The sequence below is a fragment of the Rhinoderma darwinii genome, chromosome 3 (assembly GCF_050947455.1).
Source record: "Rhinoderma darwinii isolate aRhiDar2 chromosome 3, aRhiDar2.hap1, whole genome shotgun sequence".
Classification (NCBI taxonomy): Eukaryota; Metazoa; Chordata; class Amphibia; order Anura; family Rhinodermatidae; genus Rhinoderma; species Rhinoderma darwinii.
The window spans coordinates 404,780,340-404,852,428 of NC_134689.1; the positions used below are offsets into that span (position 1 = coordinate 404,780,340).

The 72,089-nt window shown below is 42.3% G+C and overlaps 1 protein-coding gene across 1 annotated transcript; it reads left to right on the forward strand.

Annotated features, from left to right (window-relative positions):
* Nucleotides 1–9,651: 9,651 nt before the first annotated feature.
* Nucleotides 9,652–47,287, forward strand: LOC142750559 (mucin-17-like). The gene is made up of 12 exons (XM_075859557.1): nt 9,652–9,703; nt 11,820–12,194; nt 15,001–15,102; nt 21,586–21,707; nt 23,403–23,461; nt 24,812–24,960; nt 26,774–26,836; nt 27,620–27,785; nt 31,830–31,988; nt 33,554–33,657; nt 40,936–41,006; nt 46,940–47,287. The coding sequence occupies exons 1-12, from the start codon at nt 9,652–9,654 to the stop codon at nt 46,973–46,975; spliced, it is 1,458 nt and encodes a 485-aa protein (XP_075715672.1). The 3' UTR covers nt 46,976–47,287.
* Nucleotides 47,288–72,089: the final 24,802 nt, after the last annotated feature.

The window sequence follows — 72,089 nt, forward strand, 5'->3', positions numbered from 1 at the left end:
GACCACCAGGGATGTTACCATTAATCCTATCCCTACCCTAGACCACCAGAGATTTTACCATCAACCCCTTCACTACCCTTGACCACCAGGATTGTTACCATTAAACCCTTCACTACCCTAGACCACCAGGGATGTTATCATTAATCCTATCACTACCCTAGACCACCAGAGATTTTACCATTAATCCCTTCACTACGCTAGACCACCAGGATTGTTACCATTAAACCCTTCACTACCCTAGACCACCAGGGATGTTACCATTAACCCTTTCACTACCCTAGATCACTAGGGATGTTACCATTAATCTCTTTTTACTACCCTAGACCACCAGGAATGTTACCAATAATTCATTCACTTTTTCTAGACTACCAGGGATTTTACCATTAATCCCTTCACTAAAAAGAGGGGTCAGAGGGAACAAAGTAACACATGACTGCAGGATCAGACTACACACAGGGTTTATTTGTAGTCTGTAACCATGGAGACACATAGGTCTATATATTGTGCAAGCGATAAAACGATCGCTTATTAAATTCTCGCAGGAGGGCTAATAAAAAGATGAAAAAACTGGTAAAGTTTTTTTATACACAAAGAAATATGAAGAGTTCAGAAAAAAATCCCTTTTTCCCCTAAAGCTATGTAAGAAAAACCCACATGGTATCACCAGGTCCGTTAAAATTCAAACTATTACAATATAACATTATTTAACCTGCACGGTCAACGCCGTAAAAACAAAACACCAGAAGTGCTGGTTTTTTTATCACCTCGCCTCCTACAAAAAAAATCGAATAAAAAGGAAGAATCAGTGTTTTTTCTCATTCAATCCCACAAGTATTTTTTTCCATTTCTCAGTACATTATAAATGGTGCCATGAAAACTACAACTTGTCCCACGAAAAAAAAAACAAGCCTTTACATGGCTATATCAATGAAAAAAATAAAAAAGTTATGAGTTTTAGAAAGCGAAGAGGAAAAAAACAAAAATTAAAAATGGCTGTGGCTGGCAAGGGGTTAAGGGGCTCTCTTCATTCCACAGGAGAAAGAAGATGCCAGTCTATGTTTCGGGTTCTTGTAGTTCCTTATTGAATGTTAATATCTCAAGCAGGATTATTGCTCAATAAATCATTATAGAAGATATAAATAGCTGTAAAATACATAAGGATTATTAACTGTAATAAACTTTGTACTATAATCTGCGAGTTATAAATGTATATAAAGCAAGAGCCATGCAATGACACAATAAATCTAGTCACATGACATCACATATTAAAGGGAAACTACAACATTTCCCAACATTACACATTATATGTACATCAGTTTTCTCTGTTAATATCCAAAACTAAATATAGAATATTGCTTGCTTCCTGTTACCAGAATGTAGAGCAATATACAAACTCGAATGACAAGGTTATAATAAGCTGTTAGATCACAGTTCACAAAACTCAAAGATGCTACTACGCTTCACAGGAAAATCTTAACGTGAACGTCTATCTTTAATGTCAGGAAAATTTTAGCTCCAACGTTCTGCGCTACTTAATTCGATAGCATGTATTTATAGCAATTGGGGCTACGTTTTTTTAAAATGATACAATTCTGAATTCTTAAAGCCACCACAAGGGGGATTTAGGAGCATGCTGCTTTATTATAACGTCCAATGTATTAACAGTAGGCAGTTATCTCACAAGCTCCACCTAGTGGTGGCTACATTGAGCAAGAATTTAATCTTTTGACTCTTAGTATAGCATTGTGGCTCTGTATTCTGAATACCTTACATAGTTAGATTGGCATGAGCACTGTTACGTTCCTAATAAGATAAGTAGATGCTTAGAGCCACAATTAGTTTACGGCTGGCTAAACTGGGGTGCGGGGCCCTAATATTCTCTTAGTTCTTCATCCTTAAACCTCGCAAGGAGGTATGGACTTTCCCAGTTGTATTCCCAGGTTGCGGTCCCCAGAGTAGTCATTGATTAGCGGCAGGTGTGTTGAGGAAGTAGCGAGAGCTTAGTCAGGAATGTAGATGGCACCAGGAGAGCGGTCAGAATTCTGATGTGATCAGCAGATGCCGGTCTGCACAGACCAGAAAACATTGCAGGAACGAGGAGTGGTGAAGCTTTTTGCCTCGCTGCCAGATGCGGTTAGAGAAATAAGTGCCACGTCCGGTGGCTAGAGGAAACATTACAGCGGCTGCCAGCAGGGATACACCACCGGAACGAAGAGAGGTGATTAATAAGCACCAAGTTTTTATTTTTTTATTTCAATATATTTTTATTGAGAAATACATTATAACATGTAAACCCGACATGCAATATAACATAATATATAACATAATATTTTGCGGCACACAGGCCTACTAAAAGAAGCAGTTATACACAGTCAAGTACAATCTTAAATCAGAGCTAGATAAGTTGAGAACTTGGCCATGTACGGCTTTATTAAAAGTCTTCCTGTTGTACCCAGTATATGCATATTCAGTTGTTTCCGCTTTTTCTATCAGGGGCATTTCTCTTTAGACACGGATAAACATAAACACAAATAAACCAACAATACAAACCAGATGACTACCATGAGACCCTAGTAAAATAATTGTATGTACTAGAAAGCTCGACTTCTGTATATGAGATATTAATAAATGTAAAGATTAGGTCAGAGGGGAGGGTGTCAGGGTATGACTGTATAACGGGCTTTTAGTGAATTCCAGCCAATTCTTCCACGTTTGTAGGAATTTTACGTGTGTTCCACTCTCCCATCCTGCAAGTTCTTCCATTCTGAAAATTTGTCTAACCTTTTCCAGCCATTGAGGGATTGTAGGTGGGGACTCAGATTTCCATTGTATGGGGATGAGAAGTTTGGCTGCTGTCAGCAAGTGGGTTACTAGCGAATGCTTAGTTGGTCTAAATGAAATGTTAGGTAACCATATCACCATATTGGACATAGCCATGATTAAGGGCACAGCCTAGTGCCTGAAACGCGTAGGCTAATTTATTGCCGCATATCACCACCCTGTCCTTTCCTCCTGGTGTTCTATTTCAAGCTTGGATAGCTTGCACTTAATAAAGTGGAAACTTAGTTTTTCCTATTTTGGATATAACAATCGCTGGATCGTCTCTATTTTTTTCAACCATATCACCACCAGTTCAGGGGTGAGGCATATGTTCACCCCACATATTACATTAATAAGTCTCCCAACCTCAGACCAAAATTTCTTTAGGGCTGAACAGTGATACCATAAATGTGAGATATTCCCCACCTCCATTCCACACCTCCAGCACATTTCATCAGTGGTAAGCCTCCATTTATGGAGGAGCTGGGGAGTTCTATACCATCTTGTCAATGTCTTAAATGAGTTCTCTTGGATCTTAACACAGCGGGAAAATCCATGCGAGTTGGACAGAACCGCAGAGACTTCAGAAGGGGTAAAGGTGGTGGAGAACTCCTTTTCCCATGCTAACAGATACCTAGGTTTAGTCGGGGCAGCTAACTGCAGGAGTTTAGTATATATATAAGCACCAAGTTTGAACCTGAGATAAAGCTCTACTCAGAGAGACTGAACTAAAGTAAATTTGGATGGGTGGGCTCTTGAGTATGTTGAACCTTATTATAGTCCAATCAAACATGTTTACTTGAGTATAGGAATGAGTGAGAGAGACTGAGAACTTTTGTTTTAGTTTTATTGATTTTATTAGTCGTTTTTGCTTTATTTACTGTTTTGGGATTTTCATATTGGGTACCAGAGGAGTGTTATAAATGGAAGACTATAATCACATTCTCCTCCTTTATCAATCATAAGCTCAATATGCTCTACTTGAATGAAAGGGGGTGAGCAGATAACACTAAGAGGCGTATCATCTTCCATATCCTCCAACAGCGGCAGCATGCCAACTTGGCATACATATTATGGACAAGATGGGGCATCAAAGCAAAGATGGCCCTTTCCATGACCCCTGGATACATTCCCCACCCAATTGTTTGCAAACAATGCTGTTGTTTTGAAGAGGGGAATATTGCACAGGTTCCGGTCACAAAATAGCAAAGGTGATGGATGGGAGCAACCAGAGATAGGCCCTCTTTCTTCAAGGGCACCACGCGAGCCCCTTGGGATGCCTTTATGGTAAGTATGCCTTTGCTTATGACTTATATGTGCTCATTGCTACACACATACTTCCTCAATATCTAGGGAGAATATGACAAAAAGTTCAAACAGTTGCTGCTAAGGTACCTATGACTCCACTGCTTATTCTAGAGGTTTTCAAAAACTGTCCTGATTCTTAATTTGTTTTGTGGGGCAAAACAACATTTGGTCCAGAGAAATGAGGGAGACTAATTTCCAACAAGCGTCAACATTCATAGAAGTACAGTCTAGAGGATTAGGGATGGCCAAGGGTGTATACACCATAAAGGCAGACCATGGGGCCCTTGAAGAGAGGCGGTCAACCAAGGTTGGATTTATCTTTTATTTTAATGGGTGGTGAGAACTTGGTTATGACTCTCCTCTTCACAGGTCCTATAACATTGCCAAACAAGGGTGTGTGAAATAATCCCATCGTTCATAGAAAGGAAATGGGGCAAACAAGGACCAAGTTTTCTGTCACAGGGGGTTACAGATGTGGTATTGTCAATCAGAACCTGAGGAGGACCCATTTTGCTATAGGTTCCTTCTCCTCTATGTACGTTGGGGTTGGTCAAACTGTTACAGATACTCCGGATATCCTCACCTTACTATAAACCTCTTACACTGAGCTGTGTGCTTCCAGAAACAATCCATCAGTGTAATGATCTCGTTCCTGGGATTTCAAGGAAAGAATTAACCGGATGCCACAGTTCAACTATTTAATCCCTTTTCCTACAACTGTGGCTTGTGTCGAGGCACTCAGTTGCCCCCAGCACTTTGGTGCCCTAAGCTTTTATGGTGTTTGATTACCTGTGATGTAATGGAGGTCGGACATTTTCCAATGTTCATCTTTTTATTAGAATGCATTGGAATACCTATGTATTTCAGAAAAATACTGCCTGCACATAGGCAACTGTTAGGGACATGTCAGAAGTTTTGATCGTTGGGGGTCTGACCACTGAGGCCCTCACCGATCGCTAAAATTAAGCAGCAGAAGCACTCGACTAAGTGCTGTGCCGATTCTTTTCTGATTGATTTTTCTCGGAAAGCCGAGCCAATGGTGTACAGACTCAACACACAGTCTACATGCCTGTACACCGCTAGCTCGGCTTTCTATGGAAAGCCGATCAGAAACGAAGCGACACAACGCTCACCCGATCAGTAGGGATCTCAGAGATCGGACGCCCACCGATCAAAACTTCCGACGTGTGACTATGACATGTCCAAAGTATTTTGAAAATTGAGTTAACCTTTCAAATAGGACACCCCTGGGCCTGACAAATGCCCCCAGGGCTGTTCAATTTTAATCCATGTTAGGGCATACCTGAAGTACAAAAAACGAAAATTCAGGCAGCACATCCAAAAGAATAGGAACTTTTTATTTACTCCTGCAACGTTTCAGCTACTCAGAGCCTTTCTCAAGCATAGTGCAATGCATCAAGTGACCACAATTTAAAGTGCAGAAATTCAATAAGCAATTGACATACAATTAATAAATATGTGTAAATACAGTAATAATACAGTCAATGTAAGATCCAATATAAATCAGAATATCCATAAACATAAACAAGTGTACAAAACGCATGTAGAAATATCAATAACATCGTGCATAACAATGTGACAATTTTAACCCCTTAACAACGGGCGTATAGTGTTTCTAGGTCGGACGTTAGGGGTAGTTCTTCTGAAGCGCCGCCTTTTCACGTCGGCACTTCAGAAGAACTTTTCCCGCATCGTGCAGGGCAACGATTGGAGACAACTAGCTGTGGTCTCCGATCATATTTAAACCCTCAGATGCGGCGCTCAATAGCAAGCGCCGCATCTGAGTGATTTTAGAGGGAGGTCGCTCCCTCTCTCACCCCACTGGCATCCCACTTGCATCGCGGGGTGCCGATGGGTTCTATGGCAGCCTGGGGGCCTAACAAAGGCCCCCAGGTCTACCTTTAGTGATTGCCTGTTAGGCCATGCCAGATGCATGACCTAACAAGTGCCTGTCAGTTTTACACAGACAGGCAATAATACAATGCAATACAAAAGTATTGCAGTGTATTATAATAGTGATCATAATATCACACAGTAAAGTCCCCTAGTGGGACTAAAAAAAAAGTTAAATAAAGTATCAAATAAATAAATAAAAGTCTCAAGTAAAAAAATAATTAAAAACACACTTTTTCCCCTTACAAAATACTTTATTATGAAAAAAAGTAAAAAGTTACTCATATTTGGTATCACCGCGTCCGTAACGAACCCAACTATAAAGCAATTACATTATTTAACCTGCACAGTGAACGCGGAAAAAAAATCTAATAGAAAACAACGCCAGAATTGCGGTTTTCGGTTCATTCTACCTTCAAAATAATGTGATACAATGATACAACTGCATCGGCGGAACAATAAAAAAGTTGTAGCTCTTAAAATATGGTGACACAGAAACAAATAATTTTGAAAAAAAAATGTTTTTACTGTGTAAAAGTAGGAAAACATAAAAAACCCATATAAATTTGGTATCGTCGCAATCGTAACGACCCGCTGAATAAATTATGTTATTTATACCACACGGTAAATGAGGTAAAATTAAGACGAAAAAAATGGCGACATTTTCCAGTATCCCACTAAAAAAAGTTAATAAAAAGTTAATGAATACATTATTTGTACCCCAAAATGGTGCTATTATAATATACAACTTGTCCCGCAAAACAAAAGTCCTTATACAGCTATGTCGATGGAAAAAAACAAAACGATATAGATCTTTGAATGCGACGATGGAAAAACCTAAAGAAATTGTTCGGTCATTAAGGTATAAAATACCTTCGGTATTAAGGGGTTAAAGATAGTCTAAACTATCAATTAAAAACACTTGTGTGTAAATATAAACATTACCCTAAATGATTAAAATCAGCTGCTGGTTCGACTTGCCACTCGTGGTGTCCGGCGTCTATAGATTTCGACTGCGCATGTCTGCAAGATATTCCAATAAGAGATGTTTGCACACTGAATACACACAGACAAAATCTTAAATTGTGGCAATTGTAATAATCTTTGTAAAGGATGATCGTTGATACACCCACATAGTAAGATTGCCTTCAAAATTAAACATTTTCTGACATGCTCATCTCACCATGTAATTTATGTGTTGGAATGTCCATGTGGGCTTCTCTATGTGGGTGAGTCTACCCTTGAATGCCGCATTAGGATCAACAAGCATAAATCGACCATCCGTACTAACGACTGGATCTTCCGGTCTCTCAACACTTTGTTAGCGCTGGTCATACTGTGAATGATCTAAAATTTTGGATTGTTGACTTTATCCTGCCACATAGACGTGGGGGTGACAGGTCAGCAAAACGTAAACGTAGAGAGTTAGAGTGAATTTTCCAGCTAAATACATTGGCACCAATTGGCCTTAACCTGGAGTTTAAAATTGGTCCTACGTTCGGTTAATACACTTGGGGACTCTCGGTATTGACTGGGCTCCATGATTGCTGTCTTGTGTTCTCTTTTTTTGGTGGGTTAACATTCAATTAATTTTATATGTGAACAACTAAAGAACTATGTTCTATATATATTTGTTTTTTAATTGTTTTGGATAATATTTTCTTTATTTTATTCCATATGTTTTTTGACTGCCTGTCCTGGACCTATACGTCTGATTGCGTCCTTTCGTCTATGCACATTCTGAGACTGTGAAGTGACCTTTATATAAACAAATATATATATTGATGTTGGGAGTATTTGTGTAGGGTCTTAGTACATATCATTGGGAGTACAGTTACTGGCTTCCATGTTTTGGGATCCTGTACATTAATACATCCCTCTTATACATTTTTTATATTATTGATCTGATTATGGGGATTTGTTACAATGATACTTGTTGGGGTTAAGGCTTCTCCCATCCATTCTATTCCTACAATAAATGTGATCTTAGACCATTCAGTCGAATAATATTCTGTCTCATCTTTTTTTCCGATTTCTGACTCTGTGTCAGGTCCCCTCCAGTAGGGGATAGGGGAGCGTTTCGTGGTTTAAGTAGATGGCAATGAAGCTATCGCTTCACTAGAATTGTCATATCTTCCCTTTTCGTTCTAGGTTATATCTTTATATTTTTATATAACGATTGTCATCCCATGCAGTAGCCATTCATATAGACATCTCACTCCTATATTGGGGACACGGTATTTATAGATGGGTTACATCTCTTCTTATAGTTTTGTGGGTTGGATATTTCATACATATTGCGGAGTGATCATTTAGGGACTATGCCCTTCTTGTATTTAGCGGATCTTTAGTCCGCTCTTCCAATTGCGAATGCGCCAATTACGTCACGAGCGCATTCACGGTTTTGTCTGTGTGTATTCAGTGTGCAGACATCTCTGATTGGAGCTCTGAGTAGCTGAAACGTTGCAGGGGTAAATAAAAAGTTCTGTATCTTTTGGATGTGCTGCCTGAATCTCCGTTTTTTGTCATTGCATGGGACAGTTGGATCCAGTCCTGTTGGGCTTGCACCCATATCTCTTTCATTCATCCTGGTGCTGTAATCTTCATGGTTCTATTGGCATAGCTGAAGTACAGTCTGCCCTACAATATGTCCCTTACATTAAGTTTATGCTGATCCTGGCCCTTGCCAGTGTAAATCACAGCGCCCCCCCCCTTTGGTGATAGCATTGGCACAACTGCTGTGCACCCAAGATAACAGTGAACTAATTACTATATCCCAGTGCCGTACATTTACAGCGCATGTCGCCAAGAGTTTAAAAAAAAAGTCATAAAGCATATATATATTTGATGTCCCAATAGTTGCAACAACCTCTACAATAAAGATAGCATGTAATATATAGTGTTTGGTAATGTTGAAATACAAAAAATGTTGTGATGCGATAAAAATAATATAAATTGAACGCTATGTTAAATGTTCCTCAAAATTATATATATATATATATATATATATATATATATATATATATATATATATATATACACACATATATAAAACGTAAAAAGTTATGGCTCTCGAAGTGTGGAGAGGCTTGAATTTAAAATGTGCCGCATGCTTAAGGTCAAAATCTGCCTCATTCTTAAGGGGCTAAAGAGAGTTCAAGAAAAAACGACATGAGATATGATAAGAAAAATATCAGTTGAGTCATTATGTAAATTATTTAGCAGAATCACGTATATGCTAAAAAAAAAAGACAATAAACAATATAGCCTAAGGAGATGACACGAGATAAGAGTCTATGACTCGGGGGACTTCCTGGTAGGTTATTATCCTGTTCTAGGTTCTTTACTAATTTAGGGCTGATGTCCCATTGATAGATACAGATTGAGCAACTGTGTTTTATTTTACTAAGACCTTGAAATGTAATTGTAGCATGACATCATTTAGGTATGTGTTATAAACCACGGTAAATAATAGACATCTTACGGTATAGAGTATATAACTTAGGAAATATGCAAATCATGTGGGCTAGAAACCCTATAAAATTACATGATTTTTATCTTGTCTCATCATTTGGGTTATTTATCCTGTTGGGAACGCAAGGTTTCGAAATGAAAGTCTTGGTCTTCACAGTCTTGGTTGGGTTGGCCGTGCCGGCTGCAGGTAATTCTCGGTGCTCTTTTTATTTGGTCGTAGTTTATACAGGAACTTTATTTTTGATTTATTTTTTTTTACTTTGGAGACATTGGACCATTTTAGAAAATGTCAAATTTAGCTTCAGTTCATTGGGAATTTAAAGTGATAAATTATAGGAAGGGAAGTGACAAGCACCATATGGCAGGACGGGACATGGAGTGTCTATGGCTCCATAGTATGGATCCATAAGGCCTTTGTGTTCCGGGGTATAGGTTCATGGCCCTGCCATGTGTATGAGCCCTTTAAGATTATTATTGGAATATTATTACTTATGAAGACCTTTTTAGTGTCTTTATTTTGTAGTTTTGGAAATAAAAATAGCAATGGCCGACTCCCACGAGGTTCTGTTACAAAATGGTTTACATACTCACAATAATGAGGATTTAGGTCAGTGGTTGAGGCATAGGGATATTTCCCAAGTCCCTTTTTGGGCAAGGCTACTGGTTCATCTCTGGTCTATTTTCTAGAGGGAATCAGTTATCTATATTTTTTTTCCTAAAACCAGATCGTTACATAATATTTTCTTTTTTCTAATCTGTTTTTAATTTTTGATTGTAGATTTTTTACTTTGTTTTCTGTACATGATTTTGGGGGCAGCCATCTTGCCTGAGCTGCTGTTAACAGCAATTAGAGATATGCTTTACAGCAGCCACATTGACCTGTGAACAGAAGGGGAACCATTTACTACTATGGGAGAGTTTTCTAGAAAAGCTCTGTGACCTGCTGAGAAGTGATCTCTACAGAACAGGAATGGTCAGTCTATTTTGAGGCTCAGTGGCCAGAGTGAAAACTGCTAAATTTTAGGATTATTTTTCAATATAGATAATGACATAGAAAATGTAAAAAAGAAAATCACCAAAAATTCTTAAAAAGTAGGTTTAACATAGAAAATGTAATATGTCATTTTATAATTATGTATTCCCTGTAAGATGCTCTAAACAGCTATGCGAGCCTTTGTAACTAATGCATATAAAGTGGACTAGCAGATTGGGTGAATTTAAAGGGGTCATTCACAATAAAAATCGGATTAATTCTTATATAAATATGAACTAAAGACAATCCTGCTATGTACTTTCAAGACTTTGTGGCCTCTCTTTGCCCAGATCTGTGCTTATTACGTATTGAGCTATGGCCCTGAGACGGACCAGTTGCTAAGGATGTCCTTTTTGACAACCACATTCATAAGGCTGTAGGACTTAAAATGAGTATCCATAGCAACCAGTCTGTCTTGAATGGTTTAAGGGTTTATCTCAAAGCTGAATTGGCTCTGTGCTGACATCAGATAAGAGTTTGACAGCAGTCAAATGATTCCCTATAAACAGAAATCTTCATAATTTTTTGGTGGAGACCTCTTTAAATCTTTCTTCTATTCACTTTTGGTTACAGGGTAGAGCCATCAAACTATATAGGGAGGAGACTTTAATAAGAACTAAATAAACATCTCTACAGAAACCAATTCAAAATTATTGAAGGTCCTTAGAGAGTAGGTCAATTCTGTTTAGCCACTAAGGGTAGCACCTTTCTATTAAGGACCATTAGCAAAGTGGGAATCTGCCCATGGGGATGTCCTACCTAAAAAGAGAAATATCGGGACTTACAAAGAGGCAGGGTGGCCCAGGATAGTGCTGTCTGCAGCACCTTCTACTTATACCCCCTTTTACCATAAAGTGCCCAAATAGTACAAATACATATACCATATCATGCCGAAATTATACGTTTAATTTCCTTAATAATATTCCCCAGTCAATAAATTACGCCTACAGTGTAATTGGTAGTACAGAAAGCATAGCCCATGACAACCCCTTCAGTAGTAACAAGGGATATCGTGACCACACTGGTTGCACACCTCAAAGGTTGGCCCTGTGTCAAAGTTATTATGAAATGGAGGATAGATCTAAGCAGTAAAAAAGGCATGGATGATTCTGGTAACTACAAAAATTACCATATCAACCATAGAGACCATATTTCAAAGGACATTCAATGGACAACATAAAAAATATATATATATATATATATATATATATATATATATATATATATAAACTCCAAATTACTTTATCAATAACCTCATTTTTTTCCACAGTATTAGGAAGTTCAAAACACAACCCACAGTCTGAAGGGTTGTCCATACAAAGATCCAATGCTGAAAACTTAATGTTATCTCGGAAGGACCTAATGCAAAAACCAAAACATTCTGAAAGGCACACCATTATGATTTTAGAGGAGAGAAAGGTAACCTACAATGGAGAAGAGCAGAACAAATCTAGAATTAAGAGGAACATAGAACTGTATGAAGATAGTGGATCTGGGGACAGGTTTACTACACCAGTGAAGTCTTCAGTAACTCCCAGTACTCCAGAAGGATCTGGTGATGGGTTTACAACACCAGAAGGATCTGGAGACATCCCAACTTCTACTGTCAAGTCAAAGCCCACCACAACCATACCCAACTTACCATGTAAGTGTCTTATCAATATCAATCATATGCTCTTTAGTTGTGGCTATTTTATTAGGTACATTTCGAGTACTCGGTAGGATCTAGCTTGGCCCGAGAACAGCCTGTATCGTTACTAGTATGGATTTAACCAGGTATTAGAAACATTACTGTCTATGATGGCCTCATAGCCCGACACATTTGCATTATAGTTTTTGGTTGTACCACCATATCCTAAAGCTGTTCTATTAGATGGAGACCTACAGAGTACACTAAATTCATTATTTCCAGATAAAATATGGCATGGTACCAGTCTGGACACAACCATTAGAAGATAAGTAGACTGTGTTCGTAAAGGGGCGCATTAGGTCAACCACAATATTAAGGTAGGCTTTATAAGCCAATTATGAAGAAAACATTCTGCACAGCATTAAACCACTATAAGTATCTGAGGAATAGGTAGTACATCCATTCAATTATTTGATTTATGCTCAATTCTGAACATACCATCTCCATTGTGCAGGAGAAATTAAAGATGCTCTGTCACCACATTATAAGTGGCCTATCTTGTACATGATGTGATCAGCGCTGTAATGTAGATCACAGCAGTGTTTTTTATTTAGAAAAACTATAATTTTTGACGGAGTTATGACCTATATTAGCTTTATGCTAATGAGTTTCTTAATGGACAACTGGGCGTGTTTTACTCTGTAGCGTCTCTGTAATTCTGTGATATTTACAGCAAGGCAAGCGTAATCTCGCGAGATTACGATGTAACCTGTCATTTAACACGAGATTACACTTGCCTTGCTGTAAATCTCACAGAGACGCTACAGAAGTGTCAGGATTCTGAATACACATCCCGTCCTGGCTGGAGGTAATGTATATTCACTGTCAGGACACTGCAGTAACGTTATAGTGTGTTTATGTGGCTGCACATAGCGATATAGCTATATCGCTATGTGCTGTATAAATGAATGAGGAGAAGTGTATGACGCTGACTGGTCACTGATTGGTCAGCGTCATACACTCCTCTGTACAACACCCACTTGGTCAAAAAGTAAAACACGCCCAGTTGTCCATTAAGAAACTCATTAGCATAAAGCTAATATAGGTCATAACTCCGTCAAAAATTATCGTTTTTCTAAATAAAAAACACTGGTGTAATCTACATTACAGCGCCGATCACATCATGTACAAGATAGGGAATTTATAATGTGGTGACAGAGCCTCTTTAAGACTAAGTAACAATTTAGACCAAACGTCAGTTTATTTTCTGAGCTTACAGGGCAGGAGTTAAGGGGGTTATCTCAGAGACATCCCTTTCAAATCAAAGCCGCCGTGGCGATCAGCTGATAATCGCAGATCTGGTTCCTGGCACTCCCTGTGAATACCTGACTTTGCCAGGGGAGGACTTACAGTGGCCACTGCCCGAAAATGTAGTTTTCAATGAATGGCCGTCATGTAATACTTGGACAGCTGGAGTTCATGCAAGCTGGGAACCCCCATCTATGATATTCATATGCCTTACTGGTTTAGGTGTCTTATGAGGACATATCAGCTCTGAGGGAATAAATGGGCTGTCCACGGTTTGTGGCCCCCTATATTTTCCCACAGCGGAGAACACCTACAAAGAGTAGCTGTTGCTCTGGAGGACCTAACACATCCCTGGTTTACACAGACAACCCATTGATTTCAATGGGAGATGTGTAAAGCTTTATTTCACCTGTGGTGGTGCTGCAGGGAAATAGAACATTTACAGTTTACAGTTGATCGCTGGAGATCCCTTTTATAGGACACTGTCTGATCAGCTCATTCTCAGGGCATTTATCGAACACATAAATAGTTTTTATGAACTACACAAAGTGATTAAATGATAAAGTGTCATTTCATGTACTGTGTGTTATACCTGTAGATACATAGCATGCACTGGTGATGTTTAATGGGGGCGTAACAGCAACATCACTCATCTTAGCATTGGTTCTAAATGTTGGGTGCTGATCAAACCTGGTAAATGAATAGTACTGATGCAGCAGAGCTACATTTTTGATAACAACACAATATAAAAGGTTTACTGTAGTACGATTGAAAACCACAGATTACGCATTGTGATATCACAATCAGTTGAGTTAAATGACGGTTTTGTTACATTTGTACAATCTGGGTGATACTTATTTCATAGGTCATCAATCTTTATTTTTTTTCTACTTTAATCCACTATTGAGGCATCATTATCATATGTGCATATATACATTCATTATATGGTCTCCCATCTATACACATGATCAAAATAAAAAAGTTGTCCACGTACAACCATCCTAAAGTGAATTGTCAACTCTGTCTCTATTGGACAGTCCAGAAAACCTTCCGCCTAAGGTCACCTTATGTCTGGGTTATAAAGACCAGAATAAAGGGGTTGTGTAGTCCCAAGAAATAGATAGTCAATCCTCAGGATAGGCTAGATCGGTCGGAGTCCGACTCCCGGCAAACTCTGCCGATCAACTGTTGAGCACAGTGTGAGCAGTAAGGGAAATGAAGGAGAAGCAGCGCTCGTACGAGAGATGCGGCCCCTTAAGACAGCTGATTGGCGTGGGTGTCGGGAGTCAGATCCTGACCCATCAGATATTGATGGCCTATCCTGAGAATAGGTCATTATTTGTTTGGGACTGGACAACCCCTTTAAGGTTACATGGAGATGATCTGGTCAACCTTACTGCCTTGGGCCATGGGGTACAACACAGCATGCCCATTATATAATTCACCATTAATATAAGAACAGTCTGCTATATGGGCATTGTATTGAGCCAATGTAATGTTATCTCCTCCACAGTACTATGTCAGAATGGTGGCTTCTTCAATGGTAAAATATGTGTCTGTGCCATACATTTCTTTGGTGACCGCTGTGAGTTTATCTCGGGTAGAATAGAAGTTGGTAAGTATTTCTCATTCTTTACTAATACCCAAACTAATTATATCTATTCCATTACCCCTAGTGTCAGCTGTTTTTTTTTTAGTTCTGCTCTATTAGGACACCGTTGATAAGTGTCTATTGGCATCTGACGTAGTCGGCATCACACCTCCTGGTTCATCAGATGCTAACACTGCTGATTTTTTACCCTCTTTACAGTCTTTTAAGCTTCTACACTGCAGCTCTGCTTTTTCAGATTGGCTCCTGTGTATAAGCACAAGCTCACCATGAAGCCAGTACATAAGGAGCTTTTTTCCATTACAGCAAGGATATGAATAATTATAAACTAAAGTAACTAAACCACCAGAAAAGAATATTAGGTAATTGACACACTTATATTAAGGTAAATGAAGTAAAAACAGACAACACTCACGTCCTGATGCAAAAAATAAATGTAGCCGCTTTAAGGCTATGTTCACACGGGGTATTTTGCCGAGTTTTTTGACGCGGAAACCGCGTCGCAAAACTCGGCAGAAACGGCCCGAGAACGCCTCCCATTGATTTCAATGGGAGGCGTCGGCGTCTTTTTCCCGCGAGCAGTAAAACTGCCTCGCGGGAAAAAGAAGCGACATGCCCTATCTTCGGGCGCTTCCGCCTCTGACCTCCCATTGACTTCAATGGGAGGCAGGAGAAAGCGTATATCTCGCTGTTTTATGCCCGCGGCGCTCAATGGCCGCGGGTGAAAAACGGCGCGATAATTGCCGCGAAAATCTGTGTGCAGGGAGAGGAATATCTGCTTCAAAGTTCCAAACGGAATTTTGAGGCAGATATTCCTCCCCCAAAATACTCCGTGTGAACATAGCCTAATCCGGTCTTGCAAAGTTTCGGCTCAACAGCCTGAGGTTCTGTTTTAAGATATGAGAAGAGTCTTCTGTGCTCAGATGACATTTTTAATAACTTTTTTACATGAATTCAGAATTCATTATTATAGGTGTAGCAGAGCTAGGTTTGTCATTTAGCTCTCTTAAAATGTTTTTAGTCACTTTCCATAAGTTTGCAGATAAACCCACTGAATTCAGGTGTCCATACATATTAAATTGTTACAATCGAATTTTTAAAGGCCTTGGGAAACCTTTCCCTAGGTGGTGTTGTGGGTAGAAACTTATATTAGGCAGGTTGGATTTTACCAGTTTTATCATATTCTTATGCATATTATTGGGTGCATCTGGACCAGAGTTTCCCAACCTTTTCAGGCTCGAGGAACCCCTGGAAAAAAAAACAACAATTTCCTCAGGCCACCCCTGCCAAAAATTGTTTACAAAAAGACAAAAAAAAAACAGCTAAAAACAAGCACTACACTCTAAGGGTATGTGCACACGATGAGAGGCTTTTACGTCTGAAAAGACAGACTGTTTTCAGGAGAAAACAGCTGCCTCGTTTCAGACGTAAAAACTCCTCCTCGCATTATGCGAGGCATCTTTGACGCTCGTAAATCTTGAGCTGCTCTTTATTGACTTCAATGAAGAACGGCTCAAATTACGTTGCAAAGAAGTGTCCTGCACTTCTTTGCCGAGGCAGTTAATTTACGCGTCGTCGTTTGACAGCTGTCAAACGACGACACGTAAATGACAGGTCGTCGGCACAGTACGTCGGCAAACCCATTCAAATGAATGGGCAGATGTTTGCCGACGTATTGGAGCCGTATTTTCAGGCGTAAAACGAGGCATAATACGCCTTGTTTACGTCTGAAAATAGGTCGTGTGAACCCAGCCTTAGGGTATGTTCACACTGCGTTTTTTTGTAAGGCAGGATAAAAATCTGCCTCAAAATTCCAGATTTTGAATTGACCGCGTTGTTTGTCGCTTTTTCTTTACGTTTTTTGCGGTGTTTTTTGTCCACGTTTTTTTAAGCCGTTTAAGCTAATCCAAAAACCGGAGGCAAAAGAGCTCCAACCGAGTGCCGCAGCCTCCTATTAATATCAATGGGAGGTCAGAGGCGGAAACCACTCAAAGACCATCAGCCCCCCCCACACAGTAAAATGACCATCAGCCCCCCAATAACTGTAAAATGATCATCAGCCCCCCACTCACAGTAAAATGACCATCAGCCCCCCAATAACTGTAAAATGATCATCAGCCCCCCACTCACAGTAACATGAGCATCAGCCCCCCCCCACTCACAGTAAAATGACCATCTGCCCCCCACTCACAGTAACATGAGCATCAGCCCCCCCCCCACTCACAGTAAAATGACCATCAGCCCCCCACTCAAAGTAAAATTACCATCATCCCCCCATTCACAGTAAAATGACCATCTGCCTCCCACTCACAGTAAAATGATCATCAGCCCCCACTCACAGTAATGACCATCAGTCCCCCAATAACAGTAACATGATCATCAGCCCCCCACTCACAGTAAAATGACCATCAGCCCCCCACTCACAGTAAAATGACCATCAGCCCCCCAATAACTGTAAAATGATCATCAGCCCCCCACTCACAGTAAAATGACCATCAGCCCCCCAATAACTGTAAAATGATCATCAGCCCCCAACTCACAGTAATGACCATCTGCCCCCCACTCACAGTAACATGAGCATCAGCCCCCCCCACACTCACAGTAAAATGAGCATCAGCCCCCCACTCACAGTAAAATGACCATCAGCCCCCTACTCACAATAAAATGACCATCAGCACGCCACACACAATAAAATGACCATCAGCCCCCCACTCACAGTGAAATGACTATCAGCCCCTACTAACAGTAAAATAACCATCAGCTCCCACTCACAGTAAAATGACCATCAGCCCCTCACTCACAGTACAATGTCAATCAGCCCCCCACCCACAATAAAATGACCATCAGCCCACCACTCAAAGTAAAATGACTATCAGCCACCCCCCCCCCCCCCCACAGTAAAGTAAGGGCCTGTTCACATCACCGTTCATTTCCATTCCGGGGGTTCCGTCTGAGGGTTACTAGACGGAAACTAGCCGGAATGGTGACGAACGAAAAGCATTAGCGATGTTTCCGTCACCATTGAGATCAATGGTGACTGAAACGGAAGCTGTGCTGTCAGTTTCACTTTCCGTTGCGGGGTTCACCAGACAGAAACCTCAGACGGAACCCCGGAGCGGAAATGAACGGTGATGTGAACAGGCCCTTCCCATCAGCCACCCACTCACACTAAAATAACCATCAGCCCTCCACTCACAGAAAAATAACCATCAGCCACCCACTCACACTAAAATAACCATCAGCCCTCCACTCACTGTAAAGTGACCATCACAGAGAGAAATTGTGCTTACTCCTGGGGAAGGCATAAATAAGGAGGTATACATGTGCAGGTTGTTATTATGGGATGTCAGAGGACATTACAAGGAGGAGCTATAAGAGGAGAGAACTACAACTCTCAGCATGTTCAGGCTGTTATTATGGGATATCAGAGAATATTACAGGGAGGAGGTATAAGAGGAGCGAACTATAACTCCCAGCATATCCAGACTGTTATTATGGGATATCAGAGGACATTACAAGGAGGAGCTATAAGAGGAGAGAACTATAACTCCCAGCATATCCAGACTGTTATTATGGGATATCAGAGGACATTACAAGGAGGAGCTATAAGAGGAGAGAACTATAACTCCCAGCATATCCAGACTGTTATTATGGGATATCAGAGGACATTACAAGGAGGAGCTATAAGAGGAGAGAACTATAACTCCCAGCATATCCAGACTGTTATTATGGGATATCAGAGGACATTACAAGGAGGAGCTATAAGAGGAGAGAACTATAACTCTCAGCATGTTCAGGCTGTTATTATGGGATATCAGAGAACATTCCAGGGAGGCGGTATACGATGGAAGAGCTACAACTCCCAGCATAACCAGACTTTTATTATGGGATATCAGAGAACATTACAGGGAGGAGATATAAGAGGAGCGAACTACAACTCCCAGCATATCCAGACTGTTATTATGGGATATCAGAGGACATTTCAATGAGGAGGTATAAGCGGAGAGAACTATAACTCCCAGCATGTCCAGGCTGGTATTATGTGATATTAGAGGACATTAGAGGGAGGAGGTATAAGAGGAGGGAACTATAACTCCCAGCATAGCCAGACTGTTATTATGTAATATCAGAGGACATTACAGGAGGAGGTATAAGAGGAGAGAACTAAAACTCACACAATTGCTGAAAAACGTAAAGACATACTTACCCTACCCAGGTCCGCAGCGTTGGCTCCTTTCCCTCCGTCAGGCTCTTCTAGTGGGAAGTGATGGGTGGTTCTTGTAGCAAACGTGCGTGCGTGCGTCACGCCTGGCTACAAGAATAGTTTTTAATAATCGTCAGGGGTCCGTGCGTCATGTCTGCTACCAGAATAGACTGAGTAAGCGTTGGGGGCAGAGCTTGTAGCAGACGTTGCGTGTGTCACGTCTGCGACCAGCAAAAGTTTTTTGTTTTTTTTGTTTGTTTTTTTGCGGTGGCTGAGCGGAGTGTCGCGGCACCCCTGGGCGGTTCTCACGGCACCCCGGTTGGGAACCACTGATCTAGACTGTTGTTTTGTAGACATCTAATTTGCATGGTCTACTTAAACATTAAATCCACCAAATCTAATGTTTTGTGTATACAGCTCCTATGCAGACCTTTGTGTCAAACTAGAAACCCTGTGCAGACTAATACTGCAGTCATGTGCTACTCAACTTCCTCTTAGACTTTTCTTGCTAACCAAAAGACAGAAGCAGAGGGGGCACAGGAAACAATGCAGGGGTTTTCCAAGATTTTGGAATTTTCAAGGTGGCAGTGGGCCCACTTACTTATAGGCACATATGGCATTTTAACCTATGAGATACTCTCAAAATATGCAATTATCCAATGGGTTTGCCTGGAACCCTATAGTCGGAAACATTTAAACATCACAAGTAGTTAAATCAAAGAGTATTTTGGCCAAACTTGTTGTAATGGCGGGGTAGGGAGACAGACAGGTGAGCCCTAATCTACCCGCCACTCAGTCCCTGCCTACTTGCAACGACCCGTCCTAGGCAACGGGGTACAACTGGGTGACGGTCCCTACGCTCAGTAAGTGCAAGACAGACAAACAGACAAGGGTACACAGAAGCTAGGGAAACGGGGCAGCTGCCCATGGGAACACCGTGAGCAACAAGAGTAGTGAACGAGCCGAGTCAAACCTGGAGTGAACGAGGTACAAAAACGCTGAGCAGGAGAGTGGTCAGAAAGCCAAGGTCTATAACAAGCAGAGGATGAGTAGTACAAGCAGTAGCAGCAAGGCCAGGAAACAAGCAGAGCAGAATCACAGGCAAAGGAGGAACAGGAAAGGCAGGTATAAATAGACAGTGGGAGGGAGCTAGCTCCGTCTGGCCAGGCTGTGATAGGCCCTCCCACTCCTAAGCCTGCCATCCTGAGTGGTGGAAGATGGAGTCAGTCTCACCGACATAGGAGCAGGTGCAGACTGATTGCCCACGGGCGTCGACACCGAAGCTGTGTCTGGCAAATCCTTTACACCTGTAGACCCCTCTCACATTGGGTTTCCTTGAAAAGATACTATACTGTCTTACTCTGGTCTTATTGAGCTCCCCCATGTTCCTTAGCGTACCTATACACATTAGATCAGTGTTCGCTGAACCTCCTGATTTGGTTAGGCTCGGCCAACCATCTAATGTGTATGGGGGCCTCCTGACTCTCCCCTGTTGGAAGATGTGGGAAAAGAGAAGGATCGGGCAGTTGGATTTCCAGATGCCCGATCCTTTTGTTCGCAGGAGAGAAAATCCTCCGCCAGAGAGGTCTGGCAGCGGCTTTGAATGTTTTTTTACTTACTCCCCTCTCCTCATTCAGAATACATCCATGCGCAACTGATGTGTATGAGGAGATAGTGAGGAATTGCGGTTGGCCGAATCCTGACCTCAGTACTTCTAAACAGTAATAACTATAATAATACTTAACTAACTGAGTCTACCACTCTTTAAGACTCCCACTAGCTGAGGTTTCAGGCCAAATTCTAGTATTGGCTTAGAGAATTTAGTCAAAAAGAACTTCTCTAAGTCAAATATGAAAATTCTAAAAACCCATTTAGGTCCATGTTTTTGTCTTAAATTTGTTGTCCACTTTGCACAATGACTTTTTGCTAGAAGGTTTCCCTGATGATAAACTGATCACAAAGTGTGTCACTGCTGGGACCCCCAGCAATCAGCTGAAATCTGTGGGGAAACCCTGCAGCAAGTATTTAATTTCTTTGCAGCGCCACTGCTGGTGAAATGAAGAATTACACATTTCAAATTAAAATCAGTGTGTAGTGTGATGCCATGGGTGTGCTGTGTCTTCCAGAGAGAGAGAGAGAGAGAGAGAGAGAGAGAGAGAGAGAGAGAGAGAGAGAGACACTCTTTGTAACCACTTTCCACTCGTTAATTTTTAAGGGTCAATTGTTTTTTCAATAAAAACTCACGAAAATATCGAAAACTTTTTTTCCATGTTTAATTTATTCAGAACCAAAGATTAATGTCACTGTAAACGTGGAGCTGCGATTTGTAAATAGAAACTTCATTCAATGTTTTTATACCACCTCATGTCAGGAATATGTAGAGTTTGAAAAAAATGTCAAAGAAGAGGTGAGTTACACTTTTTTTTATAGGAAACATATAAATAATAGTCTTTAATATGTACAACATGATATTTTATTATTCTAAATATATATTATTATTATTATCACTCTATCTATGATTATATTTTATTATTATTATATATATTATTATTATTATTATTATCATCACTCTATCTATGATTATATTTATTATTATTATACATATTATTATTATTATTATTATTATTATTATTATTATCATCATCACTCTATCTATGATTATATGTATTATTATATATTATGCTATTATTTTTTTATTATTATTATTATGATTATATTTATTATTATATTATGTTATTATTTTTTTAAAATTATTATTACTACTATATTTATCATTCTATTTTTTATTAATAAGCTGGTTGGAGAAGTGAATCGAGGACCGCACATTCACAATATTACTCAATGAACATGAACAGGAGGTTCTTAGTTAACATTTTGATCAAATTGTATAAGCCCACTTGCCACTTCATGGGTCCCTACTCTATTGGTTGCAGCACCGCATGGCAGCGCCCGCCACCACAATACCGCACCTGCAGAGGGAGTGTCATGTCCATGGCCGCGGGCCGTCAGGGTCACTCACCTCCTGACCGCCGCAGCCATGGTTCTGCGTGCGCTGGCCCCAGTCTCCTCCTCAGGAGACGCCAGCGCTCACTTCCGATTACCCTGGCTGGGTCCCATAGTTTGCATGCTCGTGCCCGCTCTTAAAGGGCTAGCGCGCGCACTGGAGTTTAATGTCAAAATTAGCCCATGAGTACCCTGGATTATAAGAAGGGCCCAGCCCCTTCCTCCCATGCCTGAGCGTTGTTGTCGTACCCTAAGTTTGTCTAGCAAATGGTCTCCTAGTGTTTTCCAGTTTCCAGTGTTCCCCGTTCCTGTACCTGTATCCTGTATCCCGTGCTATCCTGGTCAAGTGCCGTGCTGAGCTGTAGTCGTGCTGTACTGTATTCCATGCCTGTCCTGCTACACCACGCCTGACGTCTACCTACTGCCTAGTCCCAGCCGAGCCTGTCATTGCTACTGTGTGAGCTGCCACAGGTAAACTATGCGAACTATAGACTGTGACCTGCGTCCTGTTGGCCAGGTGTCATACCGTCAAGGCAGTATGGCCCAGTGGGTCCATGCACCCAACGTGACAGGGAGCAACCCAGAAGCCCAGCAACACCCCTGCTACCAGGCCAAGCCATCTTGGTTCTGGGCTACTTCCCCCCACAAGTGCAGCACCACAGCAACAGACACCACCATACGGCACTTTACATGTTCCCCAGTGGCCAACTGAGAGCACAAGAGCAGAAACACTTATGAGGTCATTCCTTAATTAAAATCAGCTGGGTTAACAGCGTGGAGTAGGGACCTACTTATCAGAGGTCGCCGCGAAGTGGCAAGTGGGCTAATACAATTTGATCAAAATGTTAACTAAGAAGCTCCTGTTCATGTTCATTGATTAATATTGTGGATGTGCGGTCCTTGATTCTCCTCTCCAACCAGCTTATATTTTATTAATATTAGATATTATGTTATTATTATTTTTTCATTATTATTATTACTATATTTATCATTATATTATTTATTATAATATTATTAGTGTTCTAATTTTTATTAACAATACTATAACTACGGTTAGATTTTTTATTATTATCACGATTATTTATATTTTTTATTGTAGATAAATTTGCTCTACAACAGAGTCCCCGGGTACAAAGATGTGAAGATACAACACATAAGGTACAAGGCTGTTTTATATTGTTTGTGTTCAGACTTCTAATTCACACAGAGATTTTCATCAAGCAAAAATTTTTTGCCTCAAACTTGTTTTCTGGAGGTGTTTTCGCGCTTTTTTCGAGGATTAGATGTTTTGATTGGTGGGGGTCCGGCAACTGAGACTCCCACCAATTACTAAAATGAATTGGCAGAAGCGCTGAGCCGCTTAGTTTCTGTTTGGCTTTTTCCAGAAATCGATTTAGCGGTGTACGGGCTCAATAGAAAGTCCACGAGTCAGTACACCGCTACATCGGCTTTCCAGAAAAAGCCGAACAGAAACTAAGTGGCTCACACGAGCGCTTCTGCTGCTTTGTTTTAGCAAATGGTGGGGGTCCGAGCACTGAGGCATGTCAGACGTTTGTTGAATGTTTAGTTACCCTTTAAAAACTGTGACCAGTTTTTGGTCAAAAACCACTCCAGAAGAACAGCACATTTTTTTTTCTGCCACCTGCTGATTTCAATAGAGGTTCAGAATGGGAAACCGCTCCAAGATAGGGCATTATGCTTCTTTTTTCCAAGAGTGGACAAAAAGCATCTGGAAAAAAAGCCTCTACCTCCCATTAAAATCAATGGAGGAAGATGAAAAACTGCCACCCAATCTGCATCAAAACTGTGTGTGTGACCCTGGCCTTACAGAGACTTTATATCGGCATTTTTCTAATACAGAGCTCCAAATCCTGAGTTAAATGATAAAATTCTGACCCACAAAAAAATATATAAAAGTTAGCTAATAAATTATATACACTCCAGAATGGTTTAGAAAACAACAACAAACTATAACTCATTGCGCAACAAACAATCCCTCATACAGTTATATTGACAAAAAAACTATGTATGGCTATTAAAATGTGGCGACGTCAGTTTTTGGTTCTTAAAACACGCTTCTGTTGTGCAAATGTACTGAAACAGAAAAAAGCTATATATATATATTTAGTATTACCGCAATTGTAACGGCCCATAGAAAAAAAGTTAACATCTTATTTATACTATACAGTAAATATCCTAAAAAAAAAATCACAAAGAGCAATGCTGGAATTGCTATTTTTTTTCTATTCCAACCCAAATAATGAATAAAAGTTAATCAATAAATGATATGTACCCTAAAATGTGGCCAATAAAAACTACAGCTCATACAGCAATAAAAAAAAACAAAAAAACGCTAACATACAGCTACGTCGATGGGAAAATAAACAAAAATCCTATGTCTCATGGAATGACACAACTAAAAAAAAGAAAAAAAATTGTTCGGTTTTGAAGACCCAAAATAGATTGCATCCTTAAGGGGGTTAATGTATTGTGTTATATTTCTGGCAGGAACGGTAGCGTCATTGTGAATCATACCGTAATCGTGGAAGTGGAGTATATACTTTCTGTTGACCTCAAAAAGTCGTATGAGACTGTACGTCTTAATGTGGGGGCTCGGTTGAAAGAACTGGAAAATAACAACTGTACAAGTGGAACATGTAAGTACCTACAAAGTAGGATGGAACTGGCCCAACACAGTGTCAATCAATCCTCTAGTTGGCCCTACCCCTGACACCATAATGGGCTCGTAATTGAACAAGGCCACAAAGCTCCTGCAGAAGACAACCCCATCTTAAGTTGACTTTGGAGACAATCACTTAGCTTTTGGGTCTATTTTTTGGGGGTTATTGTTAAATTACTAAGGTCTTATTGATGATCCCTCCTCTACGTGATATGATAACAATGCTATTAAGGGCCCATGTGCACATGTTTTGTATAGATTTAGGATGGGCCCTCAGACCCGATTCCTCCGGGGGGCCCAAAGTACCCTAGTCCGACACAGTTACAAAGCCCTGGCAGAAAAAACGTATTTAATAAGACAATAATGGCCAATGCTCCTCCAACCCATCTGGACCAACAAGTGTAACCATTGTACCCACATATTGCCAAACTATATTACTATAACATAGGGTATATAGTACAGGCTAAACAGAGTTCTAGGCAGCTATATACATAGTGATAATTGCTTGGCGACATATAACATATACCAGTTCTATTACAGCTGGTGGAAGAGCAGGGTATTAGACAGTCATAAAAACCCCCATTGGTCTAATACACAATGGAAATGGTAAGATATTACGTTGCACATTCATATTTGGGTGGTTCCTGACTTTGACCCATCCTTTATGTTACCTATTCCCAGATAGCAGATAAGTATGTAAAATCCATCCCAAGGTGGCAAGTAACAAACACAAAGTCCAATTTGTAGTGGAAAATTATATGCATTGATCCGACTCCTTGGTAGCAGGTATCATATACACCTTTTTTATTTTTTTACTTTTTCTGATAGTATTTCTATATCTTGTACAGATAGAAGCTGTATCATTCTCTCTTAGCCGATTCCGTCAGTTTAGTTGAGAGCGGGTACTGTGTGTCTCTGACACACGGAATCCATCGAATAGCGGTCACATTTAAGATGATCTACTTTGAGGTGATCGATATTAGGTGGATCCTGTTGACCAACTCTCAGCCGAGCTGTCAGTTCAGCTGAACTGACGGAATGGCTGAGAGAGAACGATACAGCTTTTATGTAAGCAGGATACATTGAAGCTGTATCGTAAATAGTAAACACAAAATAGTAATAAAAGTCAACCCAAAAAGTGCAAAAACTTTGATTTAATAATAATGAAAAAAAAAACATTCAAAGGTTTTCATAGCCTTTAAATTGCCAGTGGTATAAACAGGGACCATTCATCCTCTGTACATACTCAGGGTCAAATGCACTTGTTTTAAAGGGGAGGGGGCTACAAGTGAATTGGTATCTGGTAGAAACCCCCCTCAATATACAGAATCTCCAGGAATTTACAGACATTTGGTAACCCTGGTTCAAAAATATTCATAGTGATTTGGGATGATGGAAGGGTTAATGGAGATGATTTAGAGCAGGAAACTGTGCCTATAATTGAATCCAGTTTAATCTACATATGTAAAACATTCTTTCTTGGGGTCAGAGCTTTATTTTTGACAGTCACATGATAAAATTCTGTCTGCCTGCATCCACCACTAGAGGGAGCTCACTGCAGAGGGACGTACAGCCCCTATGAAATTTCATTAATAAATAGATCCCCACTAGTGCCCTCTAGTGACGGCAGAATTAATTTTATTATGGCCATCACACCCAGTGGAACCATATTCCCCAACTGTAACCTAGCTGAGATAAATTTTAGAGATATTTTTGGAAAAAAAGTTGTACAGAAGAGGAAAAGCCCTCATCGAAAGATGTTTTTCTCACTTTTCCTTTTTTATTTCCAGTTCCCCTCTGTATTAATGGGACACTCCCCAACATAGAACCAGTTCCAGAACCAAGCATGGAGGGTCAGTGATAGCCAATTACTTCTCTGACAATATGATGTTGTTGATGTTGTTGATGATGATGTTGATGGAAATGAGATAATGATGATGTTGATTATCATTATAGTGATGATAATGATGGTGATGATGTTGTTAGTGGTGATGATGATTATTATGATGATAAAGTGGTTGTCCCATACTGCACAACTGATGACCTATCCACCGGATGATTTGTGGGGGTCCAACACCCAGACCCCGCACCGATCAGCTGCTCTATTGGCCTATGCAATGTATGGAGCCGGAAGCAGTTGGCTCCGGTCACGGAATAGCGGCCGTGCTGCAGAACTGCAGCTCTGTTCCTATTAAATTGAATAGGAGCAGAGCTGCATTACTGTTGCTCGGCTGCTATTCCGTGACCGGAGCCAATTGCTTCCGGCATGGATGTCCGGTGCCCGGATGCCACCGTAGAAGCTGATCGGTGCGGGTTCCGGGTGTCGGACCCCCACAGATCATATAATGTTGACCTATCTGGTGGATAGGTCATCAGTTGTCCGGGAGTGGAAAACCCCTTTAATGCTGATGATAATGATGATGATGTTGTTGATGATAATGATGGTGTTGTTGATGTTGATGATAATGATCATGTTGTTGATGTTGTTTATGGTAAAGATGATGGTGATGTTGTTTTTGGTAATGCTAGTGATGATGATGATGATGTTGCTGATTGTGAGGGTGATCCTGAGGGTGATGTTGATGATGATGATGATGATGATGATGATACCACAATTTTTCTCCTATGTTACACAGAACTCTGCAGGAAAACAATTCCGGACAATTATGAGAATTTTTTTACTCCAATTCTAACACATTCTGGTGTCATCTGCTTATCTGACTGCGAGGAACAGTCCTCAAATTGTAAAGACTGTAACAATGGCATCTGCCAGATCCTCCCATATACTGGAGCCCGCTGCAGGTGGGTTCATGCAGTAATATCATTAAATAAAATTAAATGGGTAGTACAGAATTAGAAAAACATATCTGGTTTCTTCCATAAAGAACGCCACACCTCATCATGGTTTGTGTCTGGTATTGCAGCTGAGCTCCATTGAGGTGAAAATGGCTGAGCCGCTATACAATACACAACCTGTAGACATGGGTGGCAGTGTTTTGGAATAAAGCAGCCATGTTTTTCTAATTCTGTACAACCCCTTTAAATTGATTAATTAATTTGGTAAGGCCGGACTTCCACCAGGACACATTGTGCGAGATGAACTCTGGTAGTCAGCATCTGTTCCAAGGTGGCCTTTGATGGATTGGTATGTAGTGCCGGATGATATTTATATGCTGGGGTATTTATGGCATATGATCGATAGTTGGTCAGTGGTATATTAGGTATTCAGCTCTAGATAGACAGTTATTGATTTTACCATATGGTCCTTAGAGGCCAGTGGTATATTTCTAATTCATTGTGTGGTCAGTGGTTTGTGTGGTCATTTCTTATAGATGCATTATTCCATATAATAAGTCCAGTCATGGTTGGACATTGGAATATTCAGCATCAATCCATGTAGCTCAATTGTTAAATAGAGCAGATCCTACAATATTCACTACATTGTAGCAGTTCATTCAATGAATATTCAATAAAGTTAGAATCAAAGTGTTATTTCACCCCTTCCCGCCATTTTGAGTTTTTCATTTTCGCTTTTTACTTCCCACCTTCCAAAAGCCATAACATTTTTATCTTTATGAACTTAGATGTGATCGGTAACAGCTCGATCCTGCATGTCAGAGATTTTCAGGACCCGCTGATCAGGACCGGCATTTGGGGTGCGAGACCTGTGCGAACGCACAGGGCGCATCACAACAGCAAGAAGAAGGCTGCGCTGGAACCCCTCCCCTTGTGTTCGGGGCCCTCGGTATGTGTGGCCTAGTGGGTACACATACCCACAGATCATGACAGTTCTTGTGTGGCGTTATTATTCAGTAAAAGCATGAGGGTATTATTCAGTCACTATGTGGTTATGGAGTGGCAGTATATTGTCCTTCTATGTCCTATTGAACCATACATCTGGCCCTCCTCTTTCTAACGGCTATTGACCACGGCATCTAAGGGGTTAAACAAACGCGATCGTAGTAATCTACGATCTCGCTTGTTGCAGTGAAGTGTCGGCTGTGACATACAGCCGTCACCCACAACTTATTAAATGCGGGATCAGCCCTTGAGCCCGCTCCATACTTTCCCTCCCGGCTTCTGCCATATGTATATCAGATGTCAGGAAAGGGTTAAAATAAAAATAACTATGGGTTCCTTCAATATAGCATTCAAATTTGATTTGAGTATTTATAACTTGTTTAGCATAAATCAGGAATATATGTAAATATACAAAACTTTGTAATATATATTATTGGTGAAAAGTGGCATCTCCCTTACTTTCCAGCAGCCCGTGCTTTTCCTTTCCCTGCCTTCTGTAAATATTCTAATAAATCCTCTCAGTCACCCAAAAAATTCTATCTAGAGTAAAACAGTAAATAGAAGATAGGATGGAGGAGGGAGAGGAGGGGGATGCAGCTACAGTTTTGTCTCCCGCTATCTCTTTGATTTCCTGAAAGAGACTGTTAACTACTGGAGTCAATCTTAACTCGTAGAGGTTTTATATGACAAGGATCTTGCTCTTGGCAAATGAACTTCTGAAGACCAATCTTCCTTCTAAGCCTTTGCAGCTAGCAGTGCAGTTAGAAACCTGGGCACTGTTCACTGTAGGATGGGCGATCCAGATGAGTATCCGATATATTGTCATACAGCAACCAGAGTCACAGTGCCACATGGCATAGAGGCAAATAGTTTTCATGTCTATACCAACATCCCTGGTGGTCTAGGGTAGTGGAGAGTGGGTGGGCGCAGATTTTCCCTGGGAATATTTAGGAAATCTGGCTCTACTGCCATGCAGCTTAAGGGGACTAATGCTAAGGACAAAAATTATTAGGGTTGGACATAGACAGCAGAGCGCCCCACTGCAGAAGAAAGTGAGGGGCTCACCATGGAGCAAACCCTTTGCCAGTGTGCCATGTTCTTTGATGGATTGTATTCCACTGTAATTGTGAGACATGGGAACCATTACCACAGTCCCTATATGCTATCTAGTGGATGGCAGGTACTGTTGTTATTTAAAAAAAAACAGCAGTGGGCCCCTTTGCCTTCTGGGCCCCTATTCAACTACACAGACTGCACATATAATCTCTCCTACCCTCGGCTTTGCCCCTGGGTATGACAAGTTCATGGCTTAAAGTATGGAAAGTTATGGAATTTTCTATTATGCTTTATGTTTCAAATTTCGGGATGTATGCTTGCTGTCAATAAATGAGAACCTTCATTGATCACTTCGATTGGATAAAAATCTGTCAATGATTACAAGCAGAGATCTTGAAAATCATGTATAATTGTTGCATAAAATCTAGTCCAAACTTGCCCGTGTTTCATCATGCAATGATCCAAAGAACGAGCACATTATTTTTTTTTGTATTGTTTTTTAATCACTTTATAAATGCTGAGATGTAGAACAGCAAATATTTGCAGTCTTATGTAGGTTTTTATTGAAGCATTTAATTAATTAGGGTAATAAACCACAGATAGATAAAGGTTAGAAAAAAATCTAAAAAATCCATTGGCTTGATATATGATAAAGTCGTAATTTCTGGACTTCAAACAGCTGTATCCAGCTTACCAGATAATATGCGTAAGAAGATAATGAACCAACCGATGTTCAGTGGATCCTAGACTACCTGTCCACGAAATCAACAACCAGTTGAGGAGCTGGGTCTTCAGAGAGGCCATCTTTGTCCATGTATGAGTGCAAGGGTGTGCCATACCATAGAGGGAGAATATATAACCACTCTAGGGTATTTGGAGAGAGGGGCCCCAGCCCTGGTTAGTCCTATCTCTTTTGCTACCTGGTGGCATGAAACCCCTATTCAGGGTGGAATTAACAAGGGTTGGAGAATTAGTCCAGCGCTACTTGATTGTCATGGCCATCACAGACTTCCGCTGTGGCCAAGTAGAGGACCGTAGTAGGTACAGGTAGTATAGGCCTTCAAATGATTTACACTTCTGACCTCTTGATGAACATATTATGTATAAAAAATATAAAGGTACAAAAATACTGTAAGTTACAAAAGAATATTAAAACAAACAAACAAATAAAGTAGAAAAAAAATGGAAACATTGCCCATGCCAACCCAAACCATTCACCCAAGACTATACGTATTATACTGTATATTAAAATGACCAAGCAGAATAGAGAACCCATTCTAATACTTTACTTTAGTGTGGATGTGCAATTAAAAATAAAATACTATAAATTCAAATAAAAAATAGTTTTTGTTTTTTGTGCAATTTACCCCTAAACAAAGGAAAAATAATATTCTAATAAATATTATATGAATTTTTTTTTTTATGTTTCATCGGAAAAAAAACAACAACGCAAAAATTATTTTGATAGCCCGTGAAAAACAGTAAGGGTCACCACCTGCGCAAAATTACTAAAAGGTTTCTGGTCATTTAGGACCAAAACACCCTGGTTGTTACAGGGTTAAATCTAATGGCACATATTTATTTGTTTAGAATGCGGTAAAACCAGCCGTGTGGGTGCAACATGGACCATTGTAAACCAGTGTTTCATCTACATCAGTATTATTATACAGTACATAAGCAGAGAAGTGTCTCCCCCTAATGACTGGTGGTAGATAGTCCTTGGAGATATTTAGCTCATACCGTTGCTTTCATGGCTGATTACTCTATGGTGGAAGGTCCAACTTCACATCTATAATGGACCATTGGTTTACAATGATAAATCATTGGTTCTGAAGATACTCTTACATCCTCCTCAGCTGCTGCTTGGGCTTCTTGGTACATGGCCTTCAAAAATGAACAAAAAGTTTGCTGTTCTTTCCTTGCCAAATCCCATGGTTACCATGCTTTATTTTTTTGCACCTCATGTAATGTTGCTGTGTTTTTACACAGCTGTTCGCAAACAGATCAATACGTCTACACTTCTGGGAACTGTAAGGACAAGATGTCAAAGTCAGCTATCTATGGGGGACTTGGAGCAGCCATCGGTGTTTTATTAATAATTCTTCTCATAATGGGATTCTTCCAGTTCAAACAATGGAGAAAGAAAAGGTGAGATCTTCATATATTTTTTAATGTGCAGTATATATGGGATCTAGACTGGCATTGTTGGTTGATATTACGTACCCATGTAGACCCTACAGTATGCCTATTGTGAGGTAAACATTATGAAGCTAAGCTATCATCCACCATCATATTTGTGCTGTATTTGGGAAGAACAGGACCAGTTTTGAACCAATACTGGGTCATCACTATACTTCTTGTGAAACATGGTCCATCTTCCTGGTGCTCCAATGCCCATGGTTTGTTGTGGCCCATCACTATCTGGTCATTCACATGCTGTATCTCCTATACTCCATCTTGCACACCATTATATACATTTTTTGGCTATTTGAGGGTGTTGGGGGCGGTAACATGTTCATAATGCAGTGTAAAGATCATGTTATTCCTCTTTCCATGCAAAACACCTTTTGCTAGAAACAAAAGAGGGAATAGTGTGACCTGTATGCACCCTTGCAGACCCATTCTGTCCCTGTAAAATTAGCGGGCCTCATGTTTTAACTTTATTGCCTATTAAATTGAGCCCATATAGGTAACTGTCAGGACCTTGTGCAGTGACCCTCGAAAGGTGGATGGCAGCCAACGTGCTATAGTATAGTCTACAATATTATCTGTACTCCCGCAGCTCTGTATGGGACTAAAAGGAGTGGTTATCATCTTCTAGATGTTCCATTTCATTAAAGAGAATGATCAGCTATCATCTGACAGCTGCTCCCTTTTCGCGGGAAATACATGTTTAAGTAGGGTTAAAAATAATAAAAATAAAAATTCAGTAGCTAATAGAGATAACCAAACCCTTAAGTACTCTTTTTTTGTACTCTATATTGTCTTTGGTTATTCTTGCACCCAAGGTCAAAGTTATATTAGAGGGTCGTGCCAACTGTCTAAATATAATTATTTTGACATATATCACCCTTAATGCATAAAGCAAAATCTGAAACAATAGGTGGTTCCAATCATTTTTGTGTCTGCCATAGTAGCAGGTCATATCACTTCTTTAGGGCCAGGGAGGTTTTGGAGCCTCAATATAACGTACTTAATGAGTCCAATGTTTTTGAAGAAAGCCTTGACAATTTGAGCCACCTTGGTTCTGATGTATCTCCAGTAGATATGTAACCATGTAGTGTTCCTATTGCTTTTAGGCCAAAAATACAGCCGATGCTAAGATTGAGTACTAGTATAATATGTAGACAATGGGAGAAGTTGGAATACTCCAATACCAAAAGAAAATATATGCCGGGACACCAAATTTCAGACTTCAGACTGTTTTTTACTGTTTTTTACAATACCAACATAAACCCATTCAGTCATTCGAATAAGGTGTGGATGGAGTGATGTTGGGTTTAGCGACAGCCAATATTAAGAATTTTCATTTAATGGGTCTTTTCGGGGAGTATTTTTGCAGTAGGACAACAATTTCCCGTTAGCTCAATTATGTATTCCAAACACCTGACCATATGATGTGCCAGCAGGAACCGGCTGGTACGTATTAATAAATATCTGTAGATGGGAATATATGTCTTATAGTAACTAGTTAATGTTTTCCTACCCTTTAGGGATGAAATCAAAGATGACTGGTACTCTGACATTGATGATGTATGGAAGAATGAGCATTCCACCATGAACTTCAAAAATAATAATAACAACCTACAAGAGGAAGGTATGTATTGTATTACGAGTATTGTTTTTGCTATTCAATAGGTTTGTTGTCCATCTCCATTCTTGTGAATGGGGAAGAGCTAAAATTCCAGACAAAGCCCCTGGACAAGAGTTGTGCTGTTTCTGGAAAAAAACAGACCCTTTTTTTCCTTTCCAGACAGCATCTTTAAGCAAAATATAATAATAGAATCTAAGTAAATGTCCATATTATCCATAGATACCTTCAGAACACCATGCAGACACACAATGGTAGGTTTTTGTGCGAGAATTGCTCATATAAGGTTCTGCCACATCTCTATTAGGCCCAATCAGGCCTTTAATGAGAAGAACCCAACACCTGTTTCTCCTCAACCATCCAAATGCAGATATTTTGTGTTATGATCATTGTTTACTGAACAACCCAGTTTATAACCTCAGCATATAGACAGATGATTAGACATACAACTTAAGGTGCAGATTTCATGGTTCCTTCAATAATGACAAGCCACCCAAATCCTGAAGAAGCAGAGCATCATCACACCATTACACTGGCATCACCGTGTATCATTGGTTGGTATATTGTTCTTACTGAGGAACGCTGTACTTGGTTTACATCAGACTTTAGAAAACCTGTAGTATACAAAGAGTTCCACTATTGACTCATCTATCCATAGACCTTTGGGAATCATTCACTTGGATAGCAATGGTTTCCGCTTTGCTTCTTTCACGTGCATCTCATTTTTGCATAATCTCTTATTATGGAGTCATAAGCAGACCTTATCTGAGGCTTAAAAAGGCTCTGTCACCACATTATAAGTGCCCTATCTTGTACATAATGTGAATGAGAGAAATGAAAATGCGGCACTCACCCGTTTGCAAATCTTCTTAACTTTATTGTGTCATCTTAGCGAGGGTAAAGGCATTACAGGGAGGACAGCTAGTTGTAGGTTACAGCCTGTTTCGCGCTGGGAGGTCAGAAGAAGCGCGATCTCCAGCGCGAAACAGGCTGTAACCTACAACTAGCTGTCCTCCCTGTAATGCCTTTACCCTCGCTAAGATGACACAATAAAGTTAAGAAGATTTGCAAACGGGTGAGTGCCGCATTTTCATTTCTCTCATTCACATTATACTACAAGATCGTCTGTTTTTATGCTGAGCACCGCCCGAAGTTTGCTTAAATGAGGAAACCCTGACTCCACTTACATCTATCTGCCTGTTTCCATGCTGTGAAGATTGAGAGTGGTGCCGACTTCCCTCTATTGTGCTATCTTGTACATGATGTGATCGGCGCTGTAATGTAGATTACACCAGTGTTTTTTATTTCGAAAAATGAACATTTTTGACGGATTTATGACCTATTTTAGCTTTATGCTAATGAGTTTCTTTATGGACAACTGGGCGTGTTTTACTTTTGACCAAGTGGGCGTTGTGGAGAGAAGTGCATGACGCTGACCAATCAGTGACCAATCAGCGTCATACACTTCTCCCCATTCATTTACACAGCACATAGTGATCCTGCATTGTTCATTATGTGCAACCACATACACACACACACACACACACACACACACACATTAACGTTACTGCAGTGACCTGACAGTGAATAGACATTACTACCAGCCAGGACGTGATGTCTATTCAGAATCCAGACACTTCGGTAACGTTTGTGTTCGATTTACAGCACAGCAAGCATAATCTTGTTTTAAATTACAGTTTACAGAGTAATCTCACAAGATTACGCTTGCCTTGCTGTAAATCTCACACAAACGTTAGCGAAGTGTCAGGATTCTGAATAGACATCACGTCCTGACTGGTAGTGATGTCTTTTCACTGTCAGGACACTTGAGTAACGTTAATGTGTGAGTAAGTGACTGCACATAGTGATCTAGCTAGATCACTATGTGCTGTGTAAATGAATGGAGAGAAGTGTATGACGCTGATTGGTCACTGATTGGTCAGCGTCATACACTTCTCTCCACAACGCCCACTTGGTCAAAAAGTAAAACACGCCAAGTTGTCCATTAAGAAACTCATTAGCATAAAGCTAATATAGGTCATAACTCTGCCAAAAATTATAGTTTTTCTAAATAAAAAACTCTGCTGTAATCTACATTACAGCGCCGATCACATCATGTACAATATAGGGCACTTATAATGTGGTGACAGAGCCTCTTTAAGAAGCTACTACTCTGTGGATATTCACTTTTGGCTACTCCTTGAATTTTTTACCTCTATGTCAAGTCTTCAGGATTCGGACATACACTAGTTGCTTTTGCTGAAGTCAACATTCTTGATCTTTATAAATAGTTTTGTAGGCCATACCAGATATATTTGGCATTTCGTTCTTTCAAATTTATTTTTGCCTTGTCTCTGGAGTTTCCATGTAGACATTCTCTCATTGTAAGGTTCAGCATATTCAGGTTCAGCTTCAACATGGCTGGCCCCAATGAAGCCTAATGGACTTCAATTGGCTGAATCTGATTATCAACTAAATTTAATCCGTTGGCTCACTGTGTATGTGAGGTGGCTGACTGTGTTTCTTTCATGTGGGCGATATGGATTTTGGATAATTCTGTTCTATATACAATGCATTCGGAAAGTATTCAGACCCTTTCAATTTTGTCACATTTTGTTATGTTGAGGGCTTGTCCTAAAATAAAAAATATCATGTTTTCCCCACCATTCTGCACTCAATACCCCATAATAACAAAGAATATTAGCAAACGTTTCTAATTTATTGAAAAAGAAAACCTAAAATATTGCATTGACATAACTATTCAGACCCTTTACTCAGGACTTAGTCGAAGCACCTTTGGCAGCGATAACAGCCTCCAGTCTTCTTGGGTTTGCACACCTGGATTTGGGGATTCTCTGCCATTCTTCTCTGCAAATCCTCTCAGGTTGGATAGGGATCGTCGGTGGACAGCCATTTTCAGGTCTCTCCAGAAATGTTTGATTGGGTTCAAGTCAGGGCTCTGGCTGGGCCACTCAAGGACTTTCAAAGAGTTGTCCCTAAGCCACTCCTGTGTTCTCTTGGCTGTGTCCTTAGGGTCATTGTCTTGTAGGAAGGTGAACCTTCGGCCCAGTCTTAGGTCCAGAGAACTCTGGATCAGGTTTTCATTATGAATATCTCTGTACTTTGTTCCATTCATCTTTCCCTCAACCCTGACCAGTCTCCCTGTCCCAGCCACTGAAATATACCCCCATAGGATGATGCTGCTGCCACCACCATGCTAGGGATGCTATTGGGCAAGTGATAAGCAGTGCCTGGCTTCCTCCGGATATGACGCTTAGAATTGAGGCCAATAAGTTCAATCTTGGTTTCAACAGACCACATAATCTTGTTTCTCACAGTCGGAGAGTCCTTTAGGTGCTTTATTGCAAAATCCAGGCAGGCTTTCATGTGTCTTTTACTGAGGAGAGGCTTCCTTCTGGCCACTCTGCCATCAAACTCAGATTGGTGGAGTGCTGCAGTGATGGTTGACCTTCTAAAAGTTTCTCCCATCTACACACAGGATCTTTGGAGCTCAGCCAGAGTGACCATTGGGATCTTGATCACCCCTCTTACCAAGGTCCTTCTCCCCCCCACTTAGTTTGGTCGGGCGGCCAGCTCTAGGAAGAGTCCTGGTTGTTCTAAACTTCTTCAATTTAAGAATTATGGAGGCCACTGAGTTCTTGAGAACTTTTAGTGAAGCAGAATTTGTTTGTACCCTTCTCCAGATCGGTGCCTCTACACAATCCTGTCACTGAGCTCTACAGGCAGTTCTTTCCTCCTCATGGCTTGGTTTTTGCTCTTAGGGTATGTGCACACGTAGTGACAAAAAACGTCTGAAAATACAGAGCTGTTTTCAAGGGAAAACAGCCCCTGATTTTCAGACGTTTTTTGAGCAACTCGCATTTTTCGCTGCGTTTTTCGCGCCGTTTTCGCTGCGTTTTTTATGTCCGTTTTTGGACCTGTTTTCATTGGAGTCTATGAGAAAACAGCTCCAAAAACGTCCAAAGAAGTGTCCTGCTCTTCTTTTGATGAGGCTGTATTTTTACGCGTCGTCGTTTGACAGCTGTCAAACGACGACGCGTAAATTACAGGTTGTCGGCACAGTACGTCGGCAAACCCATTCAAATGAATGGGCAGATGTTTGCCGACGTATTGTAGCCTTATTTTCAGACGTAAAACGAGGCATAATACGCCTCGTTTACGTCTGAAAATAGGTCGTGTGAACCCAGCCTAATATGCATTGTCAGCTGCGAGACCTTATATAGACAGGGTTGTGTCTTTCCAAATTATGTCCAATCAAATTAATGTACCACAGGTGGATTCCAATCATGGTGTAGAAACATTTCAAAGATGATCTAGAAAAATGTGAGGCCCCCAGAGCTAAATTTCAAGTGTCATAGCAAAGGATCTGAATACCTATGTCCATGCAAAATTAGAGTTTTTCATTTATAATAAATTTCTAAAAATTTCAAAAATTTTGTTTTCACTTATAAGTGGTGTACCCCAGGGTTCAGTGCTGGGACCACTATTATTCAACTTATTTATTAATGATATAGAGGATGGGATTAATAGCACTATTTCTATTTTTGCAGATGACACCAAGCTATGTAATATAGTTCAGACTATGGAAGATGTTCGTGAATTGCAAGCGGATTTAAACAAACTGAGTGTTTGGGCATCCACTTGGCAAATGAAGTTTAATGTAGATAAATGTAAAGTTATGCATCTGGGTACCAACAACCTGCATGCATCATATGTCCTAGGGGGAGCTACACTGGGGGAGTCACTTGTTGAGAAGGATCTGGGTGTACTTGTAAATCATAAACTAAATAACAGCATGCAATGTCAATCAGCTGCTTCAAAGGCCAGCAAGATATTGTCGTGTATTAAAAGATTCATGGACTCGCGGGACAGGGATGTAATATTACCACTTTACAAAGCATTAGTGAGGCCTCATCTAGAATATGCAGTTCAGTTCTGGGCTCCAGTTCATAGAAAGAATGCCCTGGAGTTGGAAAAAATACAAAGAAGAGCAACTAAGCTAATTAGGGGCATGGAGAATCTAAGTTATGAGGAAAGATTAAAAGAACTAAACCTATTTGGCCTTGAAAAAAGATGACTAAGGGGGGACATGATTAACTTATATAAATATATGAATGGCACATACAAAAAATATGGTAAAATCCTGTTCCATGTAAAACCCCTTCAAAAAACAAGGGGGCACTCCCTCCGTCTGATAAAAGAAAGGTTCAAACTGCAGAGACGACAAGCCTTCTTTACTGTGAGAACGGTGAATTTATGGAATAGTCACCGCAGGAGCTGGTCACAGCAGGGACAGGAGATGCTGCAAAAAAGGCTTAGATAATTTCCTAGAAGAAAAAAATATTAGCTCCTATGTGTAGAAATTCTTTACTTCCCCTTTCCCGTCCCTTGGTTGAACTTGATGGACATGTGTCTTTTTTCAACCGTACAAACTATGTAACTATGTAACTTTGTCATTATGGGGTATTGAGTGAAGAATGATAGGGAACAACATGATTTTTTTTTATTTTAGCACAAGGCCACATCATAACAAAAAGTGAAAAATGTGAAAGGGTCTGAAGACTTTCCATATGCACTGTAGTACAGTACAAATAACAGATGCCACCTTTTCATTGATCTATAAAAAATGTAGAAAAAAGTAAGACTTCTTACAACTATCCATGACCATCAGACAAAAAAGGCTCTGAGAGACCTGAGAAAATCAAGCTCGACTTTTGCTTCAAATCTGTAAAATAACCAATAGGTGATCTTGACCATCTTTCCCGTGTGAGGTGACAACTCAATATTATATGTCTGCAGAGGTCTGTAGCAGATTCGGAGTACAGTGGCTGAAATGATCAGGCAGGAGGGTGCTAATAGCAAGACTAGTCAAGTAACAATCTAGTCGCAAGTGTGAAGCAGAGCAGTGGTCAGGAAACAATCCAAGTTTGGTACACAGATAAGTGGCAACAGGTTGTAGTATGTGGCAGAGACGTGGTAAGGAAACAGTGAAAGTTTGGTACACAAATGAGCTGCAATAGTTTGTAGAAAGGCACACTATAGGCAGGAAGCTCAATAGTCCGCCAATCAGGGAGGGCAAGGGCCAGACTTTCTTGGAAGCCAAAAGGGTGAAACCAATCAAGGCAGTCAAGGAAGGATCCAGAGAGACAGGATTCAAGATCAAGAGAACCTGGATAACAGATTTTGCTTTAGAGATTTCCGAATTCAAATGGCTCAATGAGAAGATTCACTGCTTGTGATGTAAGAGTCTCTGAATTCAAATCCTGACAAAATCTGAAAGGATGTGGAGCTTCCTGTGAAAAAGAAAGACACAAAAACAAAACATCAGAGATGTAGAGAAGGTTTTACAGGCTGATGAATGTAAGGCCTCTTTCACACAGCAGAATGTACATTACAGAGCCATATACACCAGGTGTGCCTCTGTAAAGAATAAATTTTATAAAGAAATCGCTAATGAAACACCGCATATTTTTTTTTTTATCTAATCATTTTTGAATAAGACGGAAAAAAAAATCTGCATGAAATCAGAGGCTTGTGCAAGTAAGGTAGGTCCTATAGAATTCTATGAACACAAAGGTTGTATGGAGCCATAATTCAGCAGTGTGTATGATTCCTTAATCTGAGATTTTTAGAAATAACAGAAGGCAATTAAACACATGGTGAAGACTAAGACAAACTTATCAAATCAAGAAGTTGCTGGTGTCCTCAGGACAATGGACTGGCCAAAACAGAGTTCAGATCTCAACATCACTGAATGTCTATGATGTGACTTTGATAGTGAGAATCAGAAAATGGCATCAACGTTTAAAACTGAAAAAAAAAATCCCTGCAGAAAAGCTGAGATCAAGTCTCCTGAAAAGTATGGAATCTGCAAAATGGCAAAGGGTGGACACATGAAAGACTGTCAAATACAATTACAAATTCAATTACATTGACTGGAAATTTCTTAACTAAAAAGAAGGTTTCTGAGGCTATTTGGTGTATATACAGTACATATAGGATATCTGGAAGAGGGCAGATACTTTAGATTATTTATTACATTTAATAGTATGAATATTGGGTCTATTGTCTATGTAACTAATAGCTAGCTAATTACGTGAATTTTTTCTTCCTTTGGACACATATAATTCAATTTCCCAATATCTGAAGATTGAAATACCAACAATACTTAGTATTAATGATTAATGATAAATAAGATTATAGGTGCAGTATTATGAGATAGGAGAGCTAATAAATTCACATATTATCGGTCTTCCTCTACAGATCCCTATATGAATACATATAAAGAAGACAATTTTAAACCTGCATTGGACAGAATAGATACGTCAATTGAGGTAGAGTATTGGGGTCTGCTTCCCCAAATTTCACTTTGACAATGATTCATATATTATTTTGCGGCCATGTTGCCATCTGCATTGGGGACTGCATTGCAGAGTCCATAAAAATGATGGACACCTCGTGGAAAACTGATGGATGCCATTGTTAGTCAATGGGGTCTGTAGAGCAGTGGTGATATCTATTGTTCGCTGGATCCGGCTATGCATTGGGGTTTCTGTTATACAAGGTTACCACAATGCAAGTGTGAAGAGAGCCTAAGGTGATTGTATGACTCATCATGGCAAGCTGAATGAAATTTCCTATTATATTTTCCCTCTCTGCTTAAATGATAAACCTGACTTCTGTTGAGGGATGTTCCTCTTCTCTGATCGGTACCATATTTTTTGAACTATAAGACGTACCCAAGTTTAGACAGCAGAAAATAAGAAAAAAATTATTTCAGACTGTTCGTCTAAGGAAATGTCACCAGCTATGGTGGTCTAGGATAGTTGAGGGGTTCATATTTGATTCCCTGGTGGGCTGGGGTTTTGCCACCTTCCTTGGTGGTATGGGGTAAAAAAGGAGTTAATGTTTGGTCTATGGTAATGCCCTCTTTCTTGGTGGTTTGGGGTAAAAAAAAAAAAGGGTTAATATTCTCTTCCCTGGTGGTTTATGAGAGAAGAGGGGGTTAATACCTGGTCTGGTGGTTTATTTAGCTCCCGATACTCCAGTATTGTGTCCTATCAGAATACAGACAGTAGAGGGCCGCCGTTTAAGAACAGTAAATGGGCCCCTTGCTCTCCAATAACAAAGCATAAGAAATCCTCTTACTTCTCTCTAACAATCTGCCAGGAATTGTGAGCCATAAAATGATAAGCTTAGTTCCGTATATGCAATCAGACAGACATTAGGGCCACTTATGGTATATCTGCCCATGTGTCCTGTCTCTGGCAGAAAATTGTATGCAGGTAACTTACCTTCCAGACGTGCACTGATCAAACACATCAGTGAAGGGCTGTCACAGAAGAGTCCTCTGACTCAACCATAAAGCAACCATAGCCCTTTTAAAGTCTATGCAGAACTGTCTTTAGTCACCTGGTCACCCACCTCCATACAAGTACAGGCTCCACCCAGGGCCGCCATCAGGGGGGGTATTAGGGGTAGTGGTGTGAGGGGCCCGGCCAAACCTAATTGAAAGGGGGGCCCGGCCACTGCTGCGACTTGTCTTTGGTAGAAATAAACGGGCCCCTGCAAAGGGGCCCGTTTTTTTCACCAAATGAATGTTGTGAGCTGCGGGCCCCCCCTCTCATGGGGGCCGTCAAACACCGCCGACCGATGACGCGCACCCGCAAACTCGCGACCGTCCGAGCACGCACCCGGCAAAAGCGCGCAACCGCGACAGCACGGGCGCTCGCAGAAGCAACAGCACGCACGCTCGCAGCCTCGACAGCACGTGAACGAAGCGCGCGCGCACCGGCGAACGAAGCGCGCGCGCACCCGCGAACGAAGCGCGCGCACCCGCGGACACACATGGACCCAACTTACCTGGAGCCTGGCTGGAGGTGAAGGACTGGACGTCTGGACCGAAGACCTCGCCTGGAAGACCTCGCCTGAAGGACCTCGCCTGAAGAGGACTGGAGTGGGAGCAGCAGCTCTTCTGACACGGTGAGTAAAGTGTGTCAAAGTGCTGTTTATGTATGGCCCTGTTCACACAAAGTATTTTGCAGGCAGAAAAAAAATCTGCCTCAAAATTCCTTAAAGAATTTTGAGGCAGATTTTGACCTGCCCACACTATCTTGCCGCGTTTTTTTGCCGCGTTTTTTTGCTGCGTTTTTTGCCCGCTGCGATTGAGGACAGCAGGCAAAAAACGCCGCGAAAAATGCATTTTCTGCCTCCCATTGACTTCAGAGGCGGAACAGCGGCAAGGAAGGACGTGCTGCTTTTTCTTTTTTCCACGACTGGCTCCCATTGATTTCAGATTAAATCAATGGGAGGCGGTTTTGGAAGTTGATTGGTGCTGATTCTGACGCAGTGTCCGAGTCAATATCAAGGCCCAAAAACTCTGTGAACTGGGCCTTATTGTTAGGGCTTATTCAGACGAACGTGTAATACATCCGTGCAACATGCGTGATTTTCACGCGCCTCCCACGGACCTATGATACTCTATGGGGCCGTGCAGACTGTCAGTGATTTTCACGCAGCGTGTGTCCGTGTGTCCGCTGCGTAAAACTCACGACATGTCCTATATTTGTGCATTGTTCGCGCATCACGCACCCATTGAAGTCAATGGGTGCGTGAAAATCACGCCCAACACTTCCGCAGCCGTATAAACTATGAATGAAAACAGAAAAGCACCACGTGCTACAAACATACAAACAGAGTGTCATCATGATGGCGGCTGCGCGAAAATCACGCAGCCGCGCATCATACGCTGCTGACACACGGAGCGGTTATGGACCTTTTGCATGCGCAAAATGCCACGTTTTTTGCGCGAGCAAAAAGCACACGCTTGTGTGAATCCGGCCTTAGGGTAGGAACACACTAGGCATGAACGCTGCAGATTTTATGCAACACATTTTATTGTGGAAAATCCACAGCGTATCACAGTCGCAGCAGAGTGGATGAGATTAGAACAAATCTCATCCACACGCTGCCAAAAAAAAATGGACCTGCAGTGTGGCTTTTGGCTTTTTAAGCCGCAGCATGACAATTTATTCTGTGGAATTGCCGCTCCTCTGTTGCGGAAATGCTGCGGTTCTGCCGCAAAAATCACACATGAGAAAAAAAAAGAAGGTACTTTTTTAAATTGAAAAAGTTTAGACTTACCCCGGCCGTAGTCCTGGTGACGTGATGCTCTATTCTTAGCGCAGCCCGGCCTCCTGTCATGACGTTTCATCCCATGTGACTGCTGCAGCGGTCACATTGTCTACAGCGTCATCCCAGGAGGCGGGGCTACGTTCAGAAGAGAGAGACGCGTCACCTAAACTACGGCCGGGGCAAGTCTAAACTTTTTTTTCGCTGCAGGATTCCCGCAGCGGACACGCCTCACCAAACCTGCGCCACTATTTGGTGCGGTTTTGCTGGCAGAATTCCCTGCGGCTACCGGGGCGGATAAGCTGTGTAGTTTTACTCAGCATATCCGCCTAGTGTGTCCCTTATGATGTCGCTCCTGGAGCTGCTGCCGGTCTCTAAATAGGCAGTTGGTCAGTAGAATTTGGAATTATTTTTTTTTGTGAACCAGCTTAAAAAAATACAAAACTTTTGTGTTAGGGCCTGTTCACATCACCGTTCGCTTCCATTCCGGGGTTCCGTCTGAGGTTTCCGTCGGGTGAACCCCGCAACGGAAAGTGACAGCACAGCTTCCGTTTCAGTCACCATTGATCTCAATGGTGACGGAAACATCGCTAATGGTTTCCGTTCGTCACCATTCTGGCTGGTTTTCGAACGGAATAAATAGCGTAGTCGACTGCGCTAATGGTGACGGAAACGGAAGCTGTGCTGTCACTTTCACTTTCCGTTGCGGGGTTCACCCGACGGAAACCTCAGACGGATCCCCGGAACGGAAGCGAACGGTGATGTGAACAGGCCCGAACACAAAAGTTTTGTATTTTTTTAAGCTGGTTCACAAAAAAAAATAATTCCAAATTCTACTGGACCAACTGCCTATTTAGAGACCGGCAGCAGCTCCAGGAGCGACATCATAAGGGACACACTAGGCGGATATGCTGAGTAAAACTCCACAGCTTATCCGCCCCGGTAGCCGCAGGGAATTCTGCCCGCAAAACCGCACCAAATAGTGGCTCAGGTTTGGTGAGGCATGTCCGCTGCGGGAATCCTGCAGGGAAAAAAAAGTTTAGACTTGCCCCGGCCGTAGTCCTGGCGACGCATCTCTCTCTTCTGAACGTAGCCCCGCCTCCTGGGATGACGCTGTAGACCATGTGACCGCTGCAGCGGTCACATGGGATGAAACGTCATGACAGGAGGCGGGGCTGCGCTAAGAATAGAGGATTGCGTCACCAGGACTACGGCCGGGGCAAGTCTAAACTTTTTTATAAATTTAAAAAAGTGCCTTTTTATTTTTTCTCATGTGTGATTTTTGCGGCAGAACCGCAGCATTTCCGCAACAGAGGAGCAGCGATTCCACAGAATACATTGACATGCTGCGGCTTAAAAAGCCAAAAGCCACACGGCAGGTCCATTTTTTTTGCAGCGTGTGGATGAGATTTGTTCTAATCTCACCCACTCTGCTGCGACTGTGATACGCTGTGGATTATCCACAATAAAATGTGCTGCATAAAATCTGCAGCGTTCATGCCGAGTGTGTTCCTACCCTAAGGCCGGATTCACACAAGCGTGTGCTATTTGCGCGCGCAAAAACGTGGCGTTTTGCGCATGCAAAAGGTCCATAACAGCTCCGTGTGGCAGCAGCGTATGATGCGCGGCTGCGTGATTTTCGCGCAGCCGCCATCATTACGACACTCTGTTTGTATGTTTGTGGCACGTGGTGCATTTCTGTTTTCATTCATAGTTTATACGGCTGCGGAAGTGCTGGGCGTGATTTTCACGCACCCATTGACTTCAATGGGTGCGTGATGCGCGAACAATGCACAAATATAGGACATGTCGTGAGTTTTACGCAGCGGACACACGGACACACGCTGCATGAAAATCACTGACAGTCTGCACGACCCCATAGAGTAACATAGGTCCGTGCGAGGCGCGTGAAAATCACGGACAGTCTGCACGGCCCCATAGAGTAACATAGGTCCGTGCGAGGCGCGTGAAAATCACGCGCGTTGCACGGACGTATTACACGTTCGTCTGAATAAGCCCTAACAATAAGGCCCAGTTCACAGAGTTTTTGGCCCTTGATATTGACTCGGACACTACGTCAGAATCAGCACCAAACAACTTCCAAAACCGCCTCCCATTGATTTAATCTGAAATCAATGGGAGCCAGTCGCGGAAAAAAGAAAAAGCAGCACGTCCTTTCATGCAGCGGTTCCGCCTCTGACCTCCCATCGAAGTCAATGGGAGGCAAAAAATGCATTTTTCCCTGCGTTTTTTGTCTGCTGTCCTCAATCGCCGCAGGCAAAAAACGCGGCAAGGTAGTGTGGGCAGGTCAAAATCTGCCTCAAAATTCGGTGCGCGGTTCCAGGCGGTCGCGGGTGCGCATGCGCGGGAGTTTGCGGGTGCACGCGATCGGTCGCACGAGCGGCGGTCTTTGACGGCCCCCATGACGACCCCCATGCTACCCAGGGCCGCCATCAGGGGGGGTATTAGGGGTACTGATGTGAGAGGCCCGGCCAAACCTAATTGAAAGGGGGGCCCGCAGCTCACGACATTCTTTTGGTGAAAGAAATGGGCCCCATTGCAGGGGCCTGTTTTTTTTCTACCAAAGGCAAGTCGCGGCAGTTTGCCGGGCCCCCCTTTCAATTAGGTTTGGCCGGGCCTCTCACATCAGTACCCATAATACCCCCCCTGATGGCGGCCCTGGGTACCATGATATAGTTCTGGATGGAGTACCGTTAACAGGCGGTGCCACGGTAGGGGGGCCCAGAAAATTTAGCTGTAGGGGGCCCTGAAATTCCTGATGGCGGCCCTGGCTCCACCCAATTGTCTCTTTGATCCTCTCCCTCCCCTCTCTCTACGAGGAGGTAGGAATGACCCCACCCTGAGGAAGTAGGAATGACCCCACCCTGAGGAGGTAGGAATGACCCCCACATCCAGAGTTTTCATTCACTTCAATGGCGGCACAGTATGGGTGAAGTACATCCTGTTCTGTCCCATCGTTACATTATCTACAAATGTATTTTATTTTTTTTCACCAGTATTTGGAGCAGCTGACTGATGCTCAATATGACTGGCATTACAGGCCCACAGGGGTTCTCATCAAGCTTTCCCAGTCTCCTTATTGAGCCCCTTTCTCTTCTTTTCTTTTCTCCACCAGGTAAAGACGAAAAGACCCATAATCTCTATCACATAATAGTTGCCAACGACTTCAGATATTTTACTGACGGCCCTCATTTTACAAAAAGATAAAGATGAGATTATCTCAGAAGGTTTCTATGAGAAGGTTTCCATGACAAGGTTGGCACCTGCCATCGTGGAATGAAAGATGAAGCGCAGCAAACAATATATCATGAATTATTTATTATAATATTCCATATAATTACTTCATCAGTTCTCCAGTTAATAAACACAGCTCCGTCATTCTGACCAGGAAATCTGTCTGCCTGCAGCTTTTACTGAAGACGATTTGTTCGATATTATATATATATATATATATATATATATATATATATATATATATATATATACGCTGTATATATATTCACGTAATCTATAAAATTGTACAATGTCTCAGGGTGAAGAATAAAACTCCTTTATTTATTATAAAACTCCCATGTTTTACCGATATTTTATGTCCCAGCCTGCAGCTATGTTGGCATCTAGTGAAACACAAGTAGGAGAAGTTAGCTACATCCTGAGTCACTAGTGTCATTATTTAGCCACATTTCCTAGCATTTCTTGCTTGTGAACTTATCTAATGGCCACTTCCCGCTTCGCTGTAATAGTACATCCCGGTTAGTGCATGTTACACGCAAACTGCTGTACTATTACCGTGCACCCCGTCGGTACCCAGCGCACTTTAACACATTGGTGGACCATTTGAGTGCCCATCCACCTTCCTGAACATTTTCATATCCTACATTATTTTACCACCTTCATCCCTGATGGAGGCAATGCAGTGTGCTACACAGAAATAATGCCGCCATATACTGTACACATGGATAATGATGCCATATACTGTACACACAATTAAGACTGCCATATACTATGCACATAAATAACGCTGACATATACTGTACATACAAGTAAAGCCGCCATATACTGTGCACATAAAAATGCCACCATATACTGTTCAGACAAATAATGCTGCCATATAATGTGCATATAAATAACACCACCATATACCGTGCACACGAATAATGTTGTCATATTCTGTACACATGGAAACACACTAATGTAGCCATATACTGTACACACAGATCATGATGTTCCTTATACATATAATAACGCCATACCGGTACACACATACTGATGTTATTAAGTAATTAAATACTATTAACGTATAATGACCTCAAGCAATGTCAATACAAAAATGCCAAATTATGCATGTATAGGGAACGGTCTGGCATGTAGTCCTGGACTAGACTAGATTTAACCCCTTTCCGCTTTGGCCACTTTTGACCTTCCTGACAGAGCCTCAGTTTTCAAATCTGACATGTTTCACTTTATGTGGTAATGACTTCGGAATGCTTTTACCTATCCAAGCAATTCTGAGATTGCTTTCTCGTGACACATTGGACTTTATGTTACTGGCAAAACTTGTTCGATACATTCAGTATTAAATTGTGAAAAAAAACAACATTTTGTAAAAAATTGCAAAAATGTGTATTTTTCGAAATTTAAATGTATCTGCTCGTAAGACAGGCAGTTACACCACTCAAAATTGTTGCTAATTAACATCCCTCGTATGTCTACTTTAGATTGGCATCATTTTTTTGAACATCCTTTAATTTTTCTGGGACGTTTCAAGGCTTAGAACTTTAGCAGCAATACCTCACATTTTCAAGAAAATTTCAAAAGGCTATTTTTTTAGGGGCCAGTTGAGTTCAGAAGTGGCTTTGAGCGCCTTATATATTAGAAACCCCCAATAAATTACCCTATTTTAAAAACCTCACCCCTCAAAGTATTCAAAACAGCATTTAGAACGTTTGCTAACCCTTTAGATGTTTCACAGCAATTAAAGCAAAGTAGAGGTGAAATTTACAAATTTCAATTTTTTTTTGCAGAACTTCGTTTTTAATAAAAAAAATTCGTAACACAGAAAGTTTTACCAGATAAATGCAACTCAATATTTATTGCCCAGGTTCTTCAGTTTTTAGAAATATCCCACATGTGGCCCTAGTGCGGTAATGGACTGAAGCACATTCCTCAGAAGCAAAGGAGCACACAGTGGATTTTGGGGCCTTCTTTTTATGGGAATATATTTTAGGCACCATGTCAGGTTTGAAAGGCTCTTGCGCTGCTGAAACAGTGGAAATCCCGCAAAAGTGACCCCATTTGGGAAACTACACCCCTCAAGGAAATTATCTAGGGTTATAGTGAGCATTTTGACCCAACAGGTTTATTGCAGAAATGATTGGAAGTAGGCCATGAAAATTAAAATGTAAGTTTTTTCAAAGAAAATGTAGATTTAGCACATTTTTTCTCATTTCTAAAAGGACTAAAGGGGAAAAAGCACCACAACATTTGTAAAGCAATTTCTCCCGAGTAAAACAATACCCCACATGTGGTCATAAACGTCTGTTTGGACACACGGCAGGGCTTTGGGCATGGCCCCACGTGGCGGTTTGCTTCCGCAACTGTCCGCATCAATGCCGCACAGAATCTGCGTTGCAGATTCTGTGGCGGATCTGCCCAAAATGTGCAGTAAATTGATGCGGACTGGCCGTTGCGTATTGAGGTGAAAGTACTTCCCTTCTCTCTATCAGTGCAGGATAGAGAGAAGGGACAGCACTTTCCCTAGTGAAAGTAAAAGAATTTCATACTTACCGGCCATTGTCTTGGTGACGCGTCCCTCTTTCGGCATCCAGCCCGACCTCCCTGGATGACGCGGCAGTCCATGTGACCGCTGCAGCCTGTGATTGGCTGCAGCCGTCACTTAGACTGAAACGTCATCCTTGGAAGCCGGACTGGAGAAAGAAGCAGGGAGTTCTCGGTAAGTATGAACTTCTTTTTTTTTTACAGGTTGATGTATATTGTGATCGGTAGTCACTGTCCAGGTGCTGAAACAGTTACTGCCGATCGCTTAACTCTTTCAGCACCCTGGACAGTGACTATTTACTGACGTCGCCTAGCAACACTCCCATAATTACAGGTGCACACACGTAGTCACCCGTAATTATGGGTGCACACACGTAGTCACTCGTAATTACGGGAGCCCCATTGACTTCCTCAGTCTGGCTGTAGACCTAGAAATACATAGGTCCAGCCAGAATGAAGAAATGTCATGTTAAAAAAACCAATACGCATCCGCAGCACACATAACATGTACATGACATCTGCGGACTTCATTGCGGAATTTAGAATCTCCATTGAAGTCAATGGAGAACTTCCACAATGAGTCCGCAACCAGTCCGCCACACGTCCGCAACATCCATTGTATGCTGCGGACACCAAATTCCGCACCGCAGCCTATGCTCCGCAGCGGAATTTTCCGCCTCGTCTAAACGAAGCCTACTAAAAAGAAGTGGAAGGCAATGGAGAAACGGGTCCGCTGCAGATTAACGCTGCGGAGTGTCCGCAGCGGAATTCCAGAGCAATTCCGCCATGTGGGGCTTTGCCCTTAGAAGGGAAAGAGCGCATTTGGCTTTTGGAGCTCAAATTTAGTAGGAATGGTTTGCGGAGTCCATGTCACATTTGCAAAGCCCCTGAGGGAACAAAACAGTGAAGACGCCCAAAAAGTGACTGCATTTAGGAAACTACACCCGTTGAGGAATTCATCTAGGGGTGTAGTGAGCATTTTGACCCCACATGTGTTTCATAGATTTTATTAGAATTGGGCAGTGAAAATAAAAACAATCCCTTTTCTTCAATAAGATGTAGCTTAAGCTCCAAATTTGTAATTTTCTCAACAAATAAAGGAAAAAAAAAGAACCCCAGCATTTGTAAAGCAATTTCTCCTGAGTACAGCAATACCCCATTTGTGGTCAAAAACTGCTGTTGGGCACACAGTAGGGCTCAGAAGGGAAGGAGCGCCATTTGGCTTTTGGAGTGCAGATTTTGCTGGATTGGTTTCTGGGCGCTATGTCGCATTTGCAAAGTCCCTGTGGGACCAAAACAGTGGAAACCCCCAGAAGTGACCCCATTTTGGAAACTACACCCCTCAAGGTATTCAGTTAGGGTTGCAGTGAGCTTGTTTACCCCGCAGGTGTTGTACAGAAATTACTATGCAGTGTTTCCCGGTTTTAGAAACACCCAACATGTGGCCCTAATCTTTTGCCTGGACATTTGACCAGGCTCAGGAGTGAAAGAGTACCATGCAAAATTGAGGCCTAATTTGGCGACATATAAAGTATTGGTTCACAATTGCAGAGCTCTAATGTGAAATAATAAAGGAAACCCCCGAGAAGCGACCCTATTTTGGAAACTTCACCCCTCAAGGCATTTAGTAAGGGGTGTAGTGAGCATTTTCACTCCACGAGTCTTTTCCATAAATGAATGCGCTGCGGATGGTGCACAGTAAAAATCTAAAATTTTCCCTAGATATACCAATTCAGTGGGAAATATGTCGTGCCCAGCTTGTGCCACTGGAGACACACAAAACATAAATTTTTAAAAGGGTTCTCCTGGGTATGGCGATGCCATATATGTGGAAGTAAACTGCTGTTTGGACACACTGTACAGTTCAGAGAGGAGGGAGCACCATTTGTCTTTGGAGCGTGAATTTTGCTTGGTAGTGTAACGACGGGGGTAGGGAAACGAACAAGTGAGCCCTAATCTACCCGCCACTCTGTCCCTGCCTACTTGCAACGACCCGCCCTAGACGACGGGGTACAACTGGGCGGCGGTCAGTAAGTGCACGAGACAAACATACAAGGGAATACAAAGCAAAGGGAAAGGGGCAGTTGCCCACGGCGACACCGTGAGCAACCAGAGAGGTGAACGAGCCAAGTCAAACCAGGAGAGCACGAGGTACCAAACTCAGAGCAGGAGAGTAGTCAGTAAGCCAGGGTCAGTATGGAGCAGGATCAAATAGTTAGGAGCTGTAGCTGGGCCAGGAAACCACACGAGAAGAATCACAAGCAAAGGAGGAACAGGAAAGGCAGGTATAAATAGACAGAGGGCGGGAGCTAGCTCCGTCTGGCCAGGCTGCGATAGGCTCTCCCACTCCTAAGCCTGCCATCCTGAGTGGTGGAAGATGGAGTCAGTCTCAGAGACGTAGATTCAGGTGCAGACTGATTACCTATGGGAGTTAACCCCGAAGCTGTGCCTGGCAGATCCTTTACAGTACCCCCCCTTTTATGAGGGGCCACCGGACCCTTTCTAAGTGGACCTGGTTTACTGGGGAAACGAAGGTGGAACTTCCTGACCAATACCCCAGCGTGAACATCCCGGGCGGGTACCAAAGTCCTCTCCTCAGGCCCGTATCCTCTCCAATGGACCAGGTACTGGAGGGAGCCTTGGACCATCTTGCTGTCCACAATCTTGGCCACCTCGAATTCCACCCCCTCAGGGGTGAGAACGGGAACAGGAGGTTTCCTCGAGGGAGCCAAGGACGGGGAGCAGCGTTTAAGGAGGGAGGCATGAAACACGTCGTGTATACGAAAAGATGGGGGTAACGCCAGCCGGAAGGAGACAGGATTGAGGACTTCAATGACCTTATATGGCCCTATAAACCGGGGAGCAAACTTCTTGGACGGGACCTTAAGACGCAAGTTCCTAGACGATAACCACACCAGATCCCCGACCATAAACAAGGGGTTAGCAGAACGTTTTCTATCAGCCTGAGTTTTTTGTACGCTCTGAGATGCCTCTAGGTTCTTCTGAACCTGGGCCCAGACTGTGCACAGTTCCCGATGAACGACCTCTACCTCGGGATTGTTGGAACTACCAGGTGAAACGGAGGAGAACCGTGGATTAAACCCAAAACTACAGAAAAAGGGGGAGACCCCTGACGAGTTACTGACCCGGTTATTAAGGGAAAATTCGGCGAGGGGAATGAATGAGACCCAATCATATTAACAGTCAGAGATAAAACACCTTAAATATTGTTCTAGAGACTGATTAGTCCTCTCAGTTTGGCCATTGGTTTCAGGATGGAAGGCAGAGGAGAAGGACAGATCAATCTCCAACTTTTTACAGAAGGCTCTCCAAAACAAAGAAACAAATTGTACCCCTCTGTCCGAAACAATATTGACAGGGACCCCATGGAGACGCAGGATGTGTTTGACAAACAAGGTAGCTAACGTCTTGGCGTTGGGTAGTTTCTTGAGGGGCACAAAGTGGCACATCTTACTGAAGCGGTCTACTACCACCCACACCACCGACTTGCCTTGGGATGGAGGCAAATCGGTGATAAAATCCATGGAGATATGTGTCCAAGGTCTCTGGGGAATGGGCAATGAACGTAGTAAGCCCGCTGGTCGGGACCTGGGAGTCTTGGACCTAGCACAAACCTCACAAGCGGCGACGTAGGCCTTAACGTCTTTAGGCAACCCAGGCCACCAATAGTTTCTGGCAATGAGGTGTTTGGTACCCAGGATGCCTGGATGACCAGATAGTGCGGAGTCATGATTTTCCCTAAGTACCCTTAGACGGTATTGCAGGGGAACAAACAGCTTGTCCTCAGGAAGGTTCCCGGGAGCTGAACCTTGATCAGCCGCAATTTCAGAGACTAAATCAGAATCAATAGAAGAAATGATTATACCGGGAGGCAAAATACAAGCAGGATCTTCCTCCGAAGGAGGGCTGGCCATGAAGCTACGCGACAGTGCATCGGCCGTAATATTTTTAGACCCAGCACTATAGGTAACCAAAAAGTTGAATCTGGTAAAAAATAGCGCCCATCGAGCTTGTCTCGGGTTTAGCCTCCAAGCAGATTCTAGGAAAACCAGATTCTTGTGGTCGGTAAGGACCGTTACCTGGTGCCTAGCCCCCTCCAGGAAGTGGCGCCACTCTTCAAATGCCCATTTAATGGCTAAGAGTTTGCGGTTGCCAATATCATAGTTACTCTCAGTGGGCGAAAACTTCCTGGAGAAGTAGGCACAGGGGCGGAGATGGGTGAGGGACCTGGTACCCTGGGACAAGACAACCCCCACTCCCACCTCGGATGCATCAACTTCCACGATAAATGGCTCCATTTGGTTGGGCTGAACCAGCACCGGGGCCGAGATAAAGCACTTCTTAAGGACCTCAAAAGCCTGGACAGCCTCAGGAGGCCAGTGGAGGAGATCAGCACCTTTGCGAGTGAGGTCCGTAAGAGGCTTAGCGATGACCGAGAAGTTAGCAATAAATCTCCTGTAATAATTAGCGAACCCCAAAAAACACTGTAACGCCTTCAGGGAGGCAGGTTGGACACATTCCGCCACAGCCTGAACCTTGGCGGGGCCCATGAGGATTTGACCCAAAAATTGTATCTCCTGTACCCCAAACACACATTTTTCGGTTTTTGCAAACAGTTTGTTTTCCCGAAGAACCTGGAGCACCTTCCTGACATGCTCAATGTGGGAGGACCAGTCCTTGGAAAACACCAGTATGTCATCAAGGTACACTACAAGAAATATCCCCAGGTAATCTCTCAAAATCTCATTTATGAAATTCTGGAAGACCGCCGGAGCATTACACAACCCAAAGGGCATGACGAGGTATTCGAAATGACCTTCGGGCGTGTTAAACGCAGTCTTCCACTCATCCCCCTCTTTGATGCGGATAAGGTTATACGCCCCCCGTAGATCAAACTTAGAGAACCATTGGGCCCCCTGAACCTCATTAAAGAGATCAGGAAGGGGATTGTAATGGCAGGAAGGAGGTGAAGGGAAAGTGAGCCCTAATCTACCCACCGCCCTGTCCCTGCCTACTTGCAACGACCCGCCCTAGGCGACGGGGTACAACTGGGCGGCGGTCCCTACGCTGTCTAAGTGCACGGGAGAACAAACAGGGAACACGCAAGGGAAGGGGCAGTAGCCCACGGAACGCCGCGAGGAAACGGAGCGGTGAACGAATAGTCAGGACCAGGATGAAGTGGAGTATACCAACGTGAGCACGGAGAAGGAAGCAAGCCAGGGGCAAAGCGAAGCAGGTAAAGCGGAACTGCAGCAAGGCAGAAGCACGGCAGAAGCAGGCTGGAGCAAGCAGCAGTGGGGCCAGGAATCCATAAGAATTACAAGCACTGAGGAAGTGAGGTAGAAAAAAGAAACACGGCGCCGCAAATCAGGTTCTGATAAATGTGTAATAAAATTGGGTCAATGAGACAATTCCGCTCACCTCGGGTGATGGACACCAAAGGGGTGTCGACAAAACTTAGGAAGCTGCAGCCAGGTCCGTAACACAGCTAAACGAGGTTTTGCTGTCGATATGCAGTAGTTTAGAGGTAGGAAAAAACGGGACCACCGGCGCTGCTTGGATCTTTGATCAATATAAGTACACAACCAACATGGGGTTAAATGTATAGAGTATTTATTTGATAGGCTACGCGTTTCGACGTCGGACTGACGTCTTCCTCAGGCCAATACAGACTGTGCGGTTCCTGCCTTATTTAAGCATCTGGGCCAGGAAAAAGACCGCCAGTTGTTACAGGTCAAAGGTCACATGGGTTACAGAAAAAAACACAACACAGAAAAAAACAACACAGAAAAAAGAAGCAGCATTAAAAGCATTTTTCAAGTATCATAATATAATACAAATAAACGGGATTAGTAGCATGTTGGAAGCTGTTTTTTTAAAAAACTCAGTTGTGCTGACAGATCGGTAGCGTATTTCCAAAGTGAAATTTCTATAACAGCAAAAACCTTTATTTATGTATAGTACTGTGAATGAATAAACAATACTATATTAAATATTTACTTGTGTCTGAGTTTTTATGTGTTTTAACTAATGTTTAACGAAAGGACCAAATGGGGTCCACAAGATGCTGAGTCATAGCGTCCTTGGTTACTAGGAGTAAGAGAGGACTACGGGGAGCTGAAGGGGAACAAAAAGGTTTCAGTGGACCGCATATTTGGACCGCACGGGTTTACAATAATGGTTGGGAGCGTCCTTGGTTACCGGTTGTCATGAGTATAAGGATGTCAAGGGGGAAAGAAAGGGATTATGCTGGATCGCACAATAAGCTGCATAGGGTTGCGGGACTTCGCGCTGGAGAACCTTGAAAGAGGCACCCGCAACGGAGCTGGTGAGTGACAGGACGTCATGTTAATGGGATATTGATTACTAGCAATTCCTATGGATCTCTTCTATTAATATCCGATTAGGTAGATGGTTATTATTTAAGAACCATCTACAAGGTTACTATGGTGGCAATTATGTCTGAGTTGGTAACAATTAGATTGATTTTATATGTCGCTCCCATATATTTTCTTTAAGAAAAGTTTGCAGATAAGCCGACAATTTCTTTTATACAATAATATAAAATAAAATAGAACAACATAACCTTTTAAGAGAATTTGTGCGTACAATGAGGAACGGGGATCAGTCACATTAATATTATGGACTAAAGTTACTCTAATCATAGACGTCAGAGGTAGATAGTTAGAACACCTCTTACTATTGCGGTAATGTTTGCTGATTGGTTTTTTATTTATTTTTATTGTAATTTTATTTTTATTCTAAAGATGACTCAGTAAGGTCATTCAGACCATTTGGATGTAGGGTTTCCAATTTAAAAATCCAATAATTCTCCCTTTGCTTAAGCTTTACAAATCTATTCGGTAGGTCCACTGATATCTGTTCGATTGGGGTGACTTTGATCTCGGAAAAATTGCACTTATGTTTATACAGACAGTGACGGGACACACTTTGTTTTATAAAGCCCCTCGTGACATTAAACCTGTGGTTATTTATTCGTTTCCTTAGGGTTTGCGTGGTTCGGCCCACATATTGCAGGTTGCAAGTGCACTGTAGTAGATAGATGACATAGGAGCTACCGCAATTTAAAAACTCTTTGATCGTAAATTTTTCCCCTGTTTTTATTGAGTGATAATCCCTGCAATTGTTTGAGATGTTATTACAACATAGGCATCTATTTTGGCCGCATCTAAAGGAACCTTTAGGATTTGGGAGTAAACCGGGATTTATTATTTTGACATTCCGTAGTTTGCTCGGGGCTATTAAATTTTTTATTGTTTTAGCCCGTCTATATGTAATCATAGGTTTCTCTGGTATTAGGGGTTTTAGAAGAGGGTCGTTTGTTAAAATATGCCAATGTTTTTTAAAAAAGGTGGCTATTGTCTTACTCTCTTTATTGAATGTAGTTATAAAATTGGTTTTAGCCCTCTCACTACTCAATTTTGGCTTAGTATTTGTAGATTTCGGTTCGATACAATCTTTCTGTGTTAGGCTTTGGGCTTTTATTTCAGCACCTTTGATAAGGCTTTTTGGATAGCCTTTTTCATGGAATCTCTGCTTTAAAATCCTACATTCCTGGTTAAAAGTTGAAATATCTGAGCAGTTCTTTCTAATTCTTCTATACTGTCCGAACGGGATATTTTTGAGCCACGGGGGGTAGTGGGCACTTTTAAAATCTAGATAACTATTCACGTCCACCATTTTAAAATGTGTTTTGGTTGTAAAAAGGCCATTTTTCTTACCAATTGTCAGATCTAAAAAGTCAATATTTGTGTCTGAGAATTTATGAGTGAATGAAAGGCCAAAAACGTTATTATTTAAAGCCTCCATAAAATCATTGGCTGTACTGACGTCGCCGTTCCATATAAAAAACAGGTCATCAATGAATCTCTTATAAAATAAAATTCTGTCTCTAAAAGCATGTTTACTTAGAATGAGGGCTTCCTCGAAAGCCCCCATGTACAAGTTTGCATAAGAAGGTGCGAATCTTGTTCCCATTGCACATCCCTTTATTTGTTTATAAAATTTCCCATCAGAAATAAACGTATTATGGGTTAATATAAAATCTACGCATTCTATGATAAAATTAATTTGTGTATTTGGATACCGTAAATCGGTTGCAAGGTAGTCTAGGGTAACTTGTGTACCCTGTGTGTGTGGGATATTGGTGTATAAAGATGATACGTCTGCCGTAAGAAAGTTGATATTGGAAATATCGTAGTTTGACTGTAATTGGAAGAGATCTCTTATGAGGTGTGTTGAATCTTTTAAAAAGGATGGCAATTTGGAAACTAAGGGTTGGAGGTGGATATCTACGAAATGTGATAGGTTACTTGTCAAGGAACCTATTCCTGAAATTATTGGTCGGCCGGGCGGATTGTGAAGAGATTTGTGGATTTTGGGGAGATGATACATGAATGGGATGGATGGAAACGGAACGGTCAGAAACATTTTTTCTTTTTTACATATCAAATTTTCGGTGAATGCAGTTTCGATCAAGGTTTTGTATTTTATTTCAAATTCAGGGATTGGGTTATGTTTAAGTTCCTCATAATATAAAGTGTCTGATATTAATCTCTGTGCTTCCTTCAAATAATCGGATCGGTCTTGTATGACAATGCCTCCCCCTTTGTCTGCGGACCTAATTACTATATCTTGGTTGTTCTGTAGATTTTTTAGAGCTTTACGTTGGGAAAAGGATAGGTTATCCTTTGATGTGTTAGTCTGTTGGATGGTTTTTAAATCAGAGCTTACCAGGTTGGAAAAAGTCTCTATGGCTGGACCCCTATGATGGAGGGGATAGAAGGAGGATTTAGGGCGAAGATCAGTTATAATTGGTGTAGCACAATCTGAAATAATTTGATCTGGTGCAGTTGCTGGTGGGGTGATGGCAAAATGACGTAGTAGGGTTATTTTCCTTATGAATTTATTTAGATCCATAAATAGATCGAAACTGTCATGTGATGAAGTGGGACAAAAGGACAGTCCCTTAGATAATAGGCTAATTTCGTCAAAGTCACCCCAATCGAACAGATATCAGTGGACCTACCGAATAGATTTGTAAAGCTTAAGCAAAGGGAGAATTATTGGATTTTTAAATTGGAAACCCTACATCCAAATGGTCTGAATGACCTTACTGAGTCATCTTTAGAATAAAAATAAAATTACAATAAAAATAAATAAAAAACCAATCAGCAAACATTACCGCAATAGTAAGAGGTGTTCTAACTATCTACCTCTGACGTCTATGATTAGAGTAACTTTAGTCCATAATATTAATGTGACTGATCCCCGTTCCTCATTGTACGCACAAATTCTCTTAAAAGGTTATGTTGTTCTATTTTATTTTATATTATTGTATAAAAGAAATTGTCGGCTTATCTGCAAACTTTTCTTAAAGAAAATATATGGGAGCGACATATAAAATCAATCTAATTGTTACCAACTCAGACATAATTGCCACCATAGTAACCTTGTAGATGGTTCTTAAATAATAACCATCTACCTAATCGGATATTAATAGAAGAGATCCATAGGAATTGCTAGTAATCAATATCCCATTAACATGACGTCCTGTCACTCACCAGCTCCGTTGCGGGTGCCTCTTTCAAGGTTCTCCAGCGCGAAGTCCCGCAACCCTATGCAGCTTATTGTGCGATCCAGCATAATCCCTTTCTTTCCCCCTTGACATCCTTATACTCATGACAACCGGTAACCAAGGACGCTCCCAACCATTATTGTAAACCCGTGCGGTCCAAATATGCGGTCCACTGAAACCTTTTTGTTCCCCTTCAGCTCCCCGTAGTCCTCTCTTACTCCTAGTAACCAAGGACGCTATGACTCAGCATCTTGTGGACCCCATTTGGTCCTTTCGTTAAACATTAGTTAAAACACATAAAAACTCAGACACAAGTAAATATTTAATATAGTATTGTTTATTCATTCACAGTACTATACATAAATAAAGGTTTTTGCTGTTATAGAAATTTCACTTTGGAAATACGCTACCGATCTGTCAGCACAACTGAGTTTTTTAAAAAAACAGCTTCCAACATGCTACTAATCCCGTTTATTTGTATTATATTATGATACTTGAAAAATGCTTTTAATGCTGCTTCTTTTTTCTGTGTTGTTTTTTTCTGTGTTGTGTTTTTTTCTGTAACCCATGTGACCTTTGACCTGTAACAACTGGCGGTCTTTTTCCTGGCCCAGATGCTTAAATAAGGCAGGAACCGCACAGTCTGTATTGGCCTGAGGAAGACGTCAGTCCGACGTCGAAACGCGTAGCCTATCAAATAAATACTCTATACATTTAACCCCATGTTGGTTGTGTACTTATATTGATCAAAGATCCAAGCAGCGCCGGTGGTCCCGTTTTTTCCTACCTCTAAACTAAAGCACTGAGGAAGAGAACACGGCAGGTAATAAAGGACAGGGGGCGGAGCTAACTCCGACTGACCAGGCCGCGATAGGCTCTCCCACTCCTGAGCCTGCCACCCTGGTTGGTGGGAGACGGTGTCAGTCTAACAGGTCTGGCCTCAGGTGTGGATTGATTAATCCCAGGAGTATACCTAGACGTAGTACCTGGCAGATCCCTAACAGGGATACTGGTTCCTTACAGTGACCTTATTCAGGTTACGGTAGTCAATGCATGGCCTAAGACCACCATCCTTCTTCCCTACGAAGAAGAAGCCAGCACCTACCGGAGAAGTAGAGGGGCGAATGTAACCCTTGGCCAGGCATTCCTGGATATACTCTCTCATGGCTTCACGTTCGGGACAAGAAAGATTAAATATCCTACCCTTAGGAAGCTTAGCTCCTGGTACCAATTCGATAGCGCAATCATATTCTCTATGAGGAGGTAACACTTCAGAGGCCTCCTTAGAGAAAACATCAGCGAAGTCCTGAACAAACTCAGGTATCGTGTTCACCTCCTCAGGGGGAGAAATAGAATTAACAGAAAAACATGACGTCAAACATTCATTACCCCATTTGGTAAGCTCCCCAGTATTCCAGTCAAACGTGGGATTATGCAACTGCAACCAGGGAAGGCCTAAAACCAAATCGGACGATAATCCCTGCATCAACAGTACAGAGCACTGCTCCAAATGCATGGAGCCAACAAGGAGTTCAAAAACAGGGGTATGCTGTGTAAAATAACCATTAGCAAGAGGAGTGGAGTCGATACCCACTACCGGGACAGGTTTAGGCAAATCAATCAAAGGCATAGCAAGAGACAGACATAGCAAATTCCACAGACATGATATTAGCAGAGGACCCTGAATCCACGAAGGCACTGCCGGTAGCAGACCTATATGTGTCTAATGGAGTCTATTGATGCCACCCAGTGCCCCAGCTATTCCAGCCCTACTCTTATTAAAGTACAGTGCTGGCAGGCACCCTTTTCCCCACCATTTACTAACTGCCAACTTTGACCCGCAATAATCCTACACCGTCTGGCAGGATTAAGATATGCTAATTTTGCCATAATAATGTCAGGGGATACAGAGTCAGATGCTGCCCTGAGCCTTCAGTGTGGAACCGCTGAGCGGCTTTAGTATGCCTCAGAAATCAATTGAAACTGCTTAGCGGGTCCCGGGCTGATGACTCCGGACAAGTATAATAAATATATAGTAAGCATTAGTTGCACCATATACAACTACAATTCTAGTGATATTTGATATTTGTAGGTCATGTGATGTGCCAAAGTGGGGCCAGGTACAGCTGCACCTTTTGCCCTATGGTTAAAGAGGCCCTGTTGGCATCCCGTGGCACAGTACGGGAGTGGGAATAACGACAGTCAGATCCCCATCGATCGGAAATACTGAACAGATCCTTAAACCCTTTCCTGCAAAGTCATGTACATGTACGTCATGGGAAGGGTCCATTTTCTGCATCCAGACATACCAATGTTTAAAAGTGATCGTGCAGGGCACAGAAGTTTTGTCGTCACCTGCATAAATATGGTAGTGATTGACAGCCAGCCTCCAGCACTAAGGCCCTGTTCACACCACATTTTTTAAATCCTTTTGAAAGGTACTGGTTTGTTTCTTTTCAAGATTAGAATTTTTTTTCCTGTTGCCATTGACGCCTATTATTAGAAAAAGAGGATCCGTCTGTATCCTGATCACCAACCGGTTAGTTTAGAGAGATAGGGAAAGCACTTCTATAGAACTTGTTGGGTGTCACTTGGAAGGGTTCTCCATATATCAGTACATATCAATACATGAGTATATATCAGGCATATTCTTTCTTCACAAATGGAAAATTCCTTCATAAACACAATAGTGTCATCCAATAATGGATTGGGATTAAAGGGATTGTCCAGAAAGGGGGGTCGGTTTTTCATACTGATGACCTATCCAGACCCCAGACCGATCTGCTGTTCCGGCTGCCTCTGGTAACCATATGTTATGCAGTGGCCAGTGCCAGAAGCAGATGTTCTGGTCACAGTATAGCGGCTGGGCTGTGTTGCTGCAGCTCTGCTCCTATTCACTTGTATAGGAACCAAGCAGCAGTACTTCAGCACAGCCGCTATACTGTGACTGGAACATCTGCTTCCGACACCGACCACTGCATAACTTCCGGTGTCCTGAGGCATCTGGAACAGCTGATCGGTACTGGGTTCGGGTGTCCCCACCAATCATATACTGATGACCTATCCTATCATCAGTATAAAAAAAAAAAACGCACCATACCTAGAAAACCACTTTAACTTCAAAAATTGCTTCCAAAGTTTCGGTCCGTCTCGAACCTTTTTAAAGTCACAATACAATAATTAGCTGTATCCTGAGGACTACGAAGAAAACTAAAATTAAATAAAAATGGGTACAATATCAGCATTCAGGTACACATAATCTTCTATAAAGTGATAAAAGCAGCAAGCATAATACAGTATTAGCGAGATTGTATATCTGTAGAGTATAATGCAGAGCTCCAAGGGAAAAACAGCCACTGCTTGGTGATGGTAATGAAGACATTGGGAGAAAAACTCGGCGTCTCATATAGCTCACGGCACAGGCATGGATCCCGATGCATGTGCAGTGTAATTGCCCTATGGTAACGAGACGCTACGTTAAGCACCTTACGAAAGACCGGATAAGCGTCATCAATGACTCATTCATACTGGCTACTTGCCATGTTATTAGGACGCTAATGGGCGGCACCAGCTTGCTAAGCGAGCATAGGCGCTGTCTTTGAATTATATCCGCATTAAGGCACAATTTAACACAGAGTACATATGGGGTAATTTATCAACCTTTTCATGCCAGTTTTCTGCCGTAGAAAAGGCACAAATGTTCCTTTTTGCGCCAACCTCACCACTTTTGTGAAAAGGGGGCATGGCCTCGGGGAAAGGGGGCATAGCCATCACAGCCCAACAAATCTTTTATTGGAACCCTATAATGTGGAACCCTATAAAGTCAATGGTTCCGTCGGGCGCCGGTAGTCTCCGTTGTTCATTGAAGCCGACACTTCCGCATTTTCGTTTTTCTGCTCTTCTGATGGAGAAGAATAACAGAATGCCGAACGCAGATGTGAACAGGGCCTTGTTAATAGCGATCATTCACTTACTTTTGAAAGTAGTTGAATGACCGCTAATAACTCCTAGCGCAGGGACGTCTTTGTATGTGAAGGGGTCCCCGCACTAGGTATTTTTAGTGGTGAACGCACCCGAGATGTGCTAAAATTCTGGCACATCTCTGGTGGTCCTGCGCCTCTTACAAGCATCACTAAACTAAGCAGTGACAGCCCTAAGCTGTAATTGTTTCGTTTACATCACGTGTTGCCCGTTTACCTCAGTTCATTTGCCTACTTATAAAAGTACCCTGTGATGTAAACTAACCAATGACATCTTAGAGTTGTCACTGTTTAGTTTACTGTTACAGACCCAGGAAAGGTAAGTATAATAATTGTTTTGCTCTTTTATGCGTTACTAATGTTTCTTTTAGGGGGAGTTGTGTTTTTTTTTACAGGTTCGGTTGTTGGACTACATCGGATTCGAGTACTACTTCGATGACTGCGTTTTTCTTATTCTCAATAAAATGGTTAACGAAGGTTGTGTAGGTTTTTTCATTTCAATAAAATATTTTTTTCTTTGTGTCTGTGTTTTTTTTTTAAACTTTATTACTACCGCTTTAGAACTGGCCGACAGCATTCAATACTAAGTCGGGGCTTAGTGTTAGCTGGTGAAAAGGTGAAGAGCCGGGTAGAATCCAGGACAGGGGTGGCCGCAGACTGGTATTATTTGCCAAAAACTGTGGCCTTTCCTACCCTGGTAATGCTAGCCTGCTGCTCCTGTGTTGTATCTGGCTGGTTATGAAAAAGGGTGGGGACCCCACGTAGTTTTTAAAAAATTAAATAATAATTGAAAAAACAACGTAGGGTCACCCCCCCCCCATTTTTCATAACCAGACAGATAAAACATACCAGCAGTAGGCTATAAATAACCGGGTGGGAAGGGAAACAGTTTTTGGGCTTTCCCAACCTAATAACACCAGCCTGTGGCCGCCCCAGTGCCCGTCCATCAGTGCAGATAGTCGGGTACTGGATCATACCCAGCTCTTCCTGATACCCCTGATAGTGTTAGCCTCTGTTAGCTGACACTAAGCTCCGCCTTAGAAATGGACGCTGTCAATCAGCCAGCGGCCATTATTAAGGCAGTAGTAATAAAGTTAAATTTAAAAAAAACACACAACCCTCATTAACCATTTTATTGAGAATAAAAAAATCAAAATAGTCCTCGAATCCGAAGTTGTCCAACAACCAAACGTGTAAAAAAATCACAAATAAATAAATTAGTAACACATAAAAAAAGCAAAACAATTATTATACTTACCTTTCCTGTGTCCAGCGCTGGATCTGCAATGTTAGCGAGCTACGCTGTTTCTATAACTTCTGAGGTCGTCAGCAGTAAAAGTGCCAAGGGCAGCACCAACTTTAAATATGGCCCTGCCTGTATCTAAGTCTATCATGTGTGATACTGTCTGCTGGGCTCTGTGTTCAAGCCTATCATGTGATACTATCCGCTGGGTCCTATACCTAAGCCTATCATATGTGATACAGTCAGCTGAGCTGCTGCATCTAATCCTATCATGTGTGATACTGTCTGCTGAGCCACTGTATCTAATCCTATCCATAGCTATAGGGTCGTAGTGGTATAGATATTCTGGCTCCGATAGATAGATAGATAGATAGATAGATAGATAGATAGATAGATAGATAGATAGATAGATAGATAGATAGATAGATAGATAGATAGATAGACAGACAGATAGTTAGATAGATGCAATGCAGATGAGAGCTGCGGGTCGTCGTCCATGAAGAGAAGTTGGGGGGCCACAAGAAGAACTTTTGCACTGGGACCCATGAGCCTTTAGCTACGCAAACACCATAAACATGGTACACACGTCTTATACATAGTGCATAGCTCATCTGCTATACTGGTAGATTATATAATCATACAAACTAACAATTAACTTATATATATATTCATATAAAGTAAACATTAACTTCTATGTAGAGATCAATTTAAGCTTTAAGTGGGTGGCTCACCCGTCGCACAATACAACATAGGGAGGCACTGATTAGATTTAATACCAAAATAAATCTTATTGTGTGAATATTAGAATAAACCGGTTCTGATTTCACGGAAACTTGTCATCTTGTTTGAAATCGATGGTAGATTTTTTGGGTACAGGGGTAAGATTATATATTTGTTTACTGTTTCACAATAGATAATTGGGTTAAAAGTGTTAAGTGATTTATTTTGTGTCATTATTTTGTACATTTATGTATTTTATTATATATTATAGTTTGATACATTTCTTAATTATACATTTTATGTATAGTGATTCGATATGTTATGCATTGTAGATACGAACTGAAGGAAAGTCTTTGCTATTAGGTTGGATCCCGTCCAGGTTTTTAATACATTTTTAGTAGTTTATTACTTAAAGGGAACCTGTCACCAGCATTTCCCCTATTAAACCAGCAATACCTGGTGGAAGTGGGTGAAAAATCATTTTTATGTAAGCTATAATTATCTTCTAAGTAGGCTCTGTACCAGGATTGTAACTAGGAAACACTGGGCCCCATAGAAAACTTTTGACTGCCCCCCTTCCCTACCTGGGTGCCACACACAGCCCCCCTTTGTAGATAGTGCCCCCTGTAGATAGTCCCATACAGCCCCCCCTGTAGATTGTGCCATACAACCCCCCCTGTAGATTGTGCCATACAGCCCCCCCTGTATATTGTGCCATACAGCCCCCCTGTAGACAGTGCTATACAGTCCTACCCTCAAGTGCGCATCTAGGAAAGACTGGGCCCCATAGCAAAATTTTGACTGGGCCCCCCTCCCTCCCTTAGGTGCCACACACAGTCCGCCTTATGAATAGTGCCCCCTGTAGATTGTGCCATACAGATCCCCTGTAGACAGTGCTATTCAACAACCCCATCTCCCCCTTGTAGATAGTGCCATACAACCCCCTGTAGATATTGCCATAAAGCCCACCTGTAGATAGCACCATACATCGCCCCTTGTATATAGTGTCACCCAGCCCCCCTCCCTTGTATATAGTAGACAGTGCTATACAGTCCTCCCCTGTAGACAGTGCTACACAGCCCTCCCCTGTAGACAGTGCTACCTACGCAGCCCTCCCTGTAGACAGTTCTATACAGCCCCCCTTTAGACAGTGCTCTACAGCCCCCCTTTAGACAGTGCTATACAGCCCCCTGTAGACAGTGCTATACAGCCCGCCCTCTGTAGACAGTGCTATACAGCTCCGCAGTAGACAGTGCTATACAGTCCGCCCCCTGTAGACAGTGCTATACAGCCCGCCCCATGTAGACAGTGCTATACAGCCCGCCCCCTGTAGAAAGTGCTATACAGCCTCCCCTGTAGACAGTGCTATACATCCCTCCCCTGTAGACAGTGCTATACAGCCCTCCCCTGTAGACAGTGCTATACAGCCCTCCCTCTAGACAGATTTATACAGCCCCAGTATAGACAGTGCTATACAGTCCCCCTTTAGACAGTGCTATACAGCCCCCTTGTAGACAGTGCTATACAACCTCCCCTGTAGACAGTGCTATACAGCCCCCCTGTAGACAGTGCTATACAGCCGTCCTTGTAAACAGTGCTATGCAGCCCCCTGTAGACAGTGTTATACAGCCCCCTTGTAGTTAGCGCTCCCACCTCCCTTGTATATAGTACAATATTTTGCCCCCAAACCCAAAACAAGTATACTCACATGTGCCCCGTTCCCCCAACTAACTGAGCAGCTCCTCAACACCGATCCTTGCATAGGGTGGCGTGATCCAGTGAAATCATCACGACGGCCTGCACAGGGATCCTGACTAGAGATGAGCGAACCGGGACAACCGAACCCGGTTTTGGTCCGAACATCGGGAAAAGTTCTGTTCGCAGCGAATCCGAACTTCACCGGGTTCGGCCGAACACGTTTTGACCGAACCCGGCTAAATTTTGGCGCCTGCGTAGTCAGCATTCCCTGACTGACTGGCACCTTATGAGTCACTGATTTTCCGGTACACGACGTCAGGAGATAGTCACTGTCCAGGGTGCTGAAAGAGTTAAACGATCGGCAGTAACTGTTTCAGCACCCTGGACAGTGACTTCCAATCACAATATGCATCAACGTGTAAAAAAAATAGAAGTTCCTACTTACCGATAACTCCCTGCTTCTTCCTCCAGTCCGACCTCCCGGGATGACGATTCAGTCCAAGTGACCGCTGCAGCCAATCACAGGCCAATCACAGGCTGCAGCCAATCACAGGCCAATCCCAGGCTGCAGCAGTCACATGGACTGCCGCGTCATCCAGGGAGGTCGGGCTGGATGTCAAGAGAGGGACGCGTCACCGTTGCCTTGGTGACGCGTCCCTCTCTTGACATCCAGCCCGACCTCCCTGGATGACGCGGCAGTCCATGTGACCGCTGCAGCCTGTGATTGGCCTGTGATTGGCTGCAGCGGTCACTTGGACTGAATCGTCATCCAGGGAGGTCGGACTGGATGTCGAGAGGGACGCGTCACTAAGGCAACGGTGACGCGTCCCTCTCTTGATGAAAGCTGGGTTGTAAGGCAGATCTGCCTTGTTATGCAGCACAGTAATGGAAGATATAACATTCAATACTTTGGAAACTCTTCTGGGTAAGTGCCTTAGAAAGCTGGGATGCAGTAATGGCGGCCATATTGTCTGTCGCCCAGCTTTCCCAGAGACAGATATAACAATGGCTGAATTTTAACCACTATACATAAATGTAGAAGGGACAATCATATTCCATATAAGCCAATGGGAACTGCGCCTGTGGGTGCCCGAGGGCAAATGTACCATGCAGACAGCCCATGCTGCTGCTATCGGGCCCTTGAGAAGAAGGGGCCCAGCTTATCCCTCCTTGCTAAGATCTATCCCCTGGATAGATCTGCAAATGCCCAGAGGGTAATGTCACCCTATTCTACAAGGGATGGAAAGGTCTAACAAAACTCTGGGCCCCCCTGTCCTGGGGTGGAGGGTGTAAGGCCTCATGCACACGACCGTAAAAACTCCCGTTATTACGGGTCGTAATTACGACCCGTAATAACGGGCTCATAGACTTCTATTGGCCACGGGTACCTTCCCGTTTTCTTACGGGAAGGTGCCCGTGCCGTTGAAAAAGATAGAACATGTCCTATTTCAGGCCGTAATAACGGCACGGACAGTTTATAGAAGTCTATGGAGCTCCCGTAATGACGGGTGACTACGTGTGTGCACCCGTCATTACGGCAGCGTTGCTAGGCGACGTCAGTAAATAGTCACTGTCCAGGGTGCTGAAAGAGTTAACTGATCGGCAGTAACTCTTTCAGCACCCTGGACAGTGAATTCCGATCAGAATATAGAGCAACCTGTAAAAAAATAAAACAGAAGACGTTCATACTTACCGAGAACTTCCTGCTTCCTCCAGTCCGGCCTCCCGGCCGTTGCCTTGGTAACGCGTCCCTCTCGACATCCAGTCCGACCTCCCTGGATGACGATTCAGTCCAAGTGACCGCTGCAGCCAATCCCAGGCTGCAGCGGTCACATGGACTGCCGCGTCATCCAGGGGGGTCGGGCTGGATGTCAAGAGAGGGACGCGTCACCAAGGCAACGGTGACGCGTCCCTCTCTTGACATCCAGCCCAACCGCCCTGGATAACGCGGCAGTCCATGTGACCGCTGCAGCCTGGGATTGGCCTGTGATTGGCTGCAGCCTGTGATTGGCCTGTGATTGGCTGCAGCGGTCACTTGGACTGAATCGTCATCCCGGGAGGTCGGACTGGAGGAAGAAGCAGGGAGTTATCGGTAAGTAGGAACTTCTATTTTTTTTACACATTGATGTATATTGTGATCGGAAGTCACTGTCCAGGGTGCTGAAACAGTTGCTGCCAATCGTTTAACTCTTTCAGCACCCTGGACAGTGACTATTTACTGACGTCGCCTAGCAACGCTGCCGTAATGCCGGGTGCACACATGTAGCCACCCGTCATTATGGGAGCTCCAATTACAGGTTCGGTCAGAACTAGTTCGGTCCGAATCAAACTTTTCCTTGAAATTCGGCGAACCAGCCGAACCGAACTTTTCATAAGTTCGCTCATCTCTAATCCTGACCCTGCACCTGATAGGCTGCAGACCGAATGTGTTCTTCTCGCTAGCTGAAATAATAAGCTAGCGGGAAAAAGAAGCGTCCAACTCCAATTGAAATTAATAGGAGGTGGAATTTGGAAACTGCCGCAGAATTCCTCCATGTAAACATGCCCTGACAACCCAAAATATAATACAATCACGTTATTTAAAACGGTACAAAAAATAAATAAAAAACAATTCCAGCATTGCTGTTTTCTATTCATTGCCTTCCAAAAAGCGCAATAAAAAGTGCCAATAAGCCACTTTGCCTTAGCCAGGATATTTAGATGCAGTTATAGCGGCAGCAAACAGAACTTTCGCCCCGGGTGAAGGAAAGTCTAGCAATAGGTCTGTCCATGCCATAAAATTTGAAACATCAGTGCAAAATAATGGTGGTAATAACAGTGGCTGTTGGTAGTCATGGTAGTGCTTGAAGTCCAATGCGAGTTGGAGGGTTCATAGGCCGGGGGCGTTGCTCCTCAGAAGGATGACCCAGCAGCAACAGTCCACACGACACTTAAAATTCAAACAGAACTTTACTTTCTTTAAAGTACAAATCTTAGTGGTCACAATCTGTACAGTCCGTATGCATAGCGGTTACCACAGTTCAGGCACATAAGTGTTTTTAGTTTCACTCTCGAAGGGATGCACATATTTGGTGGTTACAGTGGCAACTATAAACAGTTTTATGTACACCGCACGGGCAGGGTGGGCAGTCTAACAATCTTTTTCTAATGCAAAGGTATACTCCGAGACCTCTGCGGCCCGCTTTAAGCCCACGTGTACACGTGATATGCTTAGACACAGGGTCCCAGCACACAATATCAATCATGGTAGGATTAGATACAGAGCTTCAGCAGACATATACTTACACTCCCTGCTCCTGAGTCAGGTCCTTTTCACCTCCAGGTGCAGCACTGGGTCCTGGCGCCATTAAGCACCAAGACGTTATCTGCACAACGCACACATCATCCTAAATAGAAATGGCGTCAATGACCAGACATCTATCGCCACACTCATTCTACCTGGGCTCCGCATACTAAACACACAACAGGACTATAAAATCACTGGCACGCTCTCCTGTACATCCTCCAATGTAGTGTACATGATCCTGTGTACAAGGTGCATCAATAAAGGTTTTATTGCCTCGGCTTATCTTAATGATGTATCACCTCATGTACTAATTGGCTTTGTGTAACATCTTAAATGTTGTGCTTTTTTGTAAGTCACTCATTTGTAAATGGCCTGAAGAAGGAGCCTCTGTGCTCTGAAAGCCGCATATAGAACTTTTATGGTTAGCCAATAAAGGTATCATACCTACAATACTTTTGTCTTTTTTGACACCAAAGTATTTAACATTGCATCTTCTCTCATCTAGATGTCTGCCTCTAGAAGAGAAAGTAGGACTCACAAATCAATGCACAGGCTTTGCAGGATATGCCATCAGCCCCTTCCTGAAGATGTTGAATCGAATCGTTGTGTATTATGCTCCACTCCAGTTAATTCCTCTCCTAGGGAGGATTCCAGGGGATTTATGCAGTGGTTCAAGCAACAGCTAGCTGTAGCTTTTAATGAAGCTAATTCATCACACTATTGTAAAAAGGTGTCAGTAGCAAGGGCAGGCCATATTTGGTTGAGCCATTTATCCAGAGATCTGTAAGGAGTCCCGAGGTCAAAAATTATCCAATCCCTTCCAGTAATGAAGGCAGCCTCAGAGTTCCTGTGTTATTTTTAACTAGACAGCATGAAGTATGCTACCAGAGCCCTATCCATCTCAAACGCAGCCAGAAGAGCTCATTGGCTTAAATTGTGGTTGGGTGATAACCTCTCTAAAAATAATTTCTGCAGTCTTACTTTTTGCGCAAATGGCACTTAGCAGCTCCGTGTGTCATCACCATATGATGCGCGGCTGCGTGCTTTTCGCGCAGCCGCCATCCTTATGACACTCCGTTTGGATGTTTGTAAACAGAAAAGCACCACGTGCTTTTCTGTTTACATTCATTCTTTCACTGCTGTTGCGCAAATCACGCGCGTCCCAATGAAGGGCTTCCGTGTGTTGTGCGTGATTTTCACGCACCCATTGACTTCAATGGGTGTGTGATGCGCGAAATACGCACAAAGAACGGACATGTCATGAGTTTTACGCAGCGGACTCGCGCTGCGTAAAAATCACGGACTGTCTGCACGGCCCCATAGGTTAATATAGGTCCGTGCGAGGCACGTGAACATTTTCACGCGCGTTGCACGGACATATATCACTTTCGTCTGAATAATCCCTAAGAGAAATGATGCTCGACAATACTTTCAGAAAAGAAGATCCCCAAAGTTTAGAATAAGGTTCCCAGAGCGTCAGCGCATTTTTTAGAAGTGGGAAAACAGTTCCTCCTTTTGGAAGATAAACCCCAATCAAAAACCCAGTGAGTTATGATGCCAAGCCAGTCCTATAAGTAGGGGCAAGACTTCAAAGGTTCTCCTCTCAATGGTTGGTGACATCATCCGACGAATGGGTAACGACAACCATCAGAATGGGATACTCAGTGTTCAAGAAGTTTCCCTGGACCACTTTGTTCCTAATATTCATCCCAATCCGATAGTACATCAGCTCCTGCAGGTCTTTCTTCAGAAAGCAGCCTCGGAAGATGTTCCAGTTTCAGAGAGGGGGCAAGGTGTTTATTCCAGAGTGTTCCCAGTATCCAAAATTTAGGTTGGAGACTGGTTATAGACCTAACTTTTCTCAATCAATATCTGTGGAAGAAAACATTCAAAATGGAAACCTTTTGGAGAAGAACGATTTTATGGCAACGATCGACCATA

Excerpts from the sequence above, each read along its gene's own strand:
- LOC142750559 (XM_075859557.1), top strand. The coding sequence starts at position 9,652 with ATGAAAGTCTTGGTCTTCACAGTCTTGGTTGGGTTGGCCGTGCCGGCT. Across the intron at positions 24,961-26,773 it reads CAACTGTACAAGTGGAACAT|TTCCCCTCTGTATTAATGGG; the intron begins GTAAGTACCTAC and ends TTTTATTTCCAG. Across the intron at positions 41,007-46,939 it reads GAATAGATACGTCAATTGAG|GTAAAGACGAAAAGACCCAT; the intron begins GTAGAGTATTGG and ends TTTCTCCACCAG.